The sequence below is a fragment of the Lontra canadensis genome, unplaced genomic scaffold (genome assembly GCF_010015895.1).
Source record: "Lontra canadensis isolate GAN:19392208 unplaced genomic scaffold, GSC_riverotter_1.0 scaffold83, whole genome shotgun sequence".
Classification (NCBI taxonomy): Eukaryota; Metazoa; Chordata; class Mammalia; order Carnivora; family Mustelidae; genus Lontra; species Lontra canadensis.
In genome coordinates, this window is record NW_022631077.1 from 7,239,278 (window position 1) to 7,311,366 (window position 72,089).

General features: G+C 38.4%; 1 long non-coding RNA gene across 1 annotated transcript; it reads right to left on the minus strand.

Annotated features, from left to right (window-relative positions):
- Nucleotides 1–16,376: 16,376 nt before the first annotated feature.
- On the minus strand, nucleotides 16,377–52,421 carry LOC116882319. Its single transcript, XR_004385622.1, has 2 exons — nucleotides 51,477–52,421; nucleotides 16,377–16,613 (listed from the first exon to the last, which is right to left on the minus strand). It is a non-coding gene; the product is annotated as an uncharacterized LOC116882319 (long non-coding RNA).
- Nucleotides 52,422–72,089: the final 19,668 nt, after the last annotated feature.

Here is a 72,089-nt window from a genome sequence, read left to right on the forward strand (position 1 = left end):
CATTTCATAATATATATAAATATTAAGCCATTATGTTGTATACCTGAGACCACTATAATGTTGCATGTCTGTTATACTTCAGTAAAATATTTAAAAAGCCAATAAAACAGGCAAATATGTTAAATTAAAAAGAAGTATCTGAAACCAATGATGTACTGTAAGTTGGCTAACTGAATTTAAATAAAATTTTAAAAAGAAAAAAAAAAAAGAATTTCAAGTAAAAGCTACCTAAATATACAATGGCTTGGATGCCTCAGCTCTTGGTTCTATTGCAAAAGCTTTGAGGGCTTAGTATCTCAGTGGGCTGAAACAGATTGCTGCTACTGTAATATAATGTGAGCCACAGATGCAAGCTATATCTATACTTCAGAAATTTCTGGTGGCCAAATTAAAGCAGTAAAAAAAAATGTGAAATTAATTCATGTTACTTAACCCCAACTTATTATCATAACCTCCAAATATTATCATTTCAACATGTAATCAATATAAACATTATTAATAATATATTTTATATATTTTTTGTGCTAAGTCTTCAAACCACTCCTTTTCCTTCTTCTGCCACAAAAAATGTAAGGCAAGTCAAATTCCTCATCCATTGGATAACTCCTTTTACATTTTGCAAAAGGTCTTATTTCCTCCCTAAGTCATCTCTTTGACATTCTAAATATTCAAGTTCTAATAACTCTTCTCCTTTTGAGTCTTCACACGTTATAGATCCCTATCCTCTGGTCATCCTCCAGTTTTAGCAACTGGCCTTCTAAAGTTTGATTCTCAAAACTGGTCTTATGAGAATGATGGACATTACCCCTACTAATTTTGAATTTATGCCTCTATTAGTGCAACAAAATATTAGATAAAACTGATAGTTTTCTAGATAGAACAGTAGACTCAGTTAAAGAGTTCAGGGTGTAACTGTCAATTTCTTCTGCCTGAAAATGCATTGATGTCAGGAGTGTGTTTACTGTGAAATGATGAAGCTTTAGCTACAAGGCCTTCTCTTGCTCTTGCTTGGTCCCCAAGGCTCTGGGAGGGCCTTACCCATACATTTGGATGGTCATATGATTTTTTGGGTACATTTTACAAAGTAACATATCATGCTATATAACACTTTGACCTTTGACCTAACCTTGCTTTCTTCTCCGTGTTTGGAATGGCTGTGAGCATTTTTGGAATCAAGCTAAGGAGGAAATGAATTGAGAATACATTTAGTTTAAATTGGTACAGTGGGATAAAGATGGAATTTGCAGTCATTTAATGTAGAGTTATTACAACAGGACACATTTATGTGTAGGTATTTCAAGCTGACCCAGTGTAGGAATGGGTTGTAGAAATCCTCCTCCTTTCTGCTAGGCCACTTACCAGCAACAAAACACAATGGTAGGGTCAGAGTTTGTGTATCAATGTAACTATATCCTATAGATCTTAGTGTATCCTCTAGAAGCTAGTCTATGAGAAGTTCTTTTAATCATCTATGTACAATTATAGTAAATGTACAAATGTAGTAAATAAGAACAAAATTGTCCTTACTGATATAGTTAAAACAGAAACTCTCTCTTGGCAGATATATACGTGGTAATATCGTATGTAAGGTTATCACTGTATATATTTTTTCTTTTTTGATGGACTTACACAAAATAGAATTTATCAGACTTCTTGTGATTTTAGGGTGTAAACTTATAGCAGTACTACAGTAAATAGGTCTTTTATAAGAAAATAACTTGGCAGGTATTTCCCCACATTTGACCAAACTACTAAAAATTTATGTGACATTAAGAGTAATGAGTTATGAAATTAAAGGAACATTTTTATACTACAAATAATAAAAAACAAATTTTGGTCAACCAAATCAATAAAAGATTGAAATATCTCTCTATTCTTTCTAGAAATTCATTATAAAATTAGTGTCATATGAAAAAGTGATTTAAAGAGTAGGTAACCGAAAAAATGTCAGGTATTAAGTTAATATAAATATTATGTTATTTTTCTGGTTGTTGTGATGTTTTTGGTACTTATCAGTTTTTTAAAGTATACTGACATTTCTTTTCTCATTCTCATTAAATGATTGCTTAATGAATAATAATTATTATTAAATGAATGGTGAATACTTAATTTTGTGTTGTCACTTTGCATTCTATAAGAATCCTTCCTTCTATCATTTCTACAGGTTTCAGGTCACACAAAATCTGGATCCACCATTGCTTTCAGCAATCCTGGTAATAAAAATTATTCATCACTCAAAACTAAGATCAAATGTCACTTCCTTTATAAACTATTTCCTGAATCCCTAATCAGGTAAGAGCTACTTTAGAACTGTACAGTGATTTAACACCTTAAAGCCATTATTAAAATGTGTCTCATTTTCTTTCTTTCTGATTGTCTTGCATTATTTGTATTATTGCCTGTCTTTATTGTCAGAGAAAAGCAAGTTTCAAGCAGAAAAGGTTGATATGGAGGGCATTGGGACCTGGAGCTGATGCAATCCATTGGGTTTCCAGGGACATACCCAGGAGTATAGTTTCAGGTAGACAATGATCTAGAGGCTGCTGGTGTCAAAGAGGTCTAGAAGGTATCCCAAGGGGCAGGTGAATCACAGGGATGCTGAATCTCTTCAGCTGATCATAAGCAGCAAGCCAGGCCAATGGTCATTAGTAAGGTGACTTTTAACACTACTCAAGAAGGCTCCGTGGACACCTGCACGACTCAGTAAAGCGTTTGCCTTCGGCCCAGGTCATGATCTCAGGATCCTGGGATTGAGTCTTGCCTCTGGCTCCTTGCTCAGTGGGGAGCCTGCTTCTCCATCTGCCTGCTGCTCCCCCTGCTTTTGCTCTCTCTGACAAATAAATAAATAAAATCTTAAAAAGAAGCGGAAAGAAGAAGGAGAAGGAGAAGAAGAAGAAGGTGAAGGCAACTCCAGTAGAGGAGTTCAAATTCAGAGGCAAGAATAAATCTCCAAAAAGGCAAAAATATGGAGGCCAGACAGCCTTAGAGAAATTGTCACAAAGATAAGAAGGAGCTCTCACTGGCCAAAACAGGAACAATTTAAATATCAAAATAATTATCAAAATGGACTCATGAGTTCCTATTTTTGCAACGTCTATAATTAATTACTGTCCTTAATTATTTTGATATTTAAATTCATATCTTTGTGACAAATACCAACTGATTTGTCATTGCTGCTATTTGTTTTAACATTTACTTATTTACTTATTAGGATATCTTAGGTTCATTTTGTTCTCTCTATGCTATAGGCCTGGTCAGCCATTTCTCTGAATAGAACTGTTTCTATTTGATACAGAATGGTATGAGACCAAGATGTTATTGATTTTTGGTAGAGATCAATATCACTTTTGTAAATGAATTATTCCTGGAATCTACCTTTTTTCTTTTGGAAACAAGAATATCTCCCTTATTCAGGTCTGTTACAACTACTTCCTAATCGCTGTCACTCTCTTAGAGATTTAGTAACAGGATCCTTTATGACTCTAAGATGTATTTCACTTAGATCCAGTGACTTGGACTCTTTTTCCATTGTTGGATACTCATTATCAGCTTCTTTTTGAAGTTCAGTATCTTCATTATGATGTAGTTTTCTGTCTTTCTTGTATTGCATGCATTGTGCTTAATAATGAGAATAGAAACATAGTATGATATGATTTGATTAATTTTTTGGCATCCTTTAAAAATTGAATATAACACATATACGATAAAGTACCTGTATCCTAAGTGTACAGTTCAATGAAATTTTACAAATTAAATATATCAGTGTAAAAACCATTAACAACAAGGTATAAAAACTTACAAGCAACCCAGAAGCTGCCCTAATGCACTATGTCATTCATTTTCTTCCTCAAAATAACCATTTCTTTCAATGTTTTGTAGTTTTCACTGTGTAAACCTTATACATCTTTTGTTAAATTTATTCATAAGTATGTTATACTTTTGAGGCAATTATAAATGAAATTGTGTTCTTAATATAATTTTAATTGTTCAGTGCTAATGTATAGAAATACAATACATTTTTATATATTGATCTTGTATCCTGAAACTTTGTTGAACTCATTTACTACTTCTGCTAGTTTCTTTTTCCTGTAGATTCCTTAGGTTACAAACACACACACACACACACACACACACACACACACACACACACATTCATGTATCTGTTGAGATGTTTATGTAGTTTTGGCTTGTTATTCTATTAATATAATACACTGATTGATTTTCAAATGTTCAACCAACTTTGCATTCCTGGGATAAATCCCACGTAGTCATGGTGTATAATCCTATTTATAGGTTGTTGGATTTAGATTTTATAGAGGATTTTTATGTCTATGTTGATGAAAAGATATTCTGCAGTTCTCATTTCTTGTGAGGTCTTTGGTTTGAGTGGTCAGGGTCATACTGGCCTCCCAAGTTGAGTTAGGAACTGTTCACTCATTCTCTATATCTTGGAGGTTTGTTAAAGAACGTTATTAATTCTTTACATATTTGGTGGAATTCACCTGCAAAGACTTCTTGGTTTGGGTTTTTCTTTGTGGATTTTAAAAAAGTAACTGATTTAATGTCTTTACTTGTTATGGGTCTATGCAGATTTTCTATCCAATTTTCACTTTCAGTAGTTTGCATCTTTCTAAGATTACTTATATTTCATCTAGATTACCAAATTTGTTGACATACAATTGTTTATAATAGTCCCATATGGTCCTTATTATTTCTCTGATTTGTAGTAATGTCCCTTCTATAATTCCTGATTTTAGTTATTTTCATCTTCTTTTGTTTATCTTGATTAACTTATTAAATATTTTGTCAATTTTGTTGATGTTTTTAAAGAATCAACTTTTGGCTTTTCTAACTGTCTCAGTTGTTTTTGCATTATTTATTACATTAGTTTTTATTTTTATTATGTATTTCTTTTGTTTGGTTTTGGTTTAATATCCTTTTCTTTTTCTAGTTTCTCTAGATGAAAATTAGGTTATTGATTTGAGATTTTTTTTTTTTTTTAGAGAGATGGGAGGGGAGGGGCAGAGAAAGAGTAAAGAGAGAGAGTCTCTTAAGCAGGATTCATGCCCAGTACAGAATCCAATGTAGGGCTCCACATGAGGCTTGACCCAGGGCTTGATATCCTGACCCTGAGATCATGACCTGAGCAGAAATCAAGAGTTGGAGGTTTAATTGGCTGAGCTACCTACATGCTCCAAGACCTTTTTTACTTTTTATTTTTATAAAATATAGGCATTTACAGCTATAAATTTCCTCTAACCTGACTTCACCCGCATCCCATAAGTTTTTGCAGGTTGTTTTATTGATATCATTCATTTCAAAGTATTTTCTAATATTACTTGTGATTTCTTCTTTGATCCATTGATTATTTAGGAGTGTGCTGTTTAGGGGCACCTGGGTGGCAGAGTCAGTTAAGCATCCAACTCTTGAGTTTGGCTCAGGTCATGATCTCATGGTCTTGGGATCCAGCTCCTCGTTGGGCTCCCTGCTTAGTGAGGAGGTTTTGTTTGTTGTTGTTGTTGTTGTTGTTGTTTTTTGGTCTCCCTCTCTCCCTCTGCTTGCTTTCTCTGGCTCTGGCTCTCTGAAATAAATAAATAAATGTTTTAAAAAAGGGGAGTGCTGTTTAATTTTCATATATTTGTTAATTTCCCAAATTTTCTACCTTTTTAAATTTTTAATTTCATTTCATTGTGCTCAGAGACAAATTTTGTTTGATTTCAATCCTTTTAAATTTATTTAGACTTACTTATCGGCCTGCCTTATTATTAATCAAGTGACCATATATGGGTATCACTCTATGTTTTCTATTTTTTCTATTGGTCTATTTGTCTACCTTTGTGCCATTACCACAAATATTTTAGTTACTCAAGCTCTATAATGAGTCTTAATACATGGCAAGTCTTTCAACTTTGTTTTTAGTCAAGATTATTTCTGTTATTGTTAGCCATTTAGATTTTCATGTAGATTTACAATCACCTTGTCAATTCCACACAAAAATTCTTTCAGAATTTTGGTGGATTGCATGAGATCTATGGATCAACTTGAGAAATATGATATTTCTACCAAAGTGAACCTTTAATCTATGTATGTTCTGCCATTAATTAGGTCTTCTTTAATTTATCTCAATAAAGTTTAGTTTCCTGGGACGGTGTTTTACATACCGTTTATTAAGACTATTGCTAAGTATTTGATTGTTTTTGATGCTTATAAAAGTGATATCACTTTTAAAATTTAATTTTCTATTATTAATATTTAGAAATACAATTTTTTTTTTTTTACTGAACTTCTATCCAGTGACCTTGTTAAATTTACTTATTAATTCTTACAGTTTTTCTGTATATTCTTTTGGCTATTCCACATATATAATAATTTGTCTTTAAATAATTAGTGTTTTATTATTCCTCCCAAAATAATTATTTGTATAAAAAATAAAATCATTATTTTATTATGATTATATATTTATATATATATTTATTATGATTATAGTGATAATCATTATCATTATACATATAGTTATATTAGTTAATTTTTTCAGCAAATGATTGAACTGAAGTGATAGAAGTTATCATTGTCTCATTCTTGATTGCATAGACAATGCTTTCAGTATTTTATTATTATGATGATTTTGGGAGTTTAGAAATGTCCTTTCCATATTATATTACTATATTATCACTAGATTTCTCTAGTGATAATATAGTAATAATATATATTATATTATCACTAGTTTCTATTATACCATTATATTGTCATTAGCTTCTAAGACTTTTTTGGTTTAATTCAATTCAATTTTTAAATTTAATACAATTATTGAGAATTTTAATTTTGCCAAATGTTTTTAATTGAGTTGACTGTAATTTTTCTTTATTCTGTCAAGATGGTGATTTTTACTAATTGATTGATTTTAGTGTTAAAATAACCTTGCATTCTTGGTATAAACACCACTTTGCCATGATATATTATCTTTTTTTAACATAAAACTGTAGTTTATTTGCTAATATAAGTGATTTTTAGACATGATTTTATACATTCCTCTTTAAAAATGCCTTTAGAAGACTATGGTATTAAATTTATGCTGGCCTTGTAATGTGTAGTGGATAGTGTTTCCCTATTTTTTAATTTTCTGGATCAGTGTTTGATTGGTGGTTTCCTACCTTAAATGTTGAGGAATGTACCAGTTCGTCCAACTAGGCTTGAAGTTTTCTTTGTAGAAAGGTTTCAAACTTGATTTTTTTAAAATAAGAGCAGTACACTTCAGATTTTCCCATTCCCCTTTTTGCTGAAAATCTTAGTAAGTTGTATTTTCCAGGACTATATCTATTTTTTCTTCAATTCATGGTTTTAATTTTTTTAATTTTGAGAACTTTTAAATTATATTTTGTTACTGATTCTAATATAATTCTTATGTTATTAGAGGAAAGGTACTTTATGTAACTTTAGTTCTTTAACTTGATGCTTTTTAAATTTATTTCTCAAGCCCTTCACTTCCCTAGAGCTTTAGATTTTCTCTCTTTCTGTCTTATATATACACTCACTTTTAGGTAAGATTATAGAGGAATAAAGTGTATGAGAAACCCACTTACCCATGGTTGCATTCTGAGGAATACCAATGTTTGGGAGGGAGAACATGATCTCACTAAGAACACAGTAAAAGATTAGAAGAAATAACTTTTTATTTCCAGAAAGCTAAGAGATTAGGGCTTCAAAAAACAGTACAGGCCTTTGTGCCAATAGATACTTATTAAGTGTTATAATTTCACTCTTCCCCATAATAATGGGATATTTAAGAATGTGGCTGAAGCAGCAATTTCTCCCTTATAGAAGCCTTTACAAAATCGTATCTTGTATCATAGTTCTCCCAAAATCTTAATAGGTAGAGTGTTAGAGCATAAAAAACTCAAGGTGTACTTGGAGGTCAATTCTCTCTCTTTGAAAAAGACAAACGTTAAAAAAAAAATGCCCAGCAGGGAAAGAAAACCAAGCTTGGCTTACAGGAGAAAATAACAAACTGCGGTGCGAATTCCTGGAGCATAGATGATCAGGACATGGGCAAGGAAGGAAAGGTCTAGTTTTCTGCAGAGACCAAAACGAACTTTTTTCTTAGGCTAGAGGCTTAATGAGTTTTCTCCCAAAGTCTAGAAACTCGCAGGTTTCCCAGTTTGAAGTCATTAGCATATCACAGGCATGCCCCTTTTCTAGGATGTTAAATTGTGATAACATTTCAATAGAAGAAGTGGGAACCTGACCTGCTGTTTTCACTTCTTACTTCATTAACATACTTGAGGGTTTGGGAAATAAATTTAAGAAACACATGGCTTTTTAAATTTCCCTTCCCAGATTTCCAACATTTTTGAGTAGTTTAGGTATACTTTCTTGGAGAAATTGCACTGGAATGTTTATATAAGATGCTTGTGGAGAATACGGCTAAAGCCTTTTATAAAGGCTAACTTCTTTTTTTGCTAGATTTTTCACTCTGAGAGTTTGTTCAGTCTGAGGGGACAGAGTTTGTTCTGGAGCGAGCTGCAGAACCACACAGCTATGATGCACTGTAATGGCGGAAAGCTGCATGCGACCGACATTTTATTTCTACCTTCTCAGCTTCTGACAGATAATTGGCCCTGTTAGTGCTCAGGCCTGGCTTCTGCTGGGAGCTTCAGTGAGTCTGTGTGAGTAAGTTTGAGAAAAGCTGAGCACCACCCCTCTTTTACTGTTAAGATTTCAGAAGAACAGGTGAGCTAACTCTGTCTGGAGGAACGTAGAGGGTGAGGGTTGGGGTACAGCAAATGCTTCTGCATGAGAAGGTAGAGAGCAACATGTAGGGAGAGGGTGGTGGGAGCTTGTGATGTGTCCCATCCGGACAACCATATGTAGCTTGAATGAACTCTTCCAAAACTGATGAAGTGTTTGGAAAGGAGTAGATGTCAGTGGAAACTACGCAAGGCCTGAGCTACATGCCCAGAGGAATCTAGGAAAGGCAACAAAATGGACTATGAGAATGGTGCTAGTATGATCCCTGGCGATGAGTTTGGAATTATGGGACAATTGTCAGACTTTGAGCAGCTGAGGAGTAAGTTATGGTTCCGGCCAAGTAAACCTCAGTCTTCAAGGGGCAAAGGGCTCCATTTGACACTTCCAGCACATTTCTGTTGCATATCCTCTTTTCTTTCCCATTTCTCCATTCTCTTTGTCCTTTCTATCAAAGTCTTCAAAATGTAGGAAAAAAACCCTCCAGACTCTCAAAGTTTGTAAAGATCAAGTTATTTTGAAGGACATTCAAAGAAGGCAGAGAACTAAACTTGAAATTTTTGGAAAATCTGGAAAAATAGATTATATACAGTTGGAGGTAGGGACATATCTGAAATGTACTTGTATTCTACATATTCAGAAATCTGCATAGATAATAATAGCAGTTCACTGATGTTAACCCACTTTATTTTTCCTTATATGCATTATTCATTGATTAGTAAATAGTAGAATTGGTTTTTAGGGGTCATATATTGGTATATTAGTAAATCATTTTGAATAGCATAAAATATGATAACAAGATCTATGATCATAATGGTCTTATTGATATGAAATGATACATGATCCAAGTAGTTTTCTTACTTATATTTATTTCCCACAGATATATATTTATGTTTGGTACCTATGTCTATTTCTTGCACCTGTCTCATGTATATATGCATGCATGTATTTTTAAGCTGACCATTTTACTTTATTTTATTGGTAGATTTTATTTATTTGTTTGAAAGAGACAGAGAAAGAATGAGCAAGGGGAGGAGCAAGGGGAGGGACCAGCAAATTCTCCACTTAGTGTGGAACCCCACGTGAAGCTCAATTCCAGGGCCTGGAGATAATGACCTTAGTGAAGTCACACCCTTATCTGACTGAGCCACTCAGGTGTCCCTTAAGCTGGCCATTTTAAGACCCACTGTTTACTTTCACCTTCTGAGCTATTATTTAATTTATTTGTAATTCTGTTCAGCATGGAGTCATCTACAGATATAATGAACACAAATCTAAACTTTATTTAGTTCAATTATATCAGCTGCAGGAGCCTTTTGGAGGACATCATTTTTGTATGTGTGCAGATCACCAAAGACTTTCTTTTTTAAAGATTATTTATTTATTTATTTATTTACTTATTTGACAGAGAGAGAGAGAGATCACAAAGAGGCAGAGACGCAGGCAGAGAGAGAGGGGGAAGCAGGCTCCCTGCCGAGCAGAGAGTCCGATGTGGGGCTCGGATCCCAGGACCCTGAGACCATGAGCTGAGCGGAAGGCAGAGGCTTAACCCATTGAGCCACCCAGGTGTCCCACCAAAGACTTTCTAATTACCAAATTCAGTAATTTCTTTTCTGGTTAATCAATCACATTTGACGTTGGTGGTTAACATCTTGAAATACTTTTTTCCCCTTAAATTTCCAGATTTCACTCTTCTCTGATTGTCTTCTAACTTACCTCATTGTCCCCAAGGGGTTGGGTTTGGAGCAGCAAATTTCTATTGAAGGCAGAACAGGTTACAAGTGCCAGGGGGACCTGCTTGGTTTTCAATGTGAAATACTCCAAGCCCACTGATCGGTTAAGGTCTGGTAGAAAACAGAAAGGAAGCTCAGAGGGAATTTGAAGAGAATTAACAAAGAAACTATATATAGCCATAGGGAAAAAGTTAAAAGAAACATCAGGGGAGCCTTAGATATCCAAGTACTGGCAATGAGACAAAAGACATTACCTAGCCCTGTAGCAAAATAAGGGAAAAGGAAATAGTTTGATTTGGGGGTGTTTTTTTTGTTGTTGGTGGTGGTGGTTTGTTATTTGTTTGTTTGTTTTTTGGATAGATGCAGTTCAGTTAACCACTTCAAGAATATCTTGCAGATATTTGCACTAGCAGAATCTGAAGAAATTCCACATCTTGCACGTTTGTGTCAACTGCCAGAATTTTTAAATTTGTATATCTTCGATTTAATTTTTACTTCTTCTGTGTTAAGTTTATATATGTACCTTTGTTTCTCCCAGTAGATGGTGCACATAGTGAAATCAAAGTGCATTTTTGAAAAATTAATCTCTATATCTTCACAAAGCTTAGCTCAGTAGGTAGTAATACTAAATATACATTTACTTAAAGAAACATGGTTAGAAAATGGCTGGCCTTATCTTCACTTTAAAGAAAAATTTACTGGGGTGGCTGGGTGGCCCAGTGGGTTAAACCTCTGCCTTCAGCTTGGGTCATGATTTCAGGGTCTTGGGATCGAGTCCGCATCAGGCTTTTGCGTCTGCTTCCCCTTCTCTCTCTGCCTACGTGTGCTCTCTGTCTGTCAAATAAATAAATAAAATCTTTTAAAAAAGATTTAAAAAAATTTTAAAAAATTACCTTTGGAGGAAACACTTTTACCAAAATCAGATGAGAGCTGGAGGCGAGGAAGAGTGTACTCTCAGCAGGAGGTAGAGCCATGGGAGAATCCATTGCCAGAAGAGCAATTCCAAAACACAGACATCCAGTTAATTGAAACTGTTCTCTCCTGCCTGCCCCTCACTGGTCAGATCAACCAGAAGCCTAACAGTATGGAGTCCTCCATCCTGTTACACGTAATAAATCATGAGTTGGTCATGATACCACTACACAAAACAGAGTACAGTATAAGAAGGAGTTGGATCTTGTGGGAAAATTGTTTATAAGAATGGCTACAAAACATCTCTTATCCCTGGATGCCCGCCCCTTTGCCAGGTGACTTTGCCTGTCCTCCTACCACAAGATGGTATCTATTTCCCTCCATCTCTACCTGGACTACCTTCTGACTTGCTTTGACCAATCAAGCTTGGTGGAAGTGATGCTGTGTGTTCACTGTGGGAAGGCTGTAAGAGGCCTTGCAGAGTTGTTTTGAGGCAGCATATAAGGGAGCAAGTCTAGCCAACTGGAGGAAGGAGGCCACGTGGAAAAGGACGAAGGAAGCCCAGCTGACAGGTGGCACCTACTGCCAGACATGTGAGTGAGGTTAGAAACTTCCAGGTCTGCCAGTCTTTCCAGATGAATGAGGCCTCTTGAGTGAGCCCAGGTAAAGGCATGACAGGAACAACCGCCAACGTGCAGAATCACATGAGATGATAAATCGTTGTTTTTGCAGGCCCATGACTTTAAAGATGACATGACTTTAAAAATAAACAAGTCAATGTCATTCCCTTTAAGGCGTTTATAATCTACTGGGAAAGACATGTCACATGTATTAATAATTTCTGGTTCTTGTTTGAGTAGATTATGGATACAACTGTAAAATCTTCCTACTGGAGTTGTGAATAATTCTTGGCAGCGGGGAAAAGGACATCTAACAAAAATAAAATGAAGACAGAGAGACCTTGAAAAAAACTCATGTTTGGCCTAATACATGAAATATTGGAAATGGAGAGACACGTGCATAAAGCTGGGGAATTGGAGCCGTTTATTTTATGCATTATTTGGGAAGGAGGTATGAATTTCGTATTGTCCTAACCATCTCAGCTTTCCTCCATGGGAACACGCAGGAAGAATATATTTACACTGGGGTTCTATACAGCTATTACATATATTTTACATACAAGCTCTGACAGACTCAATTCAGAGCAAAGAGTAATCTTTCAGATACTTTTTATTGCATTTATATTATAAATTCCATTTGGTGGGCGAATATCACTGTAAGCCTCAGCATTCATATGCTAATGTTATAAGTTGGAGTTGTCAAGAGAATTATGCACAGGCTTGAGTACATGTGTGTGTGAGTGAGTGATATTTGTGTTTGCCAAGGCAGCATGTGCTCCTGAAGGGAGAGTGTGTCTTATCTTACTAGCTGTCTGGTCTCAGTTTCTCTCTCTAATGTGCCAGGAAGAAAATGTCTTTATCACTGAATATTTTGGTGATGCACAGATTCCAGGATGCCCTCCAGTGGTATGAGACATCTGTGTGTGTGTGTGTGTGTGTGTGTGTGCGCGCGCGTGTGTGCTCGTATATGTATGTGTGTGTACATACACTTATTAGAAGTGAGAAATTAGGATACTTTTGGTTTCTCTGTTCTCCTTATTTCATGGGATATCTTTTAACATTCTCTCAGAATTTTGAACTCCTTTGGTTTCACTATATTTACCAAACAATTTAACATTCCACAGATGAAAGTGCTCTGGGATTTCACCCTTAACACTCAACTCGATCCTATGTTTCTATAAGAACAATAACCTTATTTAGTTGGATATCCTCAGTAGAAAGCCTTCTATATGTGCCTTAAATTTTAATTACTTCATAGCAATAATAAGCAGCAGCAGAAAGCATGATGTTTGATATAATTGCAAGGTAGGGTTTGAGCAGTGAGACTAGAGGCCAGGCCAGGGAAGAGGGCCAATTCAATGAGACTGGATGTGGGGGACAGGGATGTTCCACTAAAACCTTGGGCATTTTTTGGTCAGTGGGATGTCCCTGAAATATTATAAACTGGGAGGTAATACCCAGGTTCATATCTCGCATGTTGCACTGAAGCAGGGGTTTGGAAGAAAGATCTCTCCACACCCCGGTGGATCTTTTCTCTCACCAAGCCAAGTAATGTGTTTTACCCACCATCAAATATTTCTTAGCAAGTTTGTCAAGAACTAGAATGTGGACAGTTTTCCTCTGGGTCCATGTATCCTGACTTTGTTCAAACTGCTTGCTTTATCCTGAACACTCTCAATTTTTCCTTTTCTGTCTCAGTCTTTTTTTCAAAATCCTGCAAAATCATTGCTTCAATTCTGAGTCAGGACAAAACTGATCACTCTCTCCATTATGCTCCTACTGTTCCCTTTATTTTTTCTTTTTATTTTTTTAAGATTTTATTTATTTGTGTGAGAGAGAAAGCATAGAGAGCACAAGCAGTGGGAGCAGCAGACAGAGGGAGAAACAGGCTCCTACTGAGCAAGGAGACTGATGCGGGACTCGATCCCAGCTCTCCAGGATCAAGAACAGTACTGAAGGCAGACACATGACAGACGAAGCCGCCCAGGCACCCTCCCTTTAATTATTTCTACACAGGCTATCATGACACATTAAATCACTTCTTTGTTCATACTTGCGTTCTTCCCACTCAATCTTTATAGACCAGTGATCATGACATTGTGTCTCTGTTTCCTCTCTGCCCACCATAGGAGTTTAAGGGCTTCATAAACATTGTTGGATAAATATACAAATACATAAGTTTCTTGAGTGTATCCTCGTTTCTAATTTTTCCATAGCCATTTGTGTCTAAGTGTTTTTTGAATGCTTGCTTTGTGCCTAAGTCTGTGCTTCCTACTAGTGGGAGGTCATAGGTTTCTAGTTGGGGCAATATAACACATCTAGTTGAAACTCAGGTGCTGTGGTTGAAGCTGCAATGCCGTGGAAGAGATCAGCATTGCTTAGTACCTCAGACAACTAGGTGAAGAATTTGGTATTTGAAACAGACCTTGAGGGTCCAGTAAAGTTTAGGAAGGTAAGGAGAGACCATGTCATTCACAGTCAGTTTTCAAGTAGACATGTATATGGAAGAAGCCAAATTTACAATAAGAATTGAGGGTGAAAAAAAACAGATAAAGTATATTGAAAAGAGTGGCAGTCTATAAGTATGGAAGAATAGATAGGGAATTCTTGGAGGAAAATAAATGAAACCCCTGAAAACATCTAAGAAAAGAATTTTGTTCTACAAAATGGAAAAAACAGGATGGAAACAGTGGGAACCCCAGAAAGCAAATGGAAATTTTCATAATCATGAATTTGTCTACATGGCCTGAGAGGATCTTGTCTAAAGAAGGAAGTGATGCATGATGTGATATATGTGCACAACGAATGAAGCCACATTACCCATTTCAACATTTCCCATTCTTCACTGCGACTTATAAATGAATCTAGGACCTACCACCCTGTCTCACACGGGACATGTGGGGACTGTCTTTCATGTTGTACCAGAGCTTCCAGTGTCATGAGTTCCTCCAGCACAGCAACTCTGGAGGAGGCATGTCTTTGTGATGGGGAACTGGCAGAGTCCATCTTATGATGTGAAGGTCTCACTGGTGACACCAGAAGCTATTCAAAAGGTAGAGAATGGTGCCTAATCTAGGTCTCAATCACAAATCACCAGGCATGGTGGAACTCTTGTTCCACCTGAGTTTCCTGACCCATATGCTACTTCTATTATTTGTATGGAAATTTCTCTGCCTCTTAGTAGCATTCTGTTTGGGTTTTGCCAATGAAAGCTCTGACACCAACGATAAGGTATATGATATTTCCCTTGGCCAATTCGTCCATAGCTTTGGTCTCTCTGATAACAAGAGAGCCATCCTATATGTGAAGCAGTCTGGGAATTTCTGCTTAAGTACTTTCAAAGAGGAAACATGAAGTCAATTTATAGCAAAGGGTCAGAGGGATTGTGCAAGGAAGCAAACACTAAGGCAGGTGTGCTTGGCTGGTCAATGCCTAAAATCCAGAGAAAGTTGAAGTGTGTATGACTGAGCTATCACAGCAAAAATGACATATTTAAGCTTTGAGAAAGAAGCATTGTACCAACAGGGTTTACAGTTTGTGAATTATGGGGCCAGATAAATGTGAGCTCAATCATCAGGACAACTTGGGAAATTTCTTCCTCATGAGAGTTCCCAACGATTCATTTAGATTTCATTTCTCTGTGATGTGTAGCTCCATAAATTTTGGGCAAAGGCAGAAGGAGAAAGACTTGCACCTGCGGTCCAGGATTTCCTGCCCACTTTGAGGGTGCTGATTCTGCCAGTTATAACTTGGAAGCTGTCATGTGTTTTTGGAAGAGAAAGGTGATTCTAGCAGAGTGGCCATGTACAGATTTGGGAGAACAGGGGTTCAAACTGACACTGTGCCATTTACAGTGGGGCCTTCCTCAGATGACCTTAGTTAATATTCATTCTTCTCTCAAACTGGGATTTGGCTGACAAACTGCATGAGTTACTACATCTTTTTATTTGTGTGAAGTAGAGGCTGGAAATTTATGGAATGGGAAGTGATAAATCAAAGAGATGGGAATGAATAAGAAATGGCTGTCTTAAACTTTTGTATTTGTTGATGCACCAGCAAAAAATAAACAGCCTGGAAAAGTGAAGACAGTAAAATACTTTCGAGTTCCTTCTAGAAATGCATGATATAAATGGGATGCATTATATTCATTTATGCTCCTAGAAGGCACAATTTTTTTTTGAGTGCTCAAAAGAAAGAATGATTTGATACATGGGGGAAAGTGCTAAAAGAAACTTTTAAAACATTTGCCACTGGAACATCATTTCAAACCTGTCAGAAATGTGGGCAGGAAATAGAAAACTTCTGCCTTGACAATGTTTTTGGGAAAATGGGCCAACTAAACATCATTTGAAGGCAGTAAGGAGGAAAATGCTCAGAAACACAATTTTATTTCCTTTTACAAATTCTTCCTCCAGAGTTTTTAGTCACTCACAAAACAGATGTCATTTTTGAAAATGCAGAATTGCAAAACACAAAAAAATCAGCATCCTTCAAGAATACTGTTGTGCTTTCTTCTTATTTGCTGGTAGAAAACATGTGTGTCTTGAATACCAATTATCTTTTCAGTTCAGTATTTTCTTCAGAGAACAAAAACTTTCTGGTACAGCTGCAGAAGCACAAACAAAATGGTATCACAGAAGAGCAACTAGCACCTTGGAACCAGCTGTTTATGCTATTTTGTCATCTTCTCTTTAACCCTCTGAGTCCTGAACGAGAATGGGGAACATTCTGGAATATGATGAGCTCTGTGCGTATATGTGCGTGTGTCTAATGCACTCTCAGCTTGCATCGGAGGGCTGTTTGAAGACAGGCCTGTATTCTAGTCCAAGCATTGCCATGTATTAATCTTGTGACTTTGGGAAATTGATTTAACTTATCCAAGCTTCATTTTCTCATCTGCAAAATGGCTATGATAATATTTGCCTCGTAGTGTTGTTATGAGAAATAAGACAATGCATATTAAAATACCTAGTGCAACACATAGCATGTAATAGGTGCTTGATAGATGGTAATTAATCGGAGATTGTGACCTATTTGAAGTCAAAGTCTTGTTTTTGAGCCCTGCTCTACTGATCTATTATGGTGAAAGGCACACAGAATATTTGCCATGCAGGTGACAGTTCCTCTGTAGCATTGCATGAATATCTGAGGTCTTGTGTATAGGCACGTTTACCTGTGCTGCGGTAATTCTTCCAGAAACCTGTGTAATTGTATCATCATTGCCATTTTTCTAAGAAACCTGTATAATTGTATCATCATTGCCATTTGTCTAGATAGAAAACTAACATGCAGAAAAGGCTCAGAAGATTGCTCAAGTTCAAGGCAATTTCTAGTATGCTGGGTTCAAATTCAAATTTTAAGTCAAGCATGGTTTCCAGAGAGACTTCCTTAAACAAAACAGAGGGAAACAAAAAAACCCAACAACTACACAACACTAAACCAATAGAGGTGAGAATATGTTGGTGTATCACAATATGTGCCCAGTGGAAAAGTCAGTCTGCAAATGCAGGGGAAGGCAGGCAGCCCCTGGAGCTCTGATTCAATCAGGAAGCCTCAGAGGTGTGAGTGTTCAAATGGGAGATTTACTATGATCTGAAGGTATGGAGCCAGAGGCTGCTTCCAATTGAAATTATAATTTCATCCTTCCAATCTGCAGAAAATGCATTAGCTATATTTTATGTTACTTTGAGCCAGGCTCATCCACACATTTGGTATTTTGCAGGCTCCCACTGACTTTCAGAAAAGGAAATTTAAAGGCATCTATAGAGCACGTGCTGCACCTTGACTGACACATGGCTGGGAATGACAAACTTTTCCTAAGAAAAGCAACTTTTATATAAAAGGCTCAGTTGCATATCCTTTAGCTTCATGAATGAGTATGGGGAACATTTTGGAATATGATTAGCTAAAGTAAAGGAATTTTATTTTTTAAATGAAGTAAAAAGTAAGATATTATGGTTTCTTTAGTGTGAATGGAACTGATTCAAAAAACATCCTTTTTTTCCCCCCCAAAACCTGCCTTGAAATGAAATCAAAGAGGATACAGGGGCAAAGGAAAAACAACCTATCCATTTCCCCAAAGGAAGAAGGCATTCATATTACATGATGAGTACGGGAATAAGGACAACATACTATTTCTCTTACTTTCTATCTTCTCAGTAGGCATTTCTTTTCACAAAGTCAGGGCAGCATAATATGAAATTAAAATCCTCAATACCTTCTATACGAAGGTTGGAAATGGATGCTCAGGTCCTTGAAGTTGCCTGGGATGTGGCTCTTGGGGCTGTGTCTCTGATGAATGCAGTGACTTCGATTAAGAAGAGGCTGGGCTGCCCTGGGACAGTGCCTGCCAGCATGACTCATGAGGAAGGGCAGGGTCCAGTCAAAGCAGAACAGCTTGGAAAGACCTTCAGGGTAGAAATCACAGTCCTTTGCTTAAAGGCCTCTGGCTGCTGGGTGACACCTGTCTTCTCTTGTAGATGTTGTCTCTGCTGTTTCATCTTGTAGACATTGCCTGTGCAAGCAAGAGGGCTTGCTGTTTGCTACTGGGGACTTTAGAGGGAAGCAGATAGACTATATCTCTAGTCTTTTTTTTCTGCTTAATGCCCTTGAGGTCAATCCATGTTTTCCTGGAGTGATGATGGGGAGCAAGATTGTCTGGTATCAAACCCCAGTCTGTCTTTAAATTTTGGAATATTTTTCTAGATTATAATTGGTGTTCAGAAAAAGAGACCCTCTACAGATTTTTACCAGTGATCTGCTAGCCCTAATATGATTGGATAAGGGGATGGAGATGGAATCTTGATCACATGACTTGGATCTGATGGTGGTATTCTTGTCACAAGTGAGATTGGAAAAGGAAGAGTTTCTTACTCATCCCTTCTATTCTGTTGACGTAAAGTCAACACTCCTCAATATTAAGGCTACCATTTATTCTGGAGTGGTTTTGGCCACCAGTACATGGTGAATTTTTGCCATGATGAGCTATGAAAACTACTCTTGAAGATTGTGGGAATATAAATAACAATTTCTATCTCCGTTAGGGTGATTGACCATCCTGGTTTGCTTGGGGCTGAGGGGTTTTCCTGGAAGGTGAGATTTTCCATTTTAAAACCACAATAACACCAGGGGTGCCTGAGAAGCTCAGTCAGTTGAGCTTCTGATTCTTGATTTAGGCCCAGCTCGTGATCTCAAGGCTGTAATTTTTGGCCCCATGTGAGTATCCATACTCAGCATGGAATCTACTTCAGGTTCTCTCTCTCCCTCTTCCTCCACCGCTCCCCACATTCACACACACACACACACACACACACTCTCTCTCTCTCAAGTAAATAAATATAATCTTTAAAAAAAAAAAAAACCCACAATAATACCACACAAATATCCTATCACAGGAAGATAGCAGAGTAGAGAGCTGAATTGAGAAGCAGAAGCCCTGATATTAATATTGGGCTGTTTAACTGACTAGCTGAGCCATTTCTCCAGGGCAGTTTCCTCAGCTGCAAAAGGAAAGCTCTGGCTGGATGGTCGATGGGGTTCCTTTCTGCTTCCATGGCCCATGATTTCAAGACTGTTGACAGTGACTGGAATGGAAGCAAAAAACAAAACAAAACAAAACAAAACAAACCAGTTCCTATAATGTCTTTAAAAGGTTGTATTTCAGCTTGCCCAGCCTAGAAACCCGGAAATGCTTCCATCTCTGTTGCAAGCAGCCTGTGCTCGTGCATCTTTCTGCAATCTCCTAGAGTTCAAAGCAAGGACACTCAGTCTCCTATATCCCACGCACCCCACCCTATTTATTGGAACTCTCCTGTGCACTCGGATCTTTCTCCCACTGCCACGACCTTGGTTCATTCTGCCATTACTTCCTGCGTGGACCTGCTCGGCTTCTGCTTTCATGTTTCCTAAAATAATAGAACTACATTATTTATATATTCTATGGTTTAAACTTCTCACTCATTCCTTTAGCCTTTCTACACAAGTCCCAATTAATTTGACCTACTGAGGCTTTACCATGCCTAACTATACATCAAAAATTATAGGTACATGCGAACTTGGGCAAATCTTCTCTTTGTGGTGGAAAAATTAACATACTTCTTGATCACAGTCTTATTTATACTTCTATCATCAGCCCTCATTTGTAAGTTTAAACTAACCCCTCTGCCATTATTGCAAACATGAATGCCATAAAGTCCCACTTGTTTAAAATTTTTAATTTGAACTTATACTTTTTCTATTTTAAGGTAGTGTATACAATGAAATGATATAAAACAGGACCATTAAGTATAAAATTAGAACAGAGACCATCTACAGTAACAGACAAAGGAGATGTCACTTGGCATTTCAAATAAGATTAGAATTATTAATAACAGCTAATAATAAGAGTTGACTGTAATGGAGTGCTTACAATGCCCAGCAGTGGCACTTTCCGTGAATTATGTCATTGTTTCCCAACAGGGCACACAGAGAAACACTTGAGGCACATAACTCTCATTGATTGTCTGATCAAAGAAAATATATACATTGATTTGTAGAAAGCCTCATTTTCCTGAGCTAAATTAAAGGGATGGTTTTATTATGTTGTACTTTTCTGAAGCACTTTGATAACATGCAAAAAACTTTTTTTTCAATTATGGTTTTGCAAAAGCCACCAACACTTTTCAAAAGAGGGCTTCTTGTTTTGACCTATAAAAGCTTAAGTAGTGACATAAAATTGTAACTTAACAGAATACTGAATTCATCATGAGGGGCTGAGCAATTTTCTTTTCTGAAAATTTGCATTAATACAGGGATCAAGTTAAGGGAATGTGGAGTGGAGAATTGGACTGCCCATTTGAACATTCTCTTTAATATCAGATGGCTTGGGTAAGCCACTGTGAGTTTGTAGCTTATAATTAGATCATGTTCAGTGTCTTTAAATATAAAGCAGCTGTTCTGTGTTTCTATGATTAACCTAGGGCCATATCTTTTATGCACCAAATGTGTTGGCAGCAAAGTAGATATTCTCATTTGGTTAAAAACCCAATTCTCATTTTCTCCTAGGCAGAAGGCCTACCAACTTGGACATGGGCAGAGACTCCAGGGCTACCTGCAGTAAAGGTAGTTGTTTTCTCAAAGAAGAGCTTTAAATCTTCTCAAGCACTTGCACCCTGAGCTGGCAGAGGTTCTAAGGTTCTGAATGATATACATGAAGGAATTCATTTTAGTATGAAACAATTTTAAAGGCATTTGTTACCAACAGATCATCTTGTCTGAGAAGGAACTACATCCTGATAAACTAGACAGAGTGAAATTAATTGTAAAAGGCATTTCCTTTAGTTGAAAGAATTGATGCATTGTGTGGAGTTACTTAAAATTGGTGGAGTTAATTGAAATGTAATTAATGTTGGGAAATGCCTTTCAATTCAGTGAGTTTGCTTTTATGCTTGGTGTTTGATAGTGATTTGCATTTCCTGAAAAGAACTAGGAAGTGAATTGATTTTACATGATAATTAAAACATACCACCTGTATTTTTTAAAAAAGAAGTATATTCTCCCTTAGCATTTGTGTGTGGCAGGGAAGGAGAAGGCCATATATTGGGTGTATCTGTTAGCCATAGCAAGTTGTTTGATGTAAATCAATAAGACAAGGAGGGAATTAGGACATAACCTTGGTTAACATCATTTACATGGACATTTACATATACATGAACATATTTTTGTTGATTCTGATTATAGCTGTAATATCAAGATAGAGTCCAGTATCATGACTATCCTAGATTTTGTATCATTGGCATTATTGTTGACAATAACAATAACAATTAATTCTGAATAGTAGTTATAATTTTCCGGGTACCATGTTTAGGGGTTTGCACATATGAATTTATTTGATCTAATGTACCCTAAACCTGGGAGGTATATATTTTATTTTTATCCTCATTTTACAGGCGGGAAACTGAAGAACAGAGGTATTAACATAGCTAGCAACGAAGAATCCTAGATTCAAATCAGGGCACTCTGACTTCTCTGCTCATAACCACTGATAACTCTGCTGAATCTCTGCTCATAACCACTAGATAATATTGCTGCAGTCATAGATTGGTGAATTTCATAAATGGTCTTAGATTGCTTTCATCTGATATTTCATGGAGATAAAGCACTCTATAAAATTGATCATGGTGAGAAAATTATGGCTAAAATTCTCTTACTCCTCATAAAGTCATTACCCTTGGGGGAAAAAAAATGTGGTCCTAAAGTTTGTTTAGAATCAATCTGTCATGTTATTTGAGAAGAGTGTCTAGTAGCCCAATAAGCCTATTGCTTAGAACAGATAAAGCATTTTTCTTTTGGAAAACAAGGCAAACTTGATTTCATACTCTTCCTAAGGGGATTATGCCCCCAGAGCTAATTAGAGTACAAAATTTTTAAAAATTGGGTTTACTTGGGATGAATTCTTAAGAGACTCCTTGATAAGAGACCTTCTCCTGGGGTCATCTTTTCTAATAGTTAAGTGATTGATCAGATATTTTAGACTAGATGGAGTTCCAGGCTCCCAGCTGGGCCAGTTCCTGGAACCTACAAAAGGCAGAGACCATGATGGCTGAGTGAAGTGACTTGACCAGTCATTGACAGAGACAGGCATTTCCATACTCCTTTCACCAAAGTCACGCAATGTCTCAGAACCTGCACTTAATTGCTCCTTACAGCTGAGCCCAAAACCTCCCACTGGGGTCTATTGTAATTATTGCACTCTAGGACTTTTTTTTTTTTTTTTTTTAAACTGAAAGCATTTGTTGCTTAAAGGATCTTTTGGATATACCAAATAGAATCTACATTTGCTAGGTTTTAGACAATCAATAGTTATTAAACTAAGACATGCATTGGCAAATTCTCTTTTCCCTTCTTCCAAGTAATGGTATAATAAAGCTGATTTAAGCCTATCAATGATGGAGATTATATATAGAGAAGAAACCTCTCCCAAAAGACAGGATGAGTTAAGTACTATCAAATCAAGGAGAGTAGATTAATTAAAGAGTTGGAAAATTCTCACTTGACTCAGCCTTCATATTTTTGTAATAAATAATAAGATAATTTAAAATGAAAATTATTAGAAATGTATTATACCATCAATAATGTCATTATCAAAAGTACATTCTCTCCTGTCTTCCCTCAACTCCCAGATGATTAAACATGTTTGCAAGTTGCTGGAGGCAGGTAAAGGCATCCTGATAGTCCAAGGAGGTCAGAGTGATATTTTTGAAACAGAAAGGAAAGTTGTCTCAAGTGTTGGGGGCCAGAGACTATGGTATAGTGCCATAAGGAAGCTGAATGCTTCCTTCCATTATTTTCTTGGAACAAAATTCATTCATTTTTATTTCAACAATGTATATTTAGTCCCTACTGTGTATGCTAGACACTTCATACAAGATAGTCTGTTTAAAAAGTGCCATGGGTAGAAGTGATTAACAGGTAATAATGATAAGACAATTAAGAATGTAAATTATTAGATCATCTTTATGACATAAATATTTGATTTACATAATGTACTTTATTTCCTATCTGTGTTCAATCAAAAAGAGAATAAAACACATTTGGCTACTTAGTGTTTTTTTTTTTTAATCATTCTCAGCATACTTAACAATGGGAAAATCTATGACATTAAAACTTTGTGACACAGTTTTTAAAAATTCTTAACTGAAGACAATGAAAGAGCATACCTGAAAAGTTTGTAGATGTCATTATATTCTCTGTTGTGAAAGTACCCAGATAAATATAAAAATCTAGTTTTTTTTCCCCCTATTTTGTAAAGATGATCTTTCAACACATTTCCAAAGGTCTCTCAGACCTTTATTAAATACATAGTATTTTTGAAATGCCTCACAGAAAGATTATGGTATATAAAATATCTCACTGTTTTTGCATTTATTCAATACAAATATACCATGTGTTCCTTTTATATTAGCATTGTTTTAGGCAGATAGCATAACATGATGAAAAGATACATTCTGATTTTCAAGGGATTCACAATTCATCTAGGCACAATCAAGTTGAGAGTCAGACATGAAAATGAGCGTGGTCTGCAGTGATGAAGTGCTATAATAATAGAATAAATAGTGACATGTCACAGAAGCACAGAGGAAGAGAGCATCTACATTTGAAATTATTGATATGGTATGGAAAACAACCCTCACTTTTCCAATTAAGTAGCCCAAACATTTGGGATAAATTATTTGTGCCATAGCACAAGGCAGTTTCATTTTTATTAATTCTGGAATTTTGAATTTATAATCATCAAGTTTTACTTAGAGAAAGAAAAAAAAAGCATGAAGCAATCTGCTATTGGCTTTTCTATTTTGGTCTCTGACATCAAGGACTTTGTGAGGAGAATGTGTGAATGTGTAATGCAGTGTCCATGTATTATGCTTTTCAATTTTTGAAATCAAAGTACTCAATCAGCATTAATTAGGAGATATTGTGCTGTAATTTCCAAGTGCATGTACAATGGGTAGTCTTCTAAATTGTGTGCAATTTTCCTTTTCTTTCAAATTCCCACATGGAGCTTTCCCTATTATATATTAAATTGAGAGGCAGTTAGTTTCTCATTCTGGGCATCCAAACATTAGGTTTTTTACATTTCTATGTGTCATGTGCAAAGTATGCCTCCTCCTGAAAAACTTGATCCTTGTGTTCTCCTCACAGCACAGACTTTACGGGCCTCTGGTAACAAACTTGGAATTGTTCCTTTTGGTTTTATAAATCATGTCTAAGGGATTCTAAACCACATTTAATTACACATGACAGAAAAGCTTCATGTGCTAATGGTCTTCTGGTTGACCCACCATGAATTCCTGCTAAAATTTTCATAAGCCTTGGAGACTATTCTCCAGAGTATCCCCCAGAGCATTTCCTGGACAACGATGATGCAAGAGTTTACCATCCTATTGATGGTTGTCCCAGAGCACCCCAGGATGAATATTCCCATTCCCTGAAAGCTGCTCATGGACCACGATGCTACTATCAATGGCTGAAATGTGATGCAGCTTCCCCTGCAACTTCCTCCAACTCAGCCTAATGGAGATTAAGATCCATTAAGAGCTCTTTGCTGCATGTGCAATTTCTATTGATCAGATTGACTCCTTTCATTTTAGCCAATGATCCTATTACAAAAGCTGCCTCCTTCCAATGTTTTACCGGCACAGGGAAACCTGCAAATGCTCTCTACTGTAACAGGCAGGGCAGGGAAGGGCACTGGCTTGAGTTGTGTTTTCCAGTCCCCAATAAACATCCTTTGCAGCATCTAATTCTTACATGTTTTGGGGAGTTAATATCATTCATCCTCTTACTTAGGATTGGTTTAGATGCTAGAAGCCCACGTGATTCATTTATAACTAAGCATTTGATTGTGAAACTGTCAGCCACTATATAGATGGAGACAAAGTTCAATATGAGCAATACTGTGGCTTGAAAATGAGGTTTCCCTGAATTGGAAACACGTGAGGAAACAGCTAGAGAGAGGAACGTTTGTTTATAGTGACACACTGTATTAAATTAATAGTCGTTTTTGTTTGTAAGAGGAGGTGTTAAGCTCCTGGCAGGCATTATTGTTTTAGTAATCAACACCAAGTGGAATCACAGATTTTTACCAGTTGTAAGGAATGGACCTTCTAGGAAGAGTTTATGGGAAAAGATGAGTAGAAGGACACATAAAAGTGCAGCTACCCTGAGTGGAGTCCTTCTTTGTCTAATTACATGAATATACTATGTGATAATAATGATGGCTTGCATATAAAAACCCTTCCTATTTCCCAAACATTTTCACATAGATGAGTAAAAAATTCAACTGCCATTTATTGAGTGCCTATCATGTATTCTATCTTTAACATACATTGTGACATTTAATCACTTTAAGAACCCTCTGAACTTTAAGTTACCACCAACTCCGTTTTTTAGATGAGGAGATAAAAAACACAGAGTAGTCAAAATATGTGCCCAAGGTCTCGACCTGAAAGTACCACAGCTTGGTTTGGAACTCAGTCTAAGTCTGATTGTTTCGGAGGACATATTTTCTTTTGTTTCTCAACCACCCCACACTTCAACTGGCTGGATTGTCCCAATGGTTTTGTTCAGTGGGTAAATTATTGTTGTTACCTCTAAAGCTCAGCAGAGATAAGCCATCTATCCTAGGTGTTACAAGAGGATGATAGTAGGGTCAGGATTAGAACCTGCCCTGACATACCATATTACCTTCTCGTGCAGTTTTACAACCCCATCTAGATACAGTTATGGAATATTTATGTATCTTTTTATGCTAATCAATAATTACGGGAGTGAATTTACGCAGTTGAAATTCATTATCAGTGACCGGAACTCTAATTTTAATTCTCTTACTTTTATCTCTACCCTATAACCCATATTCTAGCTATTTGTAAAAGAAGAGGCTGTGATATTTATCGAGCTTCTCCATCTCTCTTCAGTAGATGGAGAGCATTGCATTAAAAAGAAAGGAAGAGAATGGAGAGAGCCTTTAAAAAGTAGTTCTTACTTATATTGAGGCAGTAGAAATTCCTTGAGTATTTTTCATGACCAGATAACCCCTGATGTAGAGTTGGGGTGGGCTCCATGAGGCGATCAAGTATTTATTAAATCTATTTGCCCAAATCGCACATTGAGTTTAGGAATAACTGTTTCCTTTCATTTTTTTTAAATTTAATTGGACTATTTTTGAAAGTCCAAGTGAACTGCTTTTCATTGGAAAAGCAGTAATTTTAATTATGAAATTAAACAAATATATACTATGTTTCATACAAGTGTGTCTTAGTTTGAAGGCAAATTAGAGCTACAAGGGATGCTTTTTGTTAAGAATAACAAATAACATTTTATTTTTAATCAAAATTGTCTGAGAAGCAAATGAAAAAATGCAGAATTCTCTTAAGCAGGAAAAAAATGTGGTAGCTATCAGTTCCCAAGAACATCCTCACTGCCTAAATCCTTGCTTCTCATAGCTTAATCCTTCATGATACTACCTACACTGTGTCACACATGGGCAGGAAAAGTGATTGTAAAGCATAAGGAGAATATAAATCTTGTTCCTTATATTGAAAAGTTCAGATGTTTTCTGGCAGATGTGCATCTCCTAGAATTGCGAATAGAAACAAGTAATGATTTGGGCTGGGAAACAAGCCAATGGCAGCAAAGCGTTTTTCTTGAAAACATTAGTTGATTGATCTGGACTATGCTAAGTTTCTTACAGCTTCAAAAAAAAAAGGGCTTTTTATATTTATTGACTATAAACAGAACATATTTTGCTTATTTCCTTATGTCTGCATAATATTTCAAATAGCCACTAAAGAACATGTATTTTTAAAGATGCTATATTTGGGCTTCTGAGAGCTGCTCCAAATGATCGAGTCTCTTTTCTTTGAAAGTGGCATTAAATAAAGATATTCCCTCAGCTGGTATATGTGGAGAGGGAGCAAAATCTCAGAACTAAGAAATATGCTTTGGTGACTTGGGATGTATGGGGTGCATTAAAAGCCTGAAATATTAGTGGTGCAACCCCAAAGCAGCTTGTTTTTCATTCGCATTGCCCAGTCCAACATGCCTTTCCTGCCCCTGGATGAAACCCAATGAAGGTCCATTAGTGTTTCTGGATTCTTTAAAATAATAGCAAGTCCTATGGTACTTCTAATTATAAAAGAAGTCTTATTTTAGTAGCAAAATTACCTCGTCTATTGTAATAATGACAACTTAGAGCTTGCCTGGAGATTAAAGCTGTTTCCTCCTCCTGTTGAGGTGGGAAGAAGCTACAGTGAGGACGTGCGGGTTGCGCTGGCGTCTTCTCAATTTCTCTGTCTGGCACTCCTCTTCTCCATGGCAACCAGCCCCTCTTGGGACTGACTCTGGTTCTTCCAGGGTCGGAGACAGCAGAGATGGGGCCCCAAAAGGCCTTCCTTGACTTGTAGTGCTGTGATCTGGAGTTGACATTGTCTTAGCTTGGCGAATAAAAACTTAAATGTGAGAAGTATGGATGTGCCTACCTTCTCACATAGATTGATTTGTGGAATCCTCAGAAATATCCCTGCAGTCATAGGTACTTTTTGGGTCTTTCAACTCAAAGCTATTAACACCCTTAAGGGGATTGATGTGCAGAGTCACCCTAGAAAGAGGGCTTGATTATCTCTTTCAGGAGTTCTGAGTAGTTAACCCGGCATCCCCTTTTGTAATGTGGGGGAGGGTCTTGGTATCTATCTCTCTGTGCTCAGTTTGCTAGGCTTTAATCAAAACAGAGAGAAAGAACATCCTATTAAAAATACTCGGTTGCACACAAACTCTGAGGTCAGCAGTTTGGTGTACTGGAGCTGTCTGAAATGATCTAGAAGTGGTCGTACTGGGTTCTGTGCTCTGTAACCCTCCCAGGTGTGCTGTTAGGTACAGGCTGTCTTTATCCCTATCTTACAGACAAGAAAACAAAGCTAAAAGAAAAAGCATAACTTCCGCAGGGTCCAGCTTCTGTTGAGTGGGGCTGGATTCAGAACCACGACATGAGTAGAAAGTGTGAACTTTTAGAAATGTACAATCTTTGATGGACATGGGGGAGAGTATGTGCTATGGTGGGTGCTGTGAATTATGTAAGACTGATGAATCATAGACCTGTACTCCTGGGGCAAATAATATATGTTAATTAAAAAAAAAAAAAGAAATGTACAGCTTTGAGTCCATCCCAGACCTACTGTCCCAGAAACTCTGGGCAGGGACTCTACAATGTGAGTTTAACAAGCCTCTCACGTGATGCTACTAAAAATGCTCACCTTTGAGAACCACCATAGTGCAATACAGTGGCAGAAAACTGAATTCTGATCTTTGCTTTGGCATTAATTATACATAGAAAGGCACCACAGTTGTATAAAGCGTGTGTTTTGGGGAGCTGTCCATTGTTGAAAGATCTTTAGCTTTCTTGATGAGGGAAACTCACACTGAATAGAGTGCTTCAATGGGGCAGATACTGTTCCAAGTGGTTTACATACAATAACTCATTTAGCCTTCATGTGCTATTGTTCCCATTTCATAGCACAGAACAACCCAGATGGGGCAGTGTGGATATCTGCTCCCTATTACTGTTCTAGTAAATAGCAGATCACAGGCACTAAGCAAAACTATCTTCTTAGAAGTGTGAGTCACCACGGCTCTGGTGACCTGGCTGTATTTGGGTCTACACTGAAAATAGCAACAGAGACCACCCGTTCTTTTTTGGAAATATAAAAAAAAAAAAAAAACTTTAAAACTCCTTTCTCTTAGGACTTCTGAAAAGTTGGATGAGAAACACATTTATGGAGGTTTTTCCATAAAGAAAGCCATTTATTCATTCTGCTAGATACTCTCAAATCTATTCTGGGATTAAGCCAGAGCATCATGTGAATTTGCATGCTTGTAGATATACTTTTATAAATTGCATTTAAGCATTATGCCATTGACCTACATTGAGGAATGTTACAAGAGACAGCGTTATGAAATGCACTGTATTTACTGTAAGAATATTGCTAAAGAAATTTCTCACCCTGGTACTCTGTAACCTCTTTTTGAGAATCTGAATGAGGGTTTTTTTTTTTTTTTTCAGTCATTGGTAGCAGGTATAAGCTTGTTTTTCCTGAGCATCAGATTTATTCTTGTCTTGTGGCCATAAAGAACCATATAATCATACTTCTGCCTTTGTGTTATGGGCTCAGCTCTGTCCTCCCCAACCCCGCCAAGAACCATGTTGAAGTCTTAACTCCCAGTACCTCAGGATGTGACTATATTTGGAGATAGGGTCTTTAAAGAGATTATTAGGTTAAAATGAGATAATTAGCATGGGCCTTAATCCATTATGATTAGTGTTCTTATAAGAAGAGGAAATTAGGACATAAAAGAGCACAGAGGGTATACTACATGAAGACAGAGGGAGAAAACAGCCATTTACAAGCCAAAAAAAGAGCTCAGAAGAAACCAACACTGCCAACAACTTGATTGAGACTTCTAGCTACCAGAATTATGAAGAAATACATGTCTGTTGCTTAAACCACCCAGTCTGTGGTACTTCGTTATGGTAGCCCTAGCAAATCAGTACATTTTGTACTGACTGTTGCAAGGCTACATTCATGAACCACATCTAGCAAATGCAGGCTGAATATCATTCTTTTTATGTGTTACCCTTACTTTGGACTTTATCTACTTTTTCCTTTTCTTTTTTGCTCTTTACTTATTTTCTTATTTATTTCTTGTCATCTCTCATGCTGCTACCAACCTTATTCAGTACCATATTGGGCTTAGTATTTTTACGAGCTACCTACTGGCTTTTTGTACATCTGGCTTGGAAAAATGGGCTGGAACTCTTGTCCTCGTCCCAGGACCTGGAAAGAGTCCTGGGTTGTGACTCTAGGCTTGTGATGATCTTCTGGTCATGCGTTCCCCTGTTTCTCTCTTATGTGGCCATGCCATCCAGACTTTGCCCTGACTCTTGAACGCATGCTACAACACTCACCGTTTCTTCTCAGAGGCAACGATTCTTGTTGTGATGTATGTTCTGAAGTTGACTCACATGACTGTTTTCTCTAGAGTAATCCAACCAAGCCCCCATCTGGTACCCTTCCTGCTTCAAGCTTTTTTCTCTCCTGAGTGAAGAATACTCTTAGGGCTGTTCCTATCCCTTTGCAGTAGACGTTTTTGTTTTGTTTTGTTTTGTGGCATATCCTGGATGGCAGCTTTCCCATATGGCTGTGTCTTTTTGCAGCTTTATATCTTCCTGTTTTTCAGAATTCCTCTCAATTTCTTAGTCATTATGAGTTCCTCTTCTTGTTTCAAACACACATATATTTCTTTTACTTATAATTTAGATAAATATGTATACATTTAAATTTTGTTGCCCATAATTAACTTTTGTTTTAAAATCTCTTCTACCACTCTTAAGGATTTGTCTGGGTAGAGAGGAATTATGGAGTATCCTTAATCTACCATACTGAAATGAAAATGTGCTTATCTTTTATATTGGGACTTCTATATTATTTTGTGAGTTTTCTTACTTTCCTTATTTTTTTAAAATTTATTTATTTATTTTAATAAACATATAATGTATTTTTATCCCCAGGGGTACAGGTCTGTGAATCACCAGGTTTACACACTTCACAGCACTCACCATAGCACATACCCTCCCCAGTGTCCATAATCCCAACCCCCCTCCCAAACTCCCTCCCCCCAGCAACCCGCAGTCTTACTTTCCTTTTGAAACGAGGTTGTTTATGCATACATTTCTATCTAATACAACAGCCCATATGCACAACTTGGACTAGTTTTGTTTTTCTTTTTTCCACCTATCCATACCGCTTCCTTAAATGTAAAATATGAGACATTCCTAAGTTCCTGCCAGATAAAGTGAGGTTCAGGGAGACCATGGATTCTTACAACTACCTTAAGTCCCCACATTGCTGTGGTGACACATAAAAAGGACACATATTCCACCCTCAAAATATTGAAGAACTTGGTAAATTTCTCCTTGAAGGGCTATAAGATGGATTATACTTCTTAACAATACCAAAGTTTTTCCAATATTCTTTTTAGACTGTTAAAAAACTCACTGTGGTAATTGTTTACTCCTAAATCTTTCTTCTCCATCTCTCCCTTAAAACTCTTGGTTACTTCCTAAACCTCCCCCCCCCCCTTTTGCGTTCCTTTCCTTCTACATCAGGCCCCTTCTTTAGTGAATCAAATTCCTCTCATTTTTTTTTCTTCTCCCAATCTATTATACTTATCAGCACAGCTGTACAAACAGGTTCTTCTTTAGAAGGTGGATAAGGGGAAAGCTTGTGCTTTTATTTTATTTTATTTTTTAAAGATTTTATTTATTTACTTGATAGACAGAGATTACAAGTAGTCAGAGAGGCAGGCAGAGAGAGAGGAGGAAGCAGGTTCTCCGCTGAGCAGAGAGCCCGATGTGGGGCTCAATCCCAGGGACCCTGAGACCGTGACCTGAGCCGAAGGCAGAGGCTTTAACCCAATGAGCCTCCCAGGCGCCCCAAGCTTGTGCTTTTATACCTTTGCTCCTGTCAGGCAAGATGCTATGGCTCCTCACAGACATATAATGCACTGATGGGCTTTGTCAGAAGTACTGTTTTCAGTGGGAAATGCACAAGGAGGCAGGAACAAATTGAGCTTTTTCTGCTGCCCTGGGATCAATTTGTACAAAGAGGCATTTAGAGTCTGTCTAATGATCTTGCTTTCAGGATCCAATTGGAAACAAGTGCGCAACTAAAACTTACTGATTTATAACTGGAGCCCTTAATTCTGGTTCTTGGTGTGACCTAAAATGATGTCCACATTGACGTGTGAGGATAGTTAACTCACCCGCTTGCCATCATCACAGCATGCATTAAAATTCTTGGAGGTGAAGTATAAAGTAATAGTTAAGGGCATGGATTTGGGGCCTCAAAGAATTGCATTCCAGCCCTGACTCTCTATTTATTTAATGTGAGAACTTGGGAAAGTTAATTTTGATGAATCTCAGCTGCTTCATCTATAAGAATGGAATAATAATGATACCTTCCTGAAAGCGTTACTGAAACATGAAATAAGGTGATGTGTGTAAAGACAGTGGAGATCACTTTCCTTGGGTCCACAAATGCCTCAGCACAGCCTGTTGGGTAGTGCAGGATCTGATTTCTGGTGAAGCACAATCTCTCACCTCCCATCCCCAACTTCCAATATGTATTCCACACAGTAGTTACACTTTATAACTTTTGTGCATGGGCTAGGTGCTTTTCTCTGGGGATAAAGATATGAGATACATGGCTCCTGGTCTTGAGGTACTCACAGTTTATCAGAGGGCAAGAGACTCATGAAAAAATTAATAAACTTGGTTGTTAAGCATTAACCAAATTGTTAGAGAAAGGAAAAAGGAAACAGTTATTAATTTTTCTTGGATAGAAGGTGGACAGGAAGAAACATGGTTGATCTGGACAACTCACTGTTTGTGGCAAGGCCGTTAATCCAATTCCAAAAAATCACTGCAAAATGGGATGTTTTATATAAAAGAGAGTGCAAGAAGACTGGGGATCCCTAGAATCATGACCAAGCTGGAGCCAAGGGCAGAGCTATTCCTTTTTTTTCCCCAGCAAACAAAGCTCCCCATGTGTCCCCAGCAAACAAAGCTCCCCATGTGTCCCAAGGAGAGGCTTCACAGGGCAGGTGGAAGACACTCTCCACCTCCCATCTGGGTAATTCCAGCTTTATTTTATTAAAAAACCAGTATTATAGATGACATCAAGTAGTTCTGAGCATTTAGATAATTATGACTCAGCTTTGAGCAAGTGTTCTGGGTTCTTTTTATGAAAGATTTTCTTGTCACTGTGTAGCTAGGCACCAGCACTAGGCAAGCCTAGGTGTTCTCAGATAGAAGCAAGGTTTCTCTGTCCCTGGAGATGGTGTAAGCCCTGATGGCCACACTGTTTACAAACATGGCGCATCTTTCCTGCCTTAATACTTTGGCTCATTTTGTATCCTTCTCGAATTCCCTTTCTACCTTCTCTCACTTCAAGATAAAGTTAAAAAAAAAAAAAATACTTGCGTATTTTTTTGGTATTCCATCCAGGTGAATAGAGGTATTCCCCTCTAGTGGATGGTTTAGCTGTGTCTGATGATCATGGTGAGCATCCCTATGGTCGCTCACCCTCATTAGAGACTTCACAGGGTTAACAGTATAAATGATCTAGAGTCTTAAATTCTCATCTCTGGTGACAAGGATACCTTCTACCTTTCTGGTACAGGAAGGTAACCTCACATGAGTATGTAGTTCCTGCTATTAGGGGACAAAGGAGAGTCAGAGTATCCATCTTGTACCAGGTGTTTCTTTTGTTACTTTAATTCAAAATACTCAATATGCCAAAGCAGCATATTTTTGGGTGGGTGGCATGTTCTGTTCTCCTTTACTTCAAATGCAGCAACACCTCAGCTAAAATTCTAAATTTTTATTCTATTGATAAACCATACCATATTGCCTTTGCTGAAAGTTCCTAAAGAGTCCTGATTTTTCCAGTTTAGTGAATATGCTATAACAATAATAATTGGGTAAGGGAGACCTGAAGCTTCTAAATAGTTTGGTGGTGACACAAGATGGGAGAATCAAGGTCCATCTTTTTACCCTATAGTTTGTAATCTGAAGAGATGGAGTACAGAGAGAAAACAAAAATTGTTACAGGGTTATAAAAAATGCAATGAATAAAATGTATACTCAAAATCATTTCAGTGAAGTCTTTTTAATGAGGAAGTGTTTTTTTGTTTGTTTTCTGTTTTTCATTTTTTTTCTGTACCGTACAGTTTTAGTATTAAAACCAGATCAAAATACCATGAAACTAGCTAGTAGAGGGGATTTACTCTCAAAAGCAAGTGTAGTGTACATTCTGGGATCAAAACAAAATCAACCTAAATTCTTATTTATTCTGCCACACAATAAAAGACAATATTCAAGACGACAATATTCAGGCAGTGTAAGATTTTCAAACACAAAAGATCTCATTATATTTATAGTATAATTTCCTTAAAGAGATGGAAGAAATAAACTAAATTCAAATCAGGAGGATCTCAATAAAGCTTGAAATTAACAGTTCTTTCTGTCTAGTAATTGTTAGAAAGAACTTCCAGGGCAGTCACAGTCAACATTCTATGCCATGAACATTTCAATTAATAGAAGCATTTTTATTTCCAAGTACCACTGAGTTCCAAGTGATAATGTGACAATCCACAAAATACATGTGATTATAGAAAAATGTGCACATATCATATGTAACATTTATCAAACTGATTCGTGCTCAATGCTCTTGTTTGGAGACCCTGAATTTCAGAGCCTTGAGATATTATATATTCAACACCCTTGAGAAGTCCTACTTATACAACTTACCTACTGGGTGACCTTTGAAATCCACTCACTGAAACCTCAGTCTCCCGATTTGCAAAATGGAGATAACATCTTCTGTTGGCTCCACAGAATGAGGAATGGATCCCAGCACCCTTCGGAAACAGGAAAGCCCTCTCTCTCCTCAAGGTCAGCCCTATGATTAATGGAAGATCATGGTAAGAGGCGTTTTTGCGCCTGTTGCATCTATTTGCAATTGTTACCATGTTGCATAATGGCGCTTGCAAAAAATAGTTGACTTTTAGAAGTGGGTGTATTGATGGCACCAGTGGAAAGGATATTCATTTATTGATTTGGGAACGTTTTATTGCCTTCTCTCTACCAGGAAGTGTTCTAGATGCTGGAGACATAACTAGTGGACAAAATGTGGAACTTGTGGTTATGCATTCAGTTTTTTGATACACCTATAGCAAAGGAAGCTAGTCAGGACCGTGCTCCACGTCTCCAATGTAGACTCCTTTTCACATTCACAGCACAAAGTTTGTCTTGCAAAGCATGAGAAGAAACATTGAGCAATGTTCATACAGAGTGTGAAGAATGAAAATATGGATTAATTATCACACCTTCAAATTTGCAGACAAAAGCCATGTCCTGATGTGCTTTTTACAAAGCAACAACACCACAACAATCACAAATAGATGCCAACAGGCCCCCAAAACACCTCATATACCATGATTTTCCATTAATGATAAGACTGTCCTTGTGGAGAGATAAGGGCTTTACTGTTTACGAAGGGCTGTCGGATACGTTCCTCCATCTGTGGAGTGGTCGGCGAATGTTATCTCCATTTTACAAATCTGGAGACTGAGGTGTCAGTGGGTTTTCAAAGGTCACACAGTAAGTAAGTTACATAACTAAGACTGGGACTCAAATCTTCAAGCAATTCATCTGCCCTGATTTCCTGGGCACCTTGGTGTTATAGTCTTCATAGGATTTGCTGTTTTGGCATGGGACGGTGATCCCTGGAGATTTTACTTTCTCAAATTATTACAGCTAAAGTGGCATGTACTGATTTGATGAGAATTCCAACATCCATGTCCTGATGGGGAGAATTCCAGAAGCAGAGTTCTGAGTAATAATGTGTAGAATAGGCTGAGTTACTGGAAGCTCTGGCATTTGGATCTGAGCTAATTAATGCCCAGGTTCTGACCTATTTCATTCATTAACAGAGTAGGTGTCAAATTTCATAAGAGGGGGATGATGAATTACAGAAACCATTATCCTGGCCAAATTCCAAAGCCAGCATTCCTATAGTGGCAATTTTCAAATGGACAAAGTTAATTCCTTAGAAAATAAAATCAATACTGGACAGCACTTTCTTTGGATCTCATGACCCTTGGATAGAGAACTCCATTCACCTGGTGTGGGCTGTACACTGGGTGGTACATATGGGGCAGCGCAATATTTTACCTGAAAGTTTTGCAGAAGGAATTAATGTTCAGCTAGAGACGATGGTCAATAGCATCAATTCCTGAGAACATTTGACACAAGCACACACACAAAAAGCCTTTGGACTTCTAAGTAGTACACTCCATGGAAACGATCTAGACTATATTTTCTCAACAAGGATTTTTCTCATTCTAATATGATCATCTAGAATCATTTAGGTGTGAACTTAAGCCATGTTTATTTATTTTTTTAATTCTTTTTTTTTTTTTTAAGATTTTATTTATTTGACAGAGAGAGAAAGCAGGAGCAGGGAAGCAGCAGGCAGAGGGAGAGAGAGAAGCCGACTCCCTGTTGAGCAGGGAACCTTATGTGGCATTCGATCCCGAGACCCTAGGATCATAATTTGAGTCCAAAGAAGACTGAGCCACCAGGCACCCTTAAGCCATGTTTAAAGAAGTACACATACAGTACATGTACAGACTTTTTATTTGTGAAATTATTCCATCCTGTCACACGATTTTGCGGGATGAAATCAGAAAACAAAAAGCCCTTAGGAAATAAGATTGAACGACCATTGACAGTTCTCCTTCTAAAGCAAAGAGATCCATTTGAATCAAATGCCAAAAGCCAGTCTAGTTTTCGTCTGAAGTCTGCAAGGACAAGAGGCACCACTGCTTTGGAGAAGTGCTCCCGATACCATTTCTTGCTTTTATAAATGCTTCACAACTTTCAAAATGCTTTCACAATTTTTAATTTGTTCGTTTTTCACAAGAATCCTCTGTGTGTTGGAAAGGGGGAGGTAATCCTCATTTAAAAGAGGAAAAACTTGACTCAGGTAACTATCAGACTCAAGGTCAAAATCAGCTGAAATTCAGGTCTTGGTATTGCAAATGCAGCTCTTAGCCCTTTAGGCCTATTTTCTTTAGTTACAGACATCTTCCCTTCCCTCCAAATTACGTGATCCCACTCTGAGCTGGGGTAGTTTTAAATGGCCACTTAGAAAGCCAGTAACTGCAAAACAGGAAGTATGAGAATGTGACAACTCTATGCTTCAAAGAATAAGAAGTGGGTCACAGCATAGCCCAAGTATTTATGTGTGATGTACCACTCACTGTAATAGCTGACTTTGGGTCCTGGTAAAAGCATCCATACTTAGAAAGTATTTCTTTTTAAAGAATTTTTGGTGTTGTTTATTTATTTGAGATGGAGAGAGAGAGAGAGAGATAATGAGGGGGAGGGGCAAAGGGAGAGGTAGAAGCAGGCTCTCAGCTGAGTGGGGAGCCCCGTGAGGGGCTCCATATGTGGCTCAATCCCAGGACCCTAGGATCATGACCTGAGCCCAAGGCAGATGCTTCACTGACTGAGCCACCCAGGAGCCTCACTTAGAAAGTACTTTTATGGGGATTTGGTTCTCAGTTTGAGCCCTGCAGGAAGATGGAAGTCTGGTTTCCAGAAGCTGACCTAGGATGTTTTGTGTTCCATGATTCTTACTAACTCCGGTGGAAGACATATAGTGGTCCAAAGGACTCAGGTATTATTTAGTAATAAAAACACAGACTGGGGACAAATTTGCTGATGATCTCTGTGTAATGGTGTTGGGATAGCTACCCTTCAAGTAAGCTTATCGGAGGTGCAGTTTGACAAGCAATCCTAGTCGTAATTCAAAATGTTTTTCCCTCTGAGTATAAATCAGGGCAAAGGTATTTCAAGTTGGGATGTATAAGTAAACATGTATAAGATGAACTAAGCTGTATTAGCCCTTTTTTCTTCACTGTGATATTTGTCTATACAGAACCAAAGAAGACATTAAGAAAAAGCAAAAATCAATGATTTGGGGAGGTTTGTTTCTGTTTAGAAGATTCTCCTTAATAGCAGAAACAAACATTTTGAACCAGAGATGAAGACCAAGATAAAGGAAAAAAAATGATTCCCCGCTACCCATCATGAAAACACACGCTTAGTCTTTTAGACTAAATTTAAGGAGAGACGTTTTATATATATTTTTTCAACTTGCCAAGATATGCTAAACACATTAAACAAACCCAGTCCTCCTGCTCAAAATGTATGAAATTTCTATTCCATTTTTAGGGTATCTGCACACAGCTGACATATCTGTTTGAACTGAAAAATTGCTTCTTGTAATTTCTTTTTCTTCGTGTTTTTTATTCTGAGCCAACATGTCAATTTTGATTAAAGTGTATTGTGTCCATACCACAAATGGAAAAAAGTGTTGATAGATGTAATTATGTTAATCTGAACATTTAATAAAACAAAACAAAACATCTTCAAGATTATCTCTTAAGAATTTTCCAAATTGATTGGAGCTCATTAATATTTTTTCCTAATATGAGAGTGATGTGATTTATAAATTTTTGCCATTTTGAAATATATATTTCAATATCTGATATTTTAAAACAATGCTACCAATGGGTTGATTCTAGAATGTGGATGCCGTGCATCTAATTATACACCAGACACTATTAATTTTTCTTACACTAATGACTTTTTAATCTCTCTCCCCACTTCTTAATGCCGTGGTTCAAGCTTTCCTTTCTCCTCTTTGCAGTGTTCATAATAGCTTCCTTCCCTGGAGCTTCTGTAACCCTAAGACAGGCTTACTCCAGAACCTTTCATGTTGCTGTCAGGGTTATCTTTGAAAAAAAACAAAACAAAACCAATTATGGTCATATTACATCTCAGCTGAAGCCTCTATTGGATCCCTCTTGTTTTCAGAATAATACAAATAATAATAGAACCTAAGTGTTCCATACAATCATGCAACAAATTTGAATGGCAGAAATTTGTCATTCTAGTGTATACACAGAATAATATCTTATTTTGCATTAATTTGTATTTCCTTGATGACCTGTGATGTTGATAATCTTATCACATGATTATTTGTCATTCATATATTTTCTTTGGTGAAATATTTACTCAAATCTTCTATTTTTAAAAATTCTGTTGACAGACATCATTTCTGATGGTATGATACTAAACACATTCCCTTTAAAATCAGGAATGAGACAAAGATGCCCACTCTCAGTGATTCTACACAATACTATAAGAGTTAGATGGGCACATAATGGATCTTGGACATGTGACAAAAGCAGAAATTAGGAAAAGATAGACCATTTAATAAAGAGTGTGAGATGATTAGTAATTCATGTGGAAAACAATGAACTTGGGTAGTTGGCTCACACTATACATTAAAATCAAACTGAGGTAGAGTAAAAATGTAATCTGAAAGATGAAACTAAAACTTTTAGGAAAAAACGTTGGAGACTATTTTTATGTTTGGGGGGCAAAGAAATATTTCAGAAATAGACACAAATAGTACTAACTTCAAAAGAAAAGAATTAGTAGGCTAATTATATTAAAATATAAGACTGTTTACTAAGTCACCATAAAGAAAACTGGCAGAAATAGAGAAGAAAAAGAAAACACACCAATCTCACTTATAAATATTGATATAAAAGTCTAATATAAAATGTTAGCAAATAGAATTCAGCAACACATTAATAGGTCAGTGCCCACTATTACTGCTTTTATTTATAATTTTTCATGAAGTACCAACCAACACAATTTGAAGAGGTTAAAGAATCAGAGGCACAAAAACTATAAATAAGGAGGAGAAATTATCTACAGATGATGTTACTGTTTTTCTGGACAGTCTGGGTTAATCACCTAAAATTCAATTAGGAAAAAAATGAGAGAAATTACTAATGTGACTAGCTACCTCTTTAACATAAAAGCCAATAGCTTTCCAGAACCAAGCCACCAAGTGAGACAAATAAAGAAAACATTGCACTTATAATACAATGCACAAAGATAAGTACCTAGTCATAAGCTTAATAAGGAATATGCAGGATCTATATAAATTTTTAAAAAACTCTATTTAGGCATATAAATGAAAACTTGAATAAGTAAAAAGCTGTAACTGTTTCTTGAATAAGAAGATTCGGTATTATAAAGATGTAAATTTTCCCTAGATTAATTTATAAATTTAGTAGAATCACATTAATAAAACATTAATTTTGGATTATTTTAGGAGTTAGCAAAGTTAGTTTTAAACTCCACTAAAGAAACAAAAAAAATAAGGTTTTAAAATAGAAATTCAAAATTTATGGGACTACACTAAATCTGCCAAATATAATATCTTTTGTTCTGCTGTGCAGAATACTCAGGCCCCTGGAATTGAAGTCCAGAATAGGTAAAAATACGCAAGGTAAGTTAGTCTGATACAACTGAAATTTCAATCAGTTGCCATTGAGGGGAAAGAATCTGAATGTTTGCTTCATTCTTATTCTTAAAATGAATTTGGGATTTGTCAACAATTTAAATGTTAAAATTAAACCCATTTTCCTCTCTGCATCCCCTTAAGCAATTCTGTAAAAATACTAGAAGAAAATAGAGGGATGTTTTAATAATGGAACGGAAAGCTTTCTCTTTCTAAACAAGAGGAATAATTTAAAAAGCATTAGTTAATAAACAATATAAGAAGTATATAAAATTAAAAACAAATTTGTTGAACAAATACTGTAAACAAAGTCAGATTCAAAAATATATTTGTAGTATATATACGATTCTGAAGCTTAACTTTCTTAATATGTAAAATTTCCTGCAAATCAATAATAAAAAAAACTAATTTTAAAATGGGCAGAAAATATCCCACTGATAATAAAACAAATCCAGGAGATGCTTTTCTGCAAAGAATTTTTGCTTTTTTTTTTTTTTAAGGTTTTATTTATTTATTTGAGAGAGAGAACACAAGCAGGGAGAGTGGCAGAGGGAGAGGGTGAAACAGGCTCCTTGCTGGGAGCCCGCTGTGGGGCACTATCCCAGGACCCTGAGATCATGACCTGAGCTGAAGGCAGAGGCTTAACCTACTGAGCCACCTAGGCATCCCTGCATTTTTGTTTTTTGATGCAAAGATCAAATTTGTTGGTACTATACTGTGTAGACAAAAGGTGGGGCCCTAATCATTCTCATACAGTTTTAGTGGAACTACAAACTGATGTAAGGTTATTGTTTTTTTTTTTTTTTTTAATTTTGTTTATTTGAAAGAGAGAGAGAACAAGAGAGACTGCAAGCATGGGGAGGAGCAGAGGGAGAGGGAGAAGCAGGATCCCCACTGAGCCAGGAGCCATGGGGTTGATCCAGGACCCTTGGTTCATGGCCTGAGCTGAAGTCAGACATTCAACCAACTGAACCATTCAGGTGCCCCTGATGTAAGGTTTTTTGAGAGAAATTTGGTATTATCCAAATTTTAGATGCATGTATTTTTGACAAGAAAATCCCATAAGTGACTGGTGAACAAATAAGATAAATGCAATGGAATGCAGAGAGACTGTTCAAAGAACGAGGTAGATTTAAATATAATGATAAAGAAAAATTCTCCAAGAAATATTATTAAATGAGCAAAATAAGATGTAAGATAACACATCAAATATGTCCTTTATATAAATACTGATATATGCATTCAGATTTTTCTGAGAGGATTCACAAGACTCTATTACTAGTGATTGAATCAGCAGTAGAAGAAATTGGACTGAAGATGGAAAACTGATTTACTTTTTATTGTATTACTCAATTTTCTAGATGAAGAATTAAATACTTGGAGGGATATTGTAGGAAAATAAAATGGAAAAAGATTTTGGGCATCTGATGATGGGACTCTAGAGATGACTCTATGGGTATATAGCTCCCTGGGCTTCTCAGGTCTCTCCTTCAAACATGAACTAACTTGTCGAGATTTGGGAAGCTCTCCTTTGGTTTATTCATTTTGCTCCCACCCATAGGACAATGTCTCATATTATCTGCCTTCCTTAGCTCTCTAATTCTTGTGACCTCCTGGCTTCTTATCTAGATCTTGTCTCTCTCCTTCTTGTCTGGTTCTTGACCACTTATTTTCTTTTCTTCAGTGGATTTATGGTAGAGTGCTTTCTCGTGGTTTCTTTCTGGCTCTCTCATTCTCATAGTCTCTCATCTTATTCCTAGACAGAGCGTTCTTTCTCCTAAGGTTGAACCCAGAATTTGAATAATAAAAAGAAGCACTGTATAAAGAAAAGAAACTTTTAGCAGGTAATAGAAAGTGGAGGGAAAGGGAGTCAGTCTTTAGAGTATAAAAGTCTGATTGTCTTCCTTGACCTCAGGACCAGTTGGTTACGGGGGGCTTTTCTTCATTCTTCCCTGACCTTTGCAGAAAGGACAGAAAGTACACTAGTGTCTCATGGGTGTGAAAAAGACAGGGGCATGTGGGACAGAATGCTTAAAAACCTGGGAAAGAGTAGAGAAGATGAATGGATTATTGGGGTGGGAGGTGGGTGAGGAAAGCAGGATGAGGAATCTCTGGAGAAAAGAGGTTTCCTGAGAAGGATAAACTGAAGGTGACCTATGGACACTACAGAGTTGAGAAAGAAAGTCTACTTCCTCTCAGGAGGAGCAGCAGGGAGAAGATGCAGGGATTCTGTCCTCTTCTTGGTTTGCAGTAGCTGCTTGAACTGGGTATGAGTGGAACTGGCCTTCATGATCTGTTGGATTCTTCATGTTGGACCATGATGGACCATGGTACCCTGCTCTTTGAACATTATGATTATAGTAAGAGATTGCAGATTCTCTGCTACATCTTTTCCAATGGTAAATTATAGCAGTTAAAATTGATGATAATTTTTGATAATGTTGAATTTTACCTCCATCGCATGCTCCTAGAAAGCAGTGATAGTTAAGAAATCCCCTATCCCTTATGACACTGAAAGGACAAGCAACAAAAGTAAAAGTCAGTAAACTGGACTGTCAAAATTAAAAACTTCAGGTATCAGAGGATACAAGCCACACATTGAAAGGGAAACCTACAGAATGGGAGAAATTATTTACAAATCATATATGTGATATGAGGTTAATATCTAGAATATATAAAGAACTACAATTCAACAACAATAAAAATTCAATCCCATTTAGGAATGGACTAAAAACTTGAGTAGATACTTCTCAAAGAAGATATTCAAATGACCAATAAGCACATGAAAAGATGCTCAACGTTATTAAGTATTAGTAAAATGGAAATCCAAATCACAGTGAGATTCCACATCACACCCATTAGGATGGCTACTATCAAAAACAGAATAAGTGTCGGTGAAGATGTGGAGAAATTGTAACTGATAGACTCTTTCCTTGACTGGTAAGATTTAATTGGCTTTTCTGAATCCTCTACTCAACTGAGCTTTGACTTTTGAGCTATTGTGTTTGTCTTTTCATTGCTTAGTTTTAGCAAAAATCCTGTTCAATCAGTTTAGAATACCCCACCCTTGGCATCTGATCACTGTCAATATCAGATCAAGTTTCTCATCCCCCCCGCCCCCCTGCAAGTGATGTCTGATCACCCTGTCTGGATCTCAGCAAGAAACTTGTCAAATCAGTTTAGTCAGAATCTCCCTTGCCCTGATGTTTCCTCTTAGAAATCTTCCATTCACTGACCACTACACTGCCTCTTGGCTATCAATACCCATTTGTTCATAAAATATTTGGAATTGAGCCCGGTTCTATACTGAGGTCTCTTTTCCGTATTACAATAGTTCCCAAATATAATCTGTTCTTACCACTTTAACTACCATCAGGCTCTGGTTCTCTCTAACAGAATCCTTGTGCACACTGTTGGTAGGAATGTACGATGGTGCAGCCATTATGGAAAACATATGGTAGTTCCTCAAAAAATTAAAAAAAGAATTACCATATGATCCAGGAATTTCACTTCTGCATATAGGGTCTCAGATGTTTGTAGACCTAGGTTCATAGCAGGGTTATTCACAATGTTGACAGGTGGTTGCAACCCAAGAGTCCATTGAACCAAAAGTGGTATATACATACAATGGAAAATTATTTGGCCTTACGTAGTAAGGAATTTCTGACACATGCTACAATATGCATAAATCTTGAGGATATTATGCTAAGTACAATAAGCCAATTACAAACAAACAAATGCTATACTTAGTCCACTTATTAAAATACTTAGAGTAGTCAAATTCATAGAGATAGAAAGTAGAATGATGACTGCTGGGGGCTTGGGGAAATGGAATAATGAAAATTGTTTAATGGGTATAAAGTTTTAATTTTGCTAGATGAAAATGTTCTGGAGATTGGTTCTGCAATGAGGTGAATGACACTGCTGAACTGTACACATAAAATTGGTTAAGATGGTAAGTTTAAAAAAACAAAAAGATGGTAAGTTTTATGTTATGTGTATTTTACCACAATGAAAATTTTTTTAAAAAGGAAAAAAAAAGAAACACCTCTATCCTTTTGTGTTCCTGTGTCACTTTAAAGAACCCCCTCCTTTCCCATATGACTTAGATAAGCTAAGGGATGACACTCTTGTTTATCAGTGATGCGGCCAGACATAGACCTTCCAAATTTTCATTCTTTGCCTCATAATTGATAATTGAACTATTTGTCCCCATTCATCAATTTGGACAAAATACCTAACTTGGCTAATCTCTAGCCAGGCTTCTCCCTTCTCCACAGGTCCCTGACTGTGATCCACCCTTGAACTTAAACAAGCATTGGAAATGGGGAGCAGTGCCTCCTTAATGACCCTTCCCCCAAATTGACTGACCACAAAGATATTTCCTGCTCAGCTCTCCAATCATGCCACCTGTTTATCCTACTTCCCCACATCCAGTTCCTTCTAGCCTTGTTCATTCCTCCTTATATAAGAAAAATCCTTTCTGCTTTAGCTTTGAGAAGCTTATGGACCCTAAGTGTGAAATGCTTTTTCTATTGTAATAGTTTCCCAGCCTCCTCTCAATACCTCTTGCAATAGAATATTCTCCCCTTCCCTAAGTTTGGATTTGTTTTTATTTGACACTTTTGAAGTATGAGAATCACATTTATCCCATTTAACATGGGAAATACAGTGAAAAGGTATTTGATATATGAATTGTTTCTATACCATAGGTAATACACATATAATTGAAATAGGTGAGTATAATTGTGCTGTATATAGGTAGACATATTTTAAATGTGCTAGCTAAACTTTATTAAAATGTTGTTCTAGGGTATTATAATTTTCTTTATATATCTGCTACTTGAGAAACTGTTGTTACTCAGTTTTATGGGTTGTCAGGTAATACTTTGAAATTGGCAGTTTCATTCTGGAAAACATTAAATTGTGGACACTTAAATACCTTTATAAAGGACAAAAAAGTTATGCTTAGCTGGTTTGCTTTCCTATGTGGGATTTTATCTCTGTTCATTCTAAAGTTGCTGCCTCTTTATTTTGGCTCTATGAAATTGCGACTCAGGAGTAAAAACAAGTGTTCTTTGTAGTAAATATTAATTTTTTTCTTTACTGTAACTAGTACACGTTCAAAGTGTTCTGACTTTAGATTCACAGTGTTCTCAGATTTTTTTCCTTTTGACTTTTAAATTGTGGTTGTATGTTAGGAATCCACATATGGGTTGTGTGGCAAGCCAGTAACCGTGTTAATTAACTGAGCCAACGTTCTTACCAAGACAACCCCACCAACTTACCTTCAGAAGACATTAACAGAGCAGCAGACTTTTCAGTTCAAGTCTAAATATTTTATTTTGTTGATGTAAAGACTGGCTCATTGGGGATTTTTTCCTTTCTCTTGCTTTTTTTTTCAAATATCTTCCTGCTTTTTAAATAATAATTTTTAAAGAAGTGATGATGCTCTATCAGAAACAGAAAGTTTGTGTTTTATATGGCCTGGTATTTTTTATGCTAAAATGGTCATACATTCACTCACTCATTTATTGAGTCCTACGTGGCAGATAACGAAGATCGTGAGATGGCTTTTGTAGGAATATCCTTCACATTAGCACTGCATCGATTTCTTCCTCTCACTCCCACTCCAGCCAGGATGTGACACTTATACAACCATTCACTCCCATCACCCATGCGTTTGATTAACTTGGCCTGTTTATGAATTTTCAGGAGGTTTTTTTTTTAAGATTTTGTTTATTTATTTGAGAAAGAGAAAGCATGAGGAGGAGCATGGGGGAGAGGCAGAGGGAAAGGGAGAAGCAGACTCCCCACTGAGCAGGGTACTGGACGGGGGGCTCGATCCCAGGACCCTAGATCATTACATGAGCCGAAGGCAGACACTTAACTGACTGAGCCACCCAGGCGTCTCTGACTTTTCAAGAGCTTTTATGCTCTTATATCAGATACACATGAATCTCAGAGGTATTGGGCATCTTTTATTTCCATTTTCTTTTTTTTTTAATCATTTTTTAAAATTTATTTTCAGCATAACAGTATTCATTGTTTTTGTACCACACTCAGTGCTCCATGCAATCCGTGCCCTCTCTAATACCCACCACCTGGTTCCCCCAACCTCCCATCCCCCCACCTCTTCAAACCCTTCAGATTGTTTTTCAGAGTCCATAGTCTCTCATTGTTCACCTCCCCTTCCAATTTCCCCCAACTCCCTTCTCCTAACTCCCCATGTCCTCCATGCTATTTGTCATGCTCCACAAATAAGTGAAACCATATGATAATTGACTCTCTCTGCTTGACTTATTTCACTCAGCATAATCTCTTCCAGTCCCGTCCATGTTGCTACAAAAGTTGGGTATTCATCCTTTCTGATGGAGGCATAATACTTCATAGTGAATATGGACCACATCTTCCTTATCCATTCGTTCATTGAAGGGCATCTTGGTTCTTTCCACAGTTTGGCGACCATGGCCATTGCTGCTAAAAACATTGGGGTACAGATGGCCCTTCTTTTCACTACATCTGTATCTTTGGGGTAAATACCCAGTAGTGCAATTGCAGGGTCATAGGGAAGTTCTATTTTTAATTTCTTGAGGAATCTCCACACTGTTCTCCAAAGAAGCTGCACCAACTTGCATTCCCACCAACAGTGTAAAGAAAGGGTTCCCCTTTCTCCACATCCCCTCCAACACATGTTGTTTCCTGTCTTGCTAATTTTGGCCATTCTAACTGGTGTAAGGTGATATCTCAATGTGGTTTCCATTTTCTTTTGTTCCTAAGTCCCAAATCACCTAAACTCATTTATGTGTTGAATTCATTATATTCAGAAGGAGTTGATAGTACGTTCTGGAAAAATCAACAAGCACCTTTTCTTTGCTGGGTAGTTGGAAGTTTTTGGTCAAAACAGAACTGGAGACCTAATCTCCTTACTCCATAGCTGAGGAAATTAGGTCAAGAGAAATTCAACACTTTCCTGGTATCCTTTATGCTATTTAGGGACAGAGCAAGGCCCCAGACCCCTTGGTCACAGTCATAGGCCCAAACAATTGCATTGCCTCAGGTTTGAGCCAGATAAAAGTCAGGCACCTTGCATATAAAGTAGATCATCAATCTTTTTACTTTGCACATGTGACAGAGGGAAGAAATTGAAACTTAGATCAGAATAATTAGATATTTGGTCTCTCTGGAGAGTCACAGACTTTGAGACAGTTACAGGTTGGTGTCATTCAGGCAGAAGGTACCTAAGTGCAAATAGATGTGGTCTATTGGTCCTTTTCCCCAAACTAGATCTTTCTGTTTTCTGCTAAATATTTTCTTCTTCATGGCTTGGGCTGTCTTGATTATAGTTTTGTTTTGTTTTGTTTTTTAAGATTTTTATTTATTTATTTGAGATAGAATGAGAGAAAGAGAGAGAACATGAGATGGGGGAGGGTCCGAGGGGGAAGCCGACTCCCTGCTAAGCAGGGAGCCCGAGGCAGGACTCGATCCCAGTACTCCAGGATCATGACCTGAGCTGAAGGCAGTCGCTTAACCAACTGAGCCACCCAGGATTCCTTGATTATAGTTTCTTAACTTAAAGCATCCTGATTGGCTGTCATCCCTGTGATGGCTCTGTGATATCAGGCAGACAGGACACACCAAGGGGACACATTTTCGGTGGCCAAATGATGCCAAACCAGTTTTCAAAATGATGAAGCAGAAATATCATGAATAGTAATGCTGCAGACTTGCATTTATGAAGTCATGCTTTCAGAGAAGTACCGGCTTTAAATAATTAAAGGAAAAAATAAACTTTCCTTTTAATAATCAAAGTTGAATCCTCAAGAAGCTGGGGAAAGCATGGCTATGGAAAGTGAGATAGCATGAGGGGACTACGCGGTTATCACATTTTAGCCCTGGGGCTTGGGGGTGAGTAGAAATACCTGACCATCTCATGATTTTGGTTGCCCCTTCTGTAAAATAAAACAAAAGCACAGGGTACTCCTTCAAAGACTTACAACAATAAGTTCTGTGAAATTAGATCCCCAAATTAAACGGTTAACTGCCAAAATTGTGATCCTAACTTAGCCTCGGCTTGTCCATGGCCTAAAAAAGGTGTAGTAACTATGTATTCATATCCTCAAACCATCTTTATCCTTTAAATCTGATAAATGCTCAGCTAAAAAAAAAAAAAAAAATCCTAAGCAATGTCATACTTAGGTAGGAGTTACCTTAAATATCCCAGAGTTCAGAAGGTTTATCTCAGGGCATCGCTGGGGTTCATGAAATCTGTCTGTTTGTTCATTTCTCCACAAGACCCTTTCTGTTCTTGCATCTAACTCAGTGTGTTGTGATAAATAATGCAATGCCTTCCCAACAGTTGCCTTAGCCATACGAGGGGTACATTTTAAAAAGAGAACAAGCAGACACAGAAATGGAAATTAACCCCAGGCCTGCCAGCCTCCGTCAGGAATAATGGCGTCACATAATTCCAGGGTTAAATGAGAAGTAGGTGCCTTTTTACTGAGTTCGGCTCTTTGTCCTTGCTTTAGTGTGTCATTGTAGCAACTGTCATGTAAGGTTAATGACAGCCCCTCATTACCCTTGTCAAATATGTAATAATGTGGCCCAACAACGGGTCTGAATGGCTTCTGCTTGTCAGACCCCTATGTTTTGCCTAGCAGATGGTCACTGTGTTTGGAGGGGCCCTCGCTCAGATCCATCACACTGATATCCTGAACACGTGTGTGTGCGGGAAGCATTTTCCCCTGATGGGACAGTGTGTGGCTAGAATACTAATTGAGCACAGCAAGACGACTGCAGACTTCAACTCCCTCCTCCCCCAAATCCCTGTTCGTTTTCTGTTAGGCTCCGGGGGGGAAAGAGGGAAGATAGGACCTTTCTTGCCTCTCTCCTTTATTATTTCCGGCGACACACAACACTTTTCAGCTGTGATATGCACCCGTTTTCAAACCCTTTATTTGGATCACTTAGGATGCAGCACCCATGAAATTTAGACACATTCTATTCTCGGAGACATGGAAACAAAGGGGAAAAAGCCTCAGTGAGGAAAGTGGCAGGGGGCAGGGTTTACTGGAAAAGAGCTAGAGTCCAGGTGGCAAGAAACTAGGATTCTAGCCTGTGACCTTCTGCAAAGTCACTGCTCCTTCTTCTGCTTACTCGCCCAGGAAGGTGGCCTGGCTGTAGGAGGTGAGAGACATACATGAAGCCGGACACATGAAGGATTCTCTGTCCAGCCCCAGGGCTTAGCCCATGCACCCGTATTTCTCATCCTCAGTGGGTTTATTTTCACATGATATCACTCCCTTTCTCAGAAATGACTGGTGGCTCCCAACTGCTTCAGAAATCAGCTTAAACTCTCCATCACGTCAGTGGAATTAATTGCTAGGCAAATCACTATTTTCCCTTTACTGTGCCCATAATTTTGGGGGCTGCATATACCCCTTCAGACACCAACCTATCTACTTTTTTTCCATACCTGAATTTTTTTTGGCTTCATGTCTTTGCTCATGCCTTACCTCCCACATGAAATTCTCTGATGCCTCTTCTAATCAGTTTCTAGTCTTGAAAATGATCATTTGGAGACCTCCATATAGCTTTGATAATCCCTGCTTCTCTAAATATTCCTGATAAATAAGGAATTTCCTTAACATACATTCAAAATAACAGAATTTTTAGACCCATACGAGAACTTAGAAAGCATTCTATGCAATCACATCACTTTCAAGAGGAAATAGTCAAGTCTGCATTGGTCAAAGCCAAGTTCAAGAGCTTATATGGTAGCAAGAACAGCACCCAGGTCTTTTGATACTGGATTTTTTTTTTTTTTTCCACTCTAGCGGAGCAATGGAAGAGTTTGTTGTTGCCATTTGTTCAATTCCACAATGAAGCACAACCTCCTTGAGGGGACAGGCAGCTCAGGGCCTCTTCCCTTTTCAGCTCTGCACAGGTCTGTGGGCATTGGGATGGCTGGCTGCAGCTTGTGGTGTTGGAACCAATCCCTTCTGTAATCTCCGTGACATGTATCACTTTGCCAAATTATCCAGTTGGCACCAATTTCTTGGTCCTAACCAACAAGTGACATTTTCCTTTTCCTCTTTTACATGACCCATCCCTTATGCCAGCAAGTCACTGTGAAGCAATTGTCATGAGCAAAATGTTATGTTATGTCTTATGGGACAGAGAAACCTAGAGCCTAGGACAGGGAGGCATTGGCTGCATTGTATTCCCCTGGTGGAACCGAATACCCACCTCCACCTAAACCTTGTGGCCATCTGAGAAGTGATGCTGACATAAATGAGAGGGAATTGCACCCAGCCTTTCCAGGATAGAAAAGGAAATAAATCCCCAGGCCTTTCCCACCCAGTCTCTTCAGAGGAGGAGATGATTTCACTTGATTTTAGATTTGGCATTTGCTGAGTGTCTTTTTTTTCCCCCCTCTCATCAAATATGCAGAAATTTTAGCATAACTGTTGAATAACTTTGTTTCTGAAATTAGATCTAGATGACCAGAGAATACTTCTGTTTTCTTTGATTCTAGATACTCCCCTCCTCAAAAGTTTTTCTCATAGTGTTTCAGTTAGTTGCATCCTTGCTTGAAATCATGCGGTACCTACCGGTGACCTTTCTAGCTTTCTTAAGCCATAGGTTGATGTCCTTTGAATATCATCTAAGATATACTCTGTATTTGGTATTTAGGAATTGTTCCTTACTCTCTTATCATACGTTTACTGAACACCCAACACTGCAGTTATTATTCTAAAATGCAGAAAGACATAAGACAAAATCTTTGGTCTGTAAGCAGTCATTATCTCCTGGGAAAGGAGGTAATATAAACAGAGAAATCTTGTCATTCAAGGGTATCCTCTGTCTCCCCTGGACTTCTCTCCTCTGATCCTGTCCTCTCTGCTTTTATCCCCAAGTCTTACCAGCTGTCCTTGGGAGTTCTTGTCCACACTCAGCCACCTTCCTTATATTCCCAAACTCTCCTCTGAAAGCTGCCTCCACCTTCTGAATCCATCTTTGGCACTCAGCTGGTCCATACGGACATGATCTTCTTAAGAAGTGTTCATGCTTATTTTCTCAAATGATGATAACTCATCACAGAGGTTTGGATCAGTGTCCTTCTCGGTCTTCATTGCCAATTCTGGATATTATTTATGCTCCACCTTATCAAAAATCCAACTCCATCTTACTCCTCTGAACCTTATACCATCTGGCAAAACCACCTGTCTCTCCTCATTGTGCCGTCTGCCAATAATCTCCTGGTAACCAGCTCCTTGTTTGTCACGAGTTCCGGATCCCACGGACAGCCGCAGAAATGACCTGTCCATTCCTTCTTCATTTATCTTTAGCAACTCTCTCCTGCTTTCCATCTCAGCCATCTTCTCCCGTAGTTATATTCTGGATGTTGTTGACATATCAGGACTCACACTACACTGAAAATCACACAACAAAATGGCCCGTTCTCCCTGCCCCCGCACTCCCCCAGCCCCATCAACCTGCTCCCAATTCACTTGTTGAAGTCTACCCTGGCAGCATCATTCCATGGATTTCTACTATCTATTTTCCTCTCATTTTCTCCCAGCTCCACTTGCCTTCTCCAGTGAGAATTCAGTGGTAAATCATTGTAATCAGTTCCTTGCAAAAGCCCTCAACTGCCTTGTCCCTGTTTTCATCCACCGTATTTTCCATCCACAATATTTCTTGGCAAAATCCCAAACCAGGATAAATCCAACCATCTGTCTCCCCTGTGGCTATATCTGAGCAGTTGATTGTCACTGGTGAAAATTATAAACTAGGAAGACAGGTTTTCCTTCAAATGTATTGATACTCTTTCAAAGGAGTCCTTAACATGGTCCAGAAATCTACCTTAGTCTAGTAAGCTTGCCTTAAGAGGCCACTCCCACTTCTTCCCCTTTCTTCAATCTTGTCTCCAGCTCTTTCCCCTGACTATTTCTTGTCCAGTATTCCCGTTTCCTGTCTGGATTCTTCCAATTCACTGCTTACACAGCATTTAGGGTAAGTTTTTTAAAAATGCCTGATGGACCCTCATTTCTCCTGACTGAAACATGAAACCAATGTTTCATTGTACTGGAACAAAGTGCAGACTCATCAGTATGGTCTGGCTCCAACGTACATGTCTAGCTGTATTTCTAAAGTCTTAGTCCCTCTCTTGCCAGGTCCGCTGCTGCTAGCTGCCATACTTGATGCTTTCCCTTTGCCTGGCTCACCCTCCTTCCTGTCTCAGGTCAGATGCCACTTTCTCAGAGGGGGTCCCCTGAACCCTCCATTCTAAACTGTCCCCCTCAGCTTCTCTTAGTGCATATGCTGCTTCTTGCTCCTAAGAGCATCATCACAACTTACAATCTAGTTTACATGTGTAATTCCTTGCTTAATTTCTCTATCTTCCACATGACTCCATGAAAAAAGAAATCTTTTGTTTTGTACCTCACTGTCTATTCAACATACAATAGATTTATTGCCACATGGCAGGAGCACAATAAATATTTGTTGACTGAATGAAGAGTGGTAAGAATGAATTACAGTTCAAAGAGGACTCACCTGATAAAATTAGGTGAAATTTTCATCCTGGACTTTCTAGGTGAATTGAATGGAATTTCAAGGTCTTTGAGGGTGGAAGAAGGAGGTGGAAGGGTCAGTGTCAGAGTGATGTGGTGTGAGGAAGACGCGGCCATTGTTGTTGACTTTGACCACGGAGGGGGCCATGAACCAAGTAATGCAGGCAGCTTCTAGAAGCTGGAAACTGCAAGAAAATATATTCTCTCATAGAGCCTCCAGAAAGAATGAAATCCTGCTGTCACCTAGATTTTATCCCAGGGAGACCCATTTCAGACTTCTGACCTCCAGAAAGAATGTTGAGATCACAAATTTGTGTTGTTTTAAGTCACTGTTTATAGTAATGTGTTACAGTGGCAGTAGGAAACTTACAGAGAAATGAAGTTCTGGCGTAAATTAAAATCAGACAGAAGAGCCCTATCACGAAGCTCAGCAGTCTGGCCTCTATACTTTAGGAAGTAGGGGAATGACAAGTATTTTAAAACATGGGAGTGGCATGGTCCAGTTTCTTTTATGGGACCACCTCTCTGTATCAGTGCAGAAGCATTATGCATTGGAGGCATACTGAGAGTGGAGGAACCACTCTGTAGACTTCTAAAATATTCCATATGAGTGACTAGAAGAAGAGCCTGAATGAAGGTCCTACGGGCATTTATGGGTCACATGCTATTTAACATTTAAGTTTTCATAAGTTTATGTTTGTTTCTGAATCTAGAATAAAAGTTCATGAAATACAGTGGCTTTTAAAAATGCTGGTTTGTGTCTTCCTGAATTCCTAATAATAGCTGCTCAATAAATATTTCTTGATCTCATAGTAGATTACGACCAGGCCAATGTCTTTATTTCTCTGGATCTGTGACAATTTCTTGGATGAAATTAAGAAAGGTGGAAGGAATACCAGTTGTCACTGTTCTTCTACTGACTGGCTCTATCCTCTAGGACCACAATTTTTTGGTCTATAAAACAGACATTAAAGCAATTTCTACTCCCCAAATTTCAAAAATGAATAGGATAAACTTGAAAACAACATCGATTATTGGGAGAGGCAGCCCTCATTCAGAGGCTCTAAATTCAAAGCAGAATCCTTAAAACACATTGATCGCAACATCTGCCTCTCTAACTCGGGCTCAACTGAAAATCACGGGGACCCTAATTTTCGCCTGCTTTTGAAGAGAGTGTGACAGAGGATTATAAAAAGCTGTGTGGTGGTTTAGTTTGTAACTGCCTTCCTTTTCCCTTGTCTAAACTACTTAAAAAAAATAGGACAGCTGTGGAATGAGCCAGTTCAGCAATCTGTTTCTTGCCTATCATCTTGCCTCACTTTCTGTGCATTCCTCTGGGAAGGAATCCTGGGGAATAGATGGCAGGAAATCACAGGCAAATTCTAGAACTTCTTAGGGGGTGGAAACAGGCCGGGAAAGCACAATATAAACTATAAAATGCAATAGTGGAGTCAGCTTCTCCCTCGGGGATGACTGGAGGAAGCTGGCCTTCCTCCTTGGGGACTGAGGCATTTGAAATTAATTGTTTCCATTTCATACAAATAGTTCATCTGAAATGAAAGGAATGAAATACTCTAATGCAACCACAGGCCTCCTTATAAATATGAATGTGAGTGTACACACATCTACGTACATACCAGAGAAATCAAGCAATATTAACATTGAGCCCAATGATCAGGTGTCTGCATGCCAGGAGTTTTCTAGAAAGTGGCCCTGTCCCGGGGGAGTGAGTGGAATGATTTGGTGTCTGCCCCAGCTCCCCAGTCTTGCAGTGTCCCTACCGTGTATGGAATACTAGAGCATCTGGGCGCACCCTGCCTGCAGGTGACTGACGAGCCCGCAGGCTTAAGTGTCCCTTTTGCTGTTGGTGACTCTTCTCTAAAAGGAAAGAATCTCGGGTGCTTCTTGTCCAGAGTAGAGGGACTTAGTTTTTATTTTTTTTAAGACTTTATTTACTTATTTGAAAGAGAGAATGTGTGTGTGAGAGAGGGAGATCATGAGCTGAGGGAAGAGTTGAGGAGGAAACAGGCTCCCCGCTGAGCAGGGAGCCCAGGTTGTGGGCTCCTTGCCAGGACCCTGGGATCACGACCTGAGCCGAAGGTAGATGCTTAACCCACTGAGCCACCCAAAAGCCCCGGGACTTAGTTTTTAAAATGCAGACCCGTGTGTATGGGGGTGTGATCCATTCAGCAGCCCCAACTTTGCCCAGAAAACAGTGTACCTGCCTCTTCTCCATTTGTGACCTAACATTTCCTCACCTTAATATGCTTCTTCCTTCTCTCCCTCTTCGCAGACGTCCTGGCCCAGGCTCTGTTCTACGCCCTGTTTTAAGGCAACAGTCTTCTCTTGCGTGTTTCTATATCACCACTGATCTTTCTCCTCAACCTGGCATTGTCCCTGATCTCTTTCTCCTTTTGCGAAACCTCCTCATCCTTCAAGTACCTGCTGAGACACCGCTGCTTCTGGGAAGCCAGAAACACGTTTTAATTCTCATCTGGTCAGATTAAATTATTACTCTCTCTAAGCCTCTAGACTTCATCATAGATACTTTTACTTTTAGCATCTATTCCACATTCTGACTTGTGTCATTTGTGTTTTTGTCCATCTTTCCCATTAGAGCCTGAGAGTCCCTTGGGCCTTGGAGTTCTGCGGACTTCATTTCTGCAAACTCCACAGAGGCTAATGTGTTGCCAGTCACACAGTCAGTGTTTGAGAAATATGTGGGCCAGTCGAGTGAACCCGAGTCAGTTCCTGGCTGGCCAGGCCAGCCCTCTCCTTTCCTCCAAGCATCTCTGTCCAGAATGGGGTGTCCAAAGAAAGGCAGGGGAGGCTGCCTTGTAGGATACCAGTATACAGAAGGCGCTCAGACTGGGGAAGGAGGTGGGACTCACGCGAAGCTCCGGGGTCACGGTCTGCCCGGGCATCGATTTGTCTGTCGTCCAAATGCTGTTCGAAGAAAGAACAATGTAGAAATCAATTCATGGATGACTGGAACGCAGCATTTGCCAAAAGCAGAAACTAAGAAGGGATTGCTTCAAGTGTCCTTCCTCCCTGATGTTGTAGCAGCTTTTGAATTTACAAATTGATGTCAAGTTGGTTTCCAGTCTCAATTTGGAGGCATTCGTTTTTATCCATTCTATACTATCTGGAGAGCAGGAAGCATTATGTCAAAGTCATGCGCGCGTGTGTTCATTTTTGTCTCCCTCGTAAGGAGAGAAGCACTTACCAATTTGGGGACGAGGGTTAAAAAGAGCAAGATAATAACAACAAGCAACAATCGCATAGCAATTTGCAGCCTGCGAGCCCTTCAATCTGCTATCTCATTTAACCCTCAAGACAATCTTGTGAGGCTGGTATTATTGCCCCCACTTTGCAGAGGAGGAAACTCAGACTAATGATGTTTAAGTGACTTGTCTAAGGTTATATAAAAGCACCAAGACTGACAGAACGCTATTTATTCAGAGTAACATAGAGTGAATTGAACTCCGGGATGATTATACTGGAATTTTTTTTTTTCTCTAATAATATGCAACCCTTACTGACTGCTTACAATAGAGCAGACACTGTTCTAAGTGCTTTACATGTATTAACTCATTTAATCCTCAAACCACGGCATGCGGTAGGACCGATTATTATTACCCTCATTTTACAGATGGGGAAACTGAATTCCAGAGAGGTTAATTATCCTGGTCTTGCTCACATAACTGATAAATGACAGAGCGAAGATTGAAACTGAGGCAATCTGGCTCCCAGGTCCATATTCATAACCACCATAGTTGACTGCCTCTTGGGGAATGTGGTGCCAATATGAGGCAGTGACTCTAATGAATAGTAATGGAATGCTTTCATCCTTAAATAAATGTTTAATGTTTTTAATTTAAGACTTTCAAAATCAACAAAAACATTTCAGAGACAGAATCCACCACCTCTCGGATCTCATCCCCTCCTCCCCCTCCTATGCACAGCCGCTGCCCAGAACAGTGCCCAGTACAAATGAAGGTCCAGGAAAATATCTGTCGAATGAATGAAAATAATGCCTCCGGTGTTCGATTACCAGTAGCTGCGGAAAATAACCCTATTGACCGGCTGGAACATCAGACCAAACATTTATTTCCAACTCCTTGTCCGTACTCAAACTGAAACACTCTTCTTTAACTATTCCTATTCACCTGCCTGATACCAGCTTAAATGTCACTTGCTTTGAGAAGTCTCTCCTATTTCCCTGCCCTGCCCCACTACCAACACCAAGACTAGACTAGGACTCCTTTGCAGGACTGTGAGGTTTTCACATTTTCCTCTTACCTAGTATTTGTACTACTCCTGTCCGTTTGCTAAGACAGTGGGGCATGCGCGTGTGTGCGCTATACACACACACACACACACACACACACACGCACACACACACTCTGTAATTTCCATGGAGGCTAAGATGGTGTGTTTCATTCATGTCGTTTCTCCGGGGACTTGAATTGTAAATGTTCAAATGGTAGACATTTGTTGAAGGAATAAATGAGTGAGTGAATCAACGTTAGCAGCAGTCACCCAGACATGCTCATTATTGAATAGGAATGTAGAAACAAAATACATCGCCTTAGCTAGACAGCCAGTTATTAAAGTCTCCTCAACACAGTTATCCTCCCGCTTGAAGGACTGATAGCAACAGCAGAGTCCCTACACATTTTCTTCTTTCATTTAGAAAGGCTCATAGAGTGGTTACTGTGGTTTCAGATTCTTGCTTGTTAGCTCTGCTTTTGAGGTTTTTTGCAGGACCTTGACCTGCTCTGACCTGGATCTGGTTTGAGGTTAGATATTTCTGGTGCTGCCATGGATTTTGCTTTTTTTTTTTTTTTTTTTTTGGTAGGAGAAGGAAAGTTTAGAAATTAAAAGTGATCACACACATACACACACAAACACACACATTTTTTTCTTTCTTTTTCATTTTTTAAGATTTACTTATTTATTTATTTAGTTGACAGAGGGAGGGAGGGAGAGAGAGAGAGAGAGAGAGCATGCACACCAGTAGGGGGAGCATCAGGCAGATGGAGAGGAGAAGCACACTCCCCACTGAGCAAGGAGCTTGACAGGATGCTGGGATCATGACCTGAGCTGAAGGCGGATGCTTAACCAAATAAGCCATGAGGCACCCTACATTTTCTCTTATTGATCAAAATTTCCAGATTAACTCCCTCTATGGGTTGTTTCTATTCATAATTCTAAGAGCATTTGTTTGTCACATTGAGGACTGGGGATATAGAAGGGAGGATGTGAAAGGCCATATTTCACTGGAACATCTACCAGAAATAAATCAAATTAGGGAATACTCAGTGAAAGTTTTATCTTGAAAGATCCTAACTTTATATGCTATTAACATTTCAGCCATACTAACATCTTAATATTTATTTGCTTTGGTTTATGTGTATTTTGATTTTTGACTTCTAAACTCTGAATTTGAGAAGTACCTGGATTGACAAATTAATTTTTGTGAGGCCATCAACACTGTGTTCCATTTCACTACATCATAAGCCTTGAAGATTTCTGCTCAAGTGATTTACTTCTGAAGAGTCTTTTTTTTTTTTTTTTTTTTTTCCTTACAAAAGCCAAACTGTAAGGCTGGAAAAATTGCAGTTTTCAGCCACTGTTTAAACACAATGCTGCTGTCTGTTTCAGATCTTAAATTGATCTCCAAACAGATAAAATTCAAATGTACTTATTTTCACAGAAATGTAATTTCTAACATTAAGCAGTAATTCAATAAAGAGTCTGTAGAAATTTCTTGTTCTCAGTTATAGAATTAGTTGTGCTTATGGTTTTTTTTCTAATGGTATGTAACTTGTAATTTTCTAGGTGTATAGTTTTTAGAAATCTATCCTACTCACATAGTCCCAGTGGAGTGTTTTTTTAATAAAGAATTCTTTGTTTTTTAAAGTATCACTCATAATAGAATTTTATACTTTCTGTTTATTTAGTTAAAGATAATATTATAGTGTAGTGTGATAGCCAAGTGAGCAAGTTGAAATGGTTGAACTTAAGATCTTTCTCCATCCTTCTATTTTCTAGTTGGCTCTGGTTTTCTGACTTTGTAATAATACCCTTTAATTTCTTTTTAATTCCAAAGGGTTTTAAGAGAAGAAGGAGATGGAGACTGCTAATCATCCCTTAATGTTAGTTCCTTTCTTTCTATTTAGCAGTGGGATCCCCTGAGTTTTTGTTGGCTATCCTCCACAAAGAATACACTTCCAAGGAGTCCTTGAATGTGCGTGTTGAAGGATTCCATTTGGTGTGGCCAAATGACTACCTGTTGGCCAGTGAGATATAAGCGGAAGTATCATATGTGGAGTCCATAAAGTATCTTGTTGGTAAGGATCAAACTTTTTTTTTTTTTTTTAACTTTCTTGCTTCTCCCAAGTTAGAATACAGAAAAAGGGGGCTGGATACTCAACAGCCCTTTCAGACAATGAGACGAGGTCATGTGCTGATGAAAAATAGCAGAGGGCAATAAGATTGAAGGGGCATCATACCAGCTTTGAACCACCCTCCGCTGGACTTTGTTTGCCTCAGATAGTAATGCACTTTTGTCTTGCTTAAGCCCTATGATGCTGTATCTTAGGTCATTAGTTAAGCCTCATCTTAAACTATATAAAGAGCTAGGCTGGATTTAATGAGACTTTCACAGTTGTTCTGAGTTGTGTTGTGAAATGCTTTGTCCATGAGGAAGACTTGGAGATGGATTCGTGGGTGGCTGGGACCTGTACCCTGGGACTTGTGTGAGGTCTGTGAATCCTGTTGTGTCATTTCAGAAGTCATTTTGGTGTTGTCAGTTGCTCTTCTTGGGTATGTTGTATACTGGCAAACTGAGCAGGCTACTTCTGACGTCTCCGGCAGGGATAGTGAGGTTGTTTCAAGGGAGAAGTTACTCCCAGATTTCTAGCCATCAACATGTGATATTCATATTTTGAGCTTAAATATGTCTCCATTTGACCCAAAAGCAAAGATAAACCTTCCCTCAAATCCTAATAATTACCTAAGAACATCCAAGTGTTCTTAAACACGTATGCATCTTATTAAAATTCAGTAGAGACTTGAAAATGATTCTGATGGCATGACTTTTAGAAGAGGATTTAAAAATTGTTTAGAAAGAAAGCTTATTAACATGGTGGACCAACTTTATGACAATTTCTTAAGGGGCTTCGGTTCTCTCTTTGATGGGACTATTTTCTACTACCTCTTTAAATCTAACAGATTATTTCATTTTGTTTTATCTTTCCATATATTTTATCTTAAAGAATAAAGTGAGATAAGTAAGCAAATACTTACTTATACTAAAATATAAATAATACTGTTAATACTATAATATATGTATATATAATATATTATAATACCTTATTAATATACTATTAATACTAAAATATTAGTGGGACTGGACCATTGTGTGTCATATCAGACTATAAAATATATAGTGGCATTAAAAAATGATGTTTATGTGACATCTGTATTTTGAAGGGTAACAATACTCCCTCTTGAATTTGTGTGTGTTTCTCATATACAGATAAGATTCTCAAAATTCTACCCTAAATAATCTTGGTTATGGAGAAAGTCTCAATTTTTGGTGATACAATTTATCATATGAAAATAGTGTTATTGGTTTCTGGTAGAAATGAATATTTTACACATGTGGATACTTTTGGTGTCTCCCTCAAAGTAATTCTATACTTGCCAGTAACTTGTGTGTTGTGATTGGAAAGAAGAGTTGGGGGTTGAAGGAGTGGTTATCCCCGGCACTCACCTTTGTTAGGTTAAAGATCCCTTCTTTAGACTACTGGGAATAAATCAGTAGACACGACTTTAGAGGGACATAAATAAATTGCTCCCTTTCAAAACCATGTAGCATCCAGAGACATGTTTTTAAAAAATACTAATCATGATGTAAATATGATTTTTATACCTCATAACTAAACATTTTGAAGATATATATCTCTAGTTTTCCTTAATATGTCCAACTCTTTAAGGCTACAGCAAACCACAGCAATGACTGGGAAATTAAATTGTGTTCTGATTGCCCTCTTGGTCAATTTACTTAGTGTAGAGAGTTGGGGGTGAGAATGAGCTTATACAAACTAATTTAACTCTGAACAACAATTTTTTTTAATGTCGCATTATTAGATAAAAGAACCACAGGCACAAGCATCATCATTGAATTCCCTATAAATGTTAAAATGAAAGCTCGCAGTCTCCATAAGAGAGATATTTGCAGAGGCTCAGAGAGTGTTTGATGCTTCCCCTCAAGATGAGAGTTCTATCCTGAACTATTTGAATACTTGGGTTAATCCAGAGAATTTGTGTGAATTATGTAGGCTCTTTTCCTATTCTTTATTTAGACCTAGCCAACATCAAATGCAAAGGATTGTTTAAAAAAGCAGTTCTGCTTTCTGTGTTTTAAAAGGTTGGTATCCACATGGTCATTTACCCAGTTTTTAAATTAGTTGTGCATGTGTCTCAATGTCTTGTAGGAGAAACAACATTCATGAGAGGTAGGTATGGATATGGAATCCCATAGCAAGCCCATTGAAGGAAAAGTTGTGCATGGGATCTCTATATCTAGCCTCCTATCCCATCACTACAGTTTTAAGTTCTGTTTTCACATCTTGTGTTTTATTTTATCCAAAGTCTGATTAAGAAAGATAAATCATGAGAAAACGAAGACATAAATCATCGAGACAAAAGAGAGTGTATTTTTAAAGACTTCTTGGTAAAAAATTCCATGGTCTCCCATTTCAATGTTTAACACCCTTCATGCTTCATAGCAGACTCTCGAATCCAAGATTTGGGGGAAAAAAAAAATCTTTCCTTTCATTTAAGACCCAGGTTCCTTTTTGGCAATTGCAAACATCACCTCTCCCTTGCCTTTCCTATATTTTGCTACAATGTGGGAGGTGTAACAAACGAATGCCATGGAACTCAAGTCACACTTAAGAAATACTCAAGTATTTCTGTCTCTCGGTCTGCCTGTTTGTCCATCTCTCAGTCTCTCCATATGGCTTTTGTGGGTTGTGCTCAAAATCTCAGCCTTTAGGCTTCCCGTTTGGGGGGTGCGGCGGGATATTAACTTTGGGAAATCTGGGATCACGTCTTTACAACTAGAAGACCCAAGGGAAAGAGGTGCTGTAGAGAGTTTATGAGTCTACACTGTGTTGGTATGTGGGAGGAAGTGCTGAGATTTGCAGCCAACCAGAACATGAAGTGGGGGAGGATCAGTTCCCCAATGGAAGGTAATGAGGTGCTATTTCCAGTGGGAGGAAGGGAGCGCTGGAGAGACAGAAGTAACAGATGTCCACCCTGGGCAGAAAACTAGAAATACCTAGTACATTATATGTTCATGTCCATATCTTTACGTCTGTACCTATATCTGTGTCTACTTATCTGTAAGTGTGTCTCTATGTCTATATCTATGCCAATATCTGCATCTATGTATTTCTATGAATGTCAATATCTCTGCCTGTGTCTACAACTTTGGACTATGCCTCTATCTGTATCTTTACTGATGTGTCTATGAGTTATTTATTCCATAGCCCTTTAAAATATGTTTCTGTTAAGGACAATCCATTATGTGAATGTAGCCACTGGGGATAAATATTTTTTGAGCACCAACAGTGTACACAGGTGTAGGAATATAAAAAAATCAAGTTAAAATGATCCTGTCCTTTATGTCTTATTCTTCTCTCACCCATTAGAATATATGCTGCTTCAAAGTAGGTGAAATATTTTTACAACATTTTGCAAGTAGTATGCACCTATTACTTGATAACTTTTTCTTTATATGACATTGGCAGGAGGAATACTCCTGGAAAAAGATGCATTACATTTCATATGATTTGAAGTGTTTTTGTATTGAAGAGATAAAATTTCTTACCTGAAATCTTTTCAATTTTTTGAAAGTTGGCCATTGGTTTTCTTTTCATTTTGAGGAAGATGGTATTCCTCTAGAAAATATTGTTGATTTTACTTGCTAAGATACAGATTATACAATTAATCTGTAAAGCCTGGGTCTGGTAAATAAGCTCAAGATTAAAGTAGAAAAATATGACTAGGTAATAAAGATGCTTATGTAATGAACAGTTGTTTTATCGTATTTAGCAACATGTTCTGAAATTTTTTTCTTTATTCCAGAGAATACAATATAGTTTAATTAAAAATGTTATATAGAATGGTTTGGATCTCTGGTCTAAAAGATGATTTATAATGATGAGATGAAAAACGTATCCATTAGTAACAGCAGTTTGATAGTAGACCACATATTTACTTTTATTAATTTTCACTTTTTCATCTTAAAATGAATTAACCATCTTGATAGTTTGTTCTAGGGGTTACTGTGTGAAATCATAAGTCAAAGTGATTATGGTGCAAGTGGAAAACAGAGTTTATGGCCTTTCCAAACACTTAAACTAGTTTCTGAAATAGGACTATATGAATTCTACTTCTGAAATGTTTCTTCTTATCCTAGTACCCCACACATTATAAATTCTGTGCTGCAACTGCATATACAAACATGAGACTCAGGATTTATTCACTTCCAACCACTATTGGTAGCAAGTGAATGAAATATTCTTTATCTTGAGAATTAAAAAAAAAAAAAAAGAAAGGATCATTAATTTAAGTATATAACCAATCCATGCCCAAGCTGGAGTGGATCTAGTCTCAGGGCAAATAAACCAGGACTGGAAGGAGCTTCTGACCTCAGCCTGTCTATAGATGCTGGTCCGTTCTGCTTTTCCACCTTTCAGTCTCTTCCCTTGGCTTTTATGTACGGTGCTCTAAGTATCAAATTTCAGGCTTATCTTTGTGGCGGCTGTGGGCGAGCAGGGGGTGGAGAGAGATATTAACTCTAGAAAATCAAGGATCAGGAGGTGTTTGTTGAGAGCTCCTGAGTCCACCCTGTGTCTAGATGTGGGAGAATGAGCAAGATTTGCAGCCAACCGGGACACACGAGGGAGGAAGGTCAGTTCTCCAATGGAAAGTACCAGGATGCTATTTCCAGTGGGAGAGAAGCGATGCTGAAGAGACAGAAATTAAAAATGTCTAGTTTTAGAGATATTTTTACCAGTTTAGAGTTTCATGCGAATTACTGAGGGCCCCAGAAATTGGTGTTGAAAGTTACTTGATGGATCTGTAAATACAGAGTAGTGTGATAAGGAACAGAACGTCTCCTGGCATCAGATAAATCTGAATTAGAATCCCAGCCTTACCTCTAATGCCCTGTGGACTTCGCTGTGGGCTGAATTGTGCCACTTCACATTGGTATATTGGAGTCTAGCCTTCAGAACCACATAATATGACCTTATTTGAAGATTGGATCTTTACAGAGGTCATGCAGTTAAAATGAGGCCATTGGGGTGGGCCCTGATCCCGTAGGACTAGTGTCCTTATAAAAGGGAAAATTGGGATATGAAGGCACACAGGGACAGTTGGCCATCTTCAAGTCAAGGAGAGAAGCCAGGAACAGATCCTACCATTTCAGCCCTCAGGAGGAACCAATTCTGCTGACACGTGGATTTCAGACTCATAGCTTCCAAAACTTTGAGACAGTGCATTTCGGCTGTTGACGCCTCCCAGTCTGGTACTTTGTTATGGCAGCCCTCTGGAACTAATACAGCCTTGAACATCTTACTGAGATTTGTGGAGTCACTCAATAAAGATTAATATCTGTTTTTTTCTCCTCTTCCTATACCTTTTCCACCCATTGTCCTATAATCTGGAAAACTGCTGGGAAATTTTGTGTCCTTTCACCTTTTCAAAAGTGAAATAGGTTTTAGAAATATCGGGCTGCCTCACTACAGATCCCGGTGAGAGTTCAAATAACCTCATAAGAAGGGGGAGGGCTAAAATGGGTTATTAAAAGAAGGAACAATAGCTATTATCATAGATTAATATACTGGGTCTTAACTGAAATTTTATTAAGTAGGGAGACCTAGTATCTTCAGAGAATAATTGCTAAGGAGGTAGATTCCAGAACACCGGAATCTTACTTTTTTCAAAGATTTATTTATTTATTGGAGAGAAAGAGAGACAGACAGACAGAGCATGGGGAGGCACAGAGTGAGAGTCTTAAGCAGATTCCACACTGAGTGTGGAACCCCGTGCAGGGATCAATCCCACCACTGTGAGATGATGACCTGAGCCAAAACCAAGAGTTGGCTGCTGAATCAACTGACCCAGGTGCCCCTACCTGCATTTTAAATCTCAGCGGTACCATTCCCTATGCAATCCTGAGTCATTCACATAGTTGGGATGCACCTCAGTTTCATCTTCTGTAAAATGGGAAATAAGAGCTGAATGAGATCTCAGTGTGTTAATAAATACAAAGTATTCCAAACAGTGCATGAACCATAGGAAGATTTTACTCCAGGCTAGCTTTTGTTAATTTACCTCTCTTACTCTCCAGGCTGTGCGACAGAAGGATTATAGTGAATGTTCCAGTCTGGGAAAGTGTAGATCATCCTACCCCATAACACGCACCAGATAGTTACATTTCTACAAAGCATCACTGCTGCATTGGCTTGGGAAATTAGCATCTTAAAGGGCTCTCCTATATACAGAAGGAGACAGAACTTTCATGGGGCTACTCATTGTCTCTCAAGGCATAGAAACACAATGATCTATTTCTCTCTTGGAGAAAACTTCTGTATGAGCATCTCAGGAATTAATGGTAGGATTACCCAAGAAGCACAGTAAAATCATCTTTTCCCTGCCTCATTTATCCACAAACACAGCTCCGACTGTAATTTGGGTTCTTTATCTTTAATGCCTGGGCAGTGGTGGAATGAATGCCCTTTGTACAGGCGACACACCTGGGAAATGCTGCCACACGCTCCCTAATGAAAGCAGAGCATAGAACAAAAGGCAGGCTGTTGGGTCTTCATAGAAACACCAGAAAACCACCGGCTGTGCTTGTGATGATAATGGCGAGAAGGCCGCTCGTACCTGAACATACCTTTTAGCAACCTGGTCTCACACACACACATTTCTCCCTCTAAACCGTGGCTTGATCAGTGGGACAATACTTCCACGGCAACCTTGGAGGAGGACAGACTAACTCAGTGATATAATGCCCTGTGAAGTAATTTATAGCTTTGGGATGGGTGCAAGTCAGGCTAAAAGTGGTTTATCATCCTTGAAAATTTTTGTCTTCGTGTCCTGGCGTAATGGAGATTTGTGTGGCCTGTTTTCCAAACTACGAAGGTTATTCTTAGGTGTGATCTGCAAATAGGCGACAAACGCGATGTGTTCACTTGCAAGATTCTTAGGACTTATCCCAGTCCTGTATGTAATGAGACATGTTGTGTCAGTGACCACTAATATACCACAGAACTCAATTTATTTGGTGTGGGGCTGCATTTTGAATGTATTTAAATTTTCATTTTTAATTGATTTTCAACCCAGCCTTTCTACTGTGTCCAAAATTAGTCTGTGGGTCAAGCAAATCTGAAACGGTAGCTTAAAGCAATGATCTCCCTTCAGCAAGTATGTACTTTCTCCCCTAAAGTCACTGGTGTAGAAATACATATAATAGCATGCACATACACAGTTCTTACATATGCATTCTGATGCCTCATGGGGTCTGCTCTGAAATCTAACTCTGTAGGGAAACCAAGTGATCAAGGCCAAGAAATCAGTCCCAGGTATACCAGGAAAAGGGAAGAGATTTCTATCATTATGCAATTTATTCATCCAATTCTCTGTAATATTGTATATATTTACATATTATATAAGATTATGAATAGCAAATCACTCTTAAAAATTATTCACGCTTCATATACGTCTACCTTAAATGTGGCATTTCTTTAGGCTTCTCGCTCGTCACTTGTTTTCTTAAAATTTTCATTTTCACTTACACATGTATTTTTCATTTACACGTGAATGTTTTGCAATTTCTATCTTGAGCTTCAGCTCTGCATTTCCAACTGCTTCTTAAACAATCCACGCACAGCACATCCAGCAAAATCAATACCGTTTGAGCTCCTCCTCTGAGCCAAGCACTCTCCTAGGCCCTGCTCAGATACAATGAGGAATTAGGCACGGCCTCTGTCTTCGTGAATCTCTAATAACCACACCGAAATTGCTTCAATAAGGCATATTGGAATAAACAATGAATGAGTTTAACTAAACATTCTCAGATCTGGGAGAGAGAGAACTTGACATTAACCAGGGGGATTTGGGAAATATTATGGGACGAATAGGATGGAATGGGGTCAGATTTTGACAGCTACAGGAAAGATGGGGAGGAGATTTAGCAGAGGAATGAGGCTGAGAAACCAGCCCTGTCCGGGGAACAGTGAGAAAGATAAGAGTTGCAGCTGCTACGGGGACCTGGGGGTTCTCAGACAGGGTGGGAAGAGCTGGGAGGTGGAGTAGCATGAGATGAGGTGCAAAAGGCAGGTGGGGCTCACTCTATCTTGGCGGGGATGGGGCAGGGGGAGCTTTGAGTGCCAGGTGGAAGAGGCTGGGCTTCTTTTGGAATGCAATGGAAAGATACAGAAGGGGTGTGTGTGTTGGGAAGACATGTCTGAGGACAGAGGGAAGGACGGATTTGAGACAGACTATAGGCAGAGAGTTTGGTCACCAGATCATGCAAGAGAAGGAGAGAGCTGAGTGTCAAGTGCACCCTAGCCCTTCCTCGCTGTGTGAACAGGGACTAACCCTTAACCTCTCTGAGTGTCCTCCTTCAGTGTGTGATGTGGGGCTCAAAGAATGGCTGTGAGTTTTCAGTGAGAATGCATGGATAGTAGTCATTATGGTGGGTGGCACATACTTGGTAAGCATTCCAAAATTTTAGCTAAAATTGTTGTTATTGTTGGTATACCTACCGGTTTTGATAGGCTCAATTCAGTATAGGAAATATTTATTCATATAGCCATCTATTCAATCAGTAAATTATTCAGCACCTACTTTAGATATAATCATGAACAAAAAGTTTCTGACTTCTCAGAGGGTATGTTCCACAGCAGAGAGTCAAACAACAAACAGGTGAATGCATAAATATTATGGGCCGTATATTCTGGTTTGCCTGGAAAACTCCTGGTTTGTGTGTCACCTGCAGTAGTCATTAATAGTGCCTCCTTTCAAGCAAAACAAAACGAAACTCATAGACACTGAATACAGATTGGTGGTTGCCAGAGGGATGGGGGAGGGGGAGGTGTAAGTGGGTACAAATGATCAAGAGGTACAAACTCCCATTTATAAAATAAGTAAGTCATGAGGATGTAAAGTACAACATGGTGACTATAGTCAATAATATGGTATTGCCTACTGGAAAGTTGCTAAGAGAGTAGATCTTGAAAGTTCTCCTCCTAAGAAAAAAAATGTCATATAACTCTGTAAGTGATGGGTGGTAACTGGATTTACTGTGGTAATCATTTTGCAGTATATAATACACTGAATCCTACACCCTGAATGTTATATGTTAATTATACTTCAATTTTAAAGAGATTTTAAATAGTACCTCCTTTCAGCAGCATAAATATCTCTTTGGCTGGTAAATGATATGGTCATTCCAGACAGAATAAATAACTAAGTAGAGCAAGGGGAAGAGGAAATGCTGGTACAGGTCTGGGGGGTTGGTTACCATTTTTTTAATGGTTGGCCAGGGAGGGTCTCACAATTATGGTGTTCTTTGATCAGGGATCCGAAGGGAAGAAGTGCAGCATGTGCAAAGGGCAGCATATGAAATTTCCAGGAAGGCACAAAGACTCAGAGATGGAAGCATGCTTGGCAGGATTGAGGACTAGTAAGGAGGCTGACAAGCCTGAAGGTGAGTGAGGTCATTGAGGCCCAACCCACTATGTCCTTCGGGGCCACAGCAAATATAATAAAGATTTTGGCTTTCATCTGAATGAATTGAAAGCCGATGCAAAATTTGACCAGAAGAATCACATGACCTAACACATCATTCAAGGGTCACCTGTGCTGTGTAGGATGGCAAAAGTGGAAGCAGAAATCTGAATTGGGACAATGTGGCGATACCTGAGGGAAGAGATGATGGTTGTTGGAAGCATGATGGTAGCAGCGGAAAGGGTTAAATATGCACATCTTTTGAGAATATACCTGGCAGAATTTGCTGTGGGTTGATTGTAGGTGGAGAAGGGAGAAGACATAAAAAAGACTCCATGATCTTGGGCCTGAGCATCTGGAAGAATGGGGAGTTGCCATTTAAAAAGATGGAAGAAAGGCTACAAAAATACTGCTTCAAAGGGATACGTGCACCCAGATGTTTATAGCAGTATTATCAACCATAGCCAAACTATGGAGAGAGCCCAAACCTCCGTCTGCTGATGAATGGATAAAGAAGATGTGGACTATTACTCAGCCATCAAAAAGAATGAAATCTTGTCACTTTCAACAATCTGGATGGAGCTAGAGTGTACAATGCTAACAAAGTAAGTCAGTCAGGGAAAGACAAATAACACATGATTTCAGTCATATGAATTTAAGGAAAAAAAAAACCCAGATGAACATATGGGAAGGAAGAGGAATTAAAAAAAAAAAAAAAGAGAAGGAAGCAAACCATAAGAGACTTTTAACAATAGAAAACAAACTGAGGGTTGATGGAGGCAGGTGGGTGGAGGGTGACCTGGATGGGTGATGGTGATTAAAGAGGGCATGTGTTGTGATGAGCACAGGGTACTGTATGTAAGTGATGAATCACTGAATTCTACTCCTGAAACCAATATTGCACTCTATGTTCACTATCTAGAATTTAAATAAAAACTTGAAAAAGAAAGAAACAAAGAAACAAAAACAACCACCATAAAGGATGGCCAAGAACCAGGAGGGTAAAATTTAGTGATAGGGATGGAAACTGGGAGCTTGATTTTATTAGATCTCTATTACAGGTCCAAGGGGAAGTAGAGAGTAGGCAGTTGGATTATAGGAGTTAGGAGTTCAGGAGAAGTCCAGCTGGAGATATAAATTTGGCAGTCTTCAAAATGGAAGTGGTATTTAAAGACACAGAGCTGGCTGAGAGCAGCTATGGGGTGGGTACAGTCAGAGAGGAGAAAGGGTCGAAGAACTGAGTCTGAGTCTATCCGCCTAAGAGGCTGGGCTGAAAAGGAGGAGCCAGTAAGAAGAAGGACCAAGATGGCGGTATTCCAGGGCCAAGAAAAGGACAGACTTCAAGGAGGGAGTGAAAAGCTGTGTCCAATGCAGCGGATAAGGCAGGCGGGTGACAGAGTGGAGCTCACTCCCAGGATTGGTTTTGCTGTCATGAAATGAGTACCAAATATATGCTAAATGCCACAGGCCTTCCGATATAATTTCTCATAGTATTTAATTTCCACAGCCCATTCTCATCTCCTAACCTTTCCCCTAGAATTAGTGATCGGGGGTCACTGGGCAGGTTCTTTCAGGCAGGTGTAATTTTAGACGCCGGGAAGATAACGGCTTCTTCTTTTCTGAAGAGCTCCAGGAACATACTCTCTACACCCGCTGCCAGCCATTTCTGCGTTTGATCAACGTGAAGTTGAACACGTTTTTTCTTTACGTTTAACTGGGCTCTATCTTTAGGCGTATTTTGCCCTGCCAGGTCCTCTGCCAATATGGAGAGCAATCAATTACCATCACTTTCATAAGAATGCCCTTTGTGTCCTTGGGATGAGTAATCAGGTCACCTCTTAACCTGCTCTTTTTTAACATGAGCAGGGCTGCTGCCTTTCATCTTTACTTAAAGGCCCTACTTTTACCCTCTTCATGTCTATGAAGATAGCATATGAAGTCACTAGGGGCTTCTCTAGGCCTTCTTGCCTCCTGATCTTGCAGACATACATATATATATATATATATTGTTTTGTTTTGTTTTGTTTGTTTTTTTTGGATGTTTATCATCCATGGGCATACGTTGACCTCGAAGAAGCAAAAGAATGAATTTCTCTGGATCTTAGATTCTATCATAGTCCTGACCGTAGCGGTGTGTACACCCGAGAGAGAGAGAGAGAGAGAGTATGTGTGTGTGTGGGGGGCTGCTAGCAGTGAAGAGAGAGGGAGGGAGGGGGTGGAAAAAGAAAAGGAGAGAGAGAGAGAGAGAGGATGAGAAAGCAAGAGAGCACCTGACTCACAGTTCAGCTCAAAGAGAATCACTTCACTTCTGGGGGCTGCTCGCCAGCCAGTGTGGTTGGCTGGTTGCTGTCACTTATTAGCAAGATTTCGTATTTCAGTAGACCTGAATGCCCTTGAGATGTCTGAGGGATTTGTCTTGCTTCTAAAACAGATAACAAACTGGAGCTTTATCGGAGGAACTCGGCTTCCTGTAACTTCCTATTCCATTTGTCCTACTTCCAAAAGACCCTGTGTCCATCCCCCCCCCCCCCCCCCCTGTCTGAACCTTTGGGCCATCAGAATAGGGACAAGTGGGCAGAAACACTTAGAAACACTTAGAAGAAAGTGCTCCAGATCTTCGGTGTTTCAGAAATCCAGGGGTCCTCAGTGGGGTATTACAACATCATGGCGGAACAGGGGTCTCTAGCTCCTCAAGCTTCTGTTAGTCGCAGAGGGCTGTCCACTCAGTTGATATTTCACCAATTTTACATTTTTCGACATCAATTATACCCCATACATTTAACTCCATTTTGGCCACTCATCTTGGCTAGCCCGCTGATAGGTTAATCAACATCCAGGGTTTATAAACTATCTGACTTTAGTTTTTCCATATGTAACATGGAGCATCCCGTAGCTGGGAACTGCAATTGCCCTTTGGTGAACGTTAAGAAAAATTAGGTCTGTACGACGAGATGCTTTATTTGTGAAGAGAATCCACACAGGATAGGAAACTAAGGCACCTTACAAAGAAGATTTATAATTGTTTGGCTGCACCCTAATTGTATGCCTTAATTGTATCTGTGTCTGCAATCACCAATGCACTGATCCAACTCGATATTCTGAAGCCTTGATTTTCTCAAAGGTTAAGGCTGAAAATAA